Source organism: Pan paniscus, chromosome 4 (genome assembly GCF_029289425.2).
Source record: "Pan paniscus chromosome 4, NHGRI_mPanPan1-v2.0_pri, whole genome shotgun sequence".
Classification (NCBI taxonomy): Eukaryota; Metazoa; Chordata; class Mammalia; order Primates; family Hominidae; genus Pan; species Pan paniscus.
The window spans coordinates 17823734-17894626 of NC_073253.2; the positions used below are offsets into that span (position 1 = coordinate 17823734).

General features: G+C 44.2%; 5 protein-coding genes and 2 pseudogenes across 5 annotated transcripts; 2 read left to right on the forward strand and 5 right to left on the reverse strand.

Annotated features, from left to right (window-relative positions):
• Positions 1-4940: 4940 nt before the first annotated feature.
• LOC134730470 (histone H3.Y-like) lies at positions 4941-5525 on the reverse strand. Its single transcript, XM_063604733.1, has one exon. The coding sequence runs from the start codon at positions 5523-5525 to the stop codon at positions 4941-4943; it is 585 nt and encodes a 194-aa protein (XP_063460803.1).
• Positions 5526-12076: 6551 nt separating this feature from the next.
• On the reverse strand, positions 12077-13246 carry LOC117980226 (histone H3.Y). Its single transcript, XM_034959758.3, has one exon. The coding sequence runs from the start codon at positions 12611-12613 to the stop codon at positions 12203-12205; it is 411 nt and encodes a 136-aa protein (XP_034815649.1). The 5' UTR covers positions 12614-13246; the 3' UTR covers positions 12077-12202.
• Positions 13247-23276: 10030 nt separating this feature from the next.
• LOC129397870 (histone H3.Y-like) lies at positions 23277-26057 on the reverse strand (annotated as a pseudogene).
• Positions 26058-37640: 11583 nt separating this feature from the next.
• LOC129397860 (TATA-box binding protein associated factor 11 like protein 2) lies at positions 37641-38407 on the forward strand. The gene has a single exon (XM_055113085.2). The coding sequence runs from the start codon at positions 37641-37643 to the stop codon at positions 38235-38237; it is 597 nt and encodes a 198-aa protein (XP_054969060.1). The 3' UTR covers positions 38238-38407.
• Positions 38408-43769: 5362 nt separating this feature from the next.
• LOC129397861 (TATA-box-binding protein-associated factor 11-like protein 12) lies at positions 43770-44447 on the forward strand. Its single transcript, XM_055113086.1, has one exon. It carries the CDS (start codon positions 43851-43853, stop codon positions 44445-44447), a length of 597 nt encoding a protein of 198 aa, XP_054969061.1. The 5' UTR covers positions 43770-43850.
• Positions 44448-48956: 4509 nt separating this feature from the next.
• Positions 48957-49387, reverse strand: LOC134730471 (histone H3.Y-like; annotated as a pseudogene).
• A 14206-nt stretch (positions 49388-63593) lies between these two features.
• LOC129397739 (histone H3.Y) lies at positions 63594-65936 on the reverse strand. Its single transcript, XM_057302258.2, has one exon. The coding sequence runs from the start codon at positions 65623-65625 to the stop codon at positions 65215-65217; it is 411 nt and encodes a 136-aa protein (XP_057158241.1). The 5' UTR covers positions 65626-65936; the 3' UTR covers positions 63594-65214.
• Positions 65937-70893: the final 4957 nt, after the last annotated feature.

A 70893-nucleotide genomic window follows, 5' to 3' on the forward strand; every position in this document is an offset into this window, starting at 1 on the left:
TGCAGGAAATGATACTGATACTGAACACAACTTCTAACATCATATCTATCATTAACAGAGAGAAGAGGAAAAACAAAACAGAACGCAAAGGAAACCATTTACAATGCAAGATTTCCCAGGAGGGCTCTTCAGCACCCTCTCCACGGAGGCTGTGGGCCAGCTGCACGTCTCTTGGCATAATTGGGACGCTTCTGGCATGGATGACATACAGGTTGGTGTCTTCAAAGAGGCGCACCAGGTAGGTCTCATTGGTCCCCTGAAAGCACCAACGGCCACGCTCTGGAAGCCCAGGTCCCGGCCGATGGTCCGGGGGATCTCGCGCACCAGGCGCTGGAGGGTTAGCTTGTGCTGGAGCGAGCAGCTGAGTGGACTTGTGGTACTTTCTGATTTCACTCAGCGCCATGGGGCCAGGTCTGCAGCTGTGAGACTTCTTGATCCATCCTCTAGAGGGCGCCCTTTTGCCGATAGCTTTTGTGGCCTGGGGCTCCCTGGGGGCCTGCCAGGTGGTGGCTTTGCAGGCGGTCTGTTTGATGGGCCCCATGGGGGCGGGCAGTAGCCTCTCCCCTCTCCTTGGGCTGAGCCTGGCCCACTGCAGGCGGCACTGGAGTCAGAGAGAAAGGGCATTGGGGCTGTGGACAGGATTCAGAGAGTCTGTGAGTTGAAATCCATGTACAAGATGCTCCCACACACTGAGCCCCTTCCAACCCACCCGACTTACCAGCAGGAGAAGATGCAAACCGAAATGGTCACTCCTCTACCAGGGATGCTCTGGGAGCATTTTTCTCTCCCAAAGTGACATTCATGGAAATCTGCGCGTAGCCTTCGGGGGAAGCTGAGGTTTTTGATCTAATGGTCATATGTGCCTGTCACTGAAGCCCTCCCCGGGTCTTTTTTTACCTTGATGGAGGGGGTGAGCCTTCTTTCCACTGCCTGCTTTGGAAATGCCATGAAGCCCCGCGAAGCCAGCCCTGAGTTCACTGAGTTGCTGAACCGAGGACTCAGCAGCTACCTTCATACTACTGGCTTCATGAGTAAAAGCAAAGCAGAGTAAAGAAAAGAAACAAACAAATAAACAACACACCAATCAAAGGCCCCTATTTCAATACACGGTGCACAGGCTTCTCTGACAACTTATAGTATAAATTTAATGCCCATGCCTGCAATGCATATACCACACACAGAACGGGAATTTCCAGGATAATCAATACTCACAAAATAAGTTCACATTTCTCTTTAAAAATAGAGATCATTTTGTAACAAACCTTTAGTTTCATGCCAAAATTGGGCAGAGGGAACATAGGTCCCCAATATCCTCTCACCACACATATGCATAGCCCCCTTCACTATGAACTTTCTGCCCCAGAGTGGTATGTTGTCTACAACCTTTCAACCTACATGGACACATCACTGTGACTGCAACTCCATCGCTCTTCTTAGGATTCACTTGAGTGTTGTATATTCCATGGATTCAAGCAAAGGCATAATTACATGTATGCACCATTATTGTATTCTATGGACTAGTTTCACTTCCATGCAATCATACTCTGTCCAGTCTCTGCACTTCTCCTTCACTCTCAGTCCCTTGCAACCACTCAACTATTGACTTGTGTATTCATATTTAAAGTGTGGACACATCTTTTTGTATATATTTCTTATGTACATAATGCTGTTTTAAAGTATGTACACATTGTCTAATATCTAAATCTAGGTAATTGACATTCATTACCTCACATATATATTACTGTGGTCAGAACACTGCACATCCATGTTAATGGGATTTTTTAAAAATACGATATATTGTTAACTGTAGTCATCATGTTATACAATAATCCTTGAACTTATTCCCCCTATGTAACTGAAATGTTGGGTATTTTGACCAATGTCTTCTCAAATTCCCCACCGCCTGTCACCACAGCACCAAATAACCACTTTTCTTCTCTTTTACATCCATCAGACTACCTTTGTGACATTCTACATAGCATTGAGATTATGTGGTATTTGTGTTCCTACCTATGCCTGACTTATTTCACTTAGCATGATGTTCTCCAGGTGTACCCATGTGTCACAAATGACAAGATTTCCTTCTTCTTTAAGGCTGTATAGTATTCCCTTGTGTATATATGTCAGATTTTCCTCCTCCTGTTATCTGCTTTTGGATATTTAGGTGGATACCCTATCTTAGGTCTTGTAAGTAGTGCTGCAATCAATGTGGGAGTGCAGATATCTCTTCAATAGATGGATTTCATTTCCTTTTGATATACACCTCCCAGTGTGGGCTTGCTGCATCATATGGTAGCTGTATTTGTTTAGTTTGTGGAGGAAGGTCCATACTGTTTTCTGTAATGGCTCTCCTAATTTACATGGCGAGGAAGAATGCAAGGGCTCCCTTTCCTCCACATCCTCATCGACAAGTTTTGTCCTTTGATGTTTTGATCATAGCCATTCTAATGAACATAAGGTGTTATCTTCTTTCAGTTTTTATCTGCATTTCTCTGGAGATTAGTGATGTTGAGTATATATATATATACTAGTAACAGCAGGTATATATGGATATATGCCTGGTGGCCACTTTCATGGCTTCTCTTCAGAAATGTCTATTATTGAGTTCCTTTGCCCAGTTTTTAAATTGTATTGTTTCTTGGTTTCGAGTCCTTAGAGTTCCTAGTATATTTTGGACAGTAAATAGTTAATTCCTTATTGAATGTAGGGTTTGCAAATATTTTCTCTCTTTATGATTCTGTGTCTTCATGGTGTTGATTTTTTTGTTGGCTCTACAGATTTTTTGTTTTTTCATTTGGATGCAATCCATTTATGTATTTTCCCTCTTGCTGTCTCTGCTTTTGGGACATATTCCAAAAATCATTGGGTTAACCATTGTCAATGAGGACATCCCCTGTTTTCTTCTAGTAGGTTATACATTTGTTACCATTTATCTTATATTCAGGGTATTGGATCAATTACATGTCAGTATAATTACAAATAATGTTCAATTACACAAAATATTTAATGGTCAAATCCTACACTGAGAGGGAATTTTATTTCTAATTTTTGTGTTCTTATAGAATAATTTGGAAAATCAAGTAACAATTGAATATTATCTAGTATGAAAATGTATTGTCATCATACGTATTTCTGTTTTAGAGAAGCACAAAACAGAAATAAACATGTTATTTCAGCCATAAACCTAGTTTACATTGGGGCCATTCCTTGGAGGTGAAGGTGTGGAAAGGAGTGCCCAGATGAGACAGGGTATCTGGGGTCTGTCCTTCTCTTAGTTTTCCATGTGGCTCCCAGAGTGTGTTACCATTCTGACATCATCAAACATCACTCCCCGACATGAAACAGTCTTGACAGGAAAGTGAAAAGAGTCATTTTAGAGAAGAATAGTTTTTTAATTTCATTTTTATTTTTACAAGCTGGGAAAGAGGTGCTTGATTCCCCAGGAAAAGTTACAGAAAAGTACTAAATGTTTCCAAGGGCAACTACTCCAGTACTCTTAGAAAGCCCAGCACCTTCAGGATAGAGTATTGTAAGGGAGGAATTTGTTGTGTCTCCTTAAAATCACATATGAGCAAAAATCCTGTTATATCCACTTAAGGATTCGGTATGAAACCACCATAGTCTCTTAAAAGGGTTTCTTTCTTCTCTCTGAAGACAGCTCCCCATCCAAGGGATGCTCAAGGCCCATGTACCTTTGTTCTTCCAGCTAGGAAGCCCTAGAACAATGCCTGCTCATACATGGACCTCAGAGACCCAAACATGATGATAATGATTGTTAGTTTCTTGAGCCAGGATCTCACTGTCAGCCAGGTAGGAGGGCAGTGGTTCCATCTCGGCTCACTATAATCTCCACTTCTGGAGCTCAAGAGATCCTGCTACCTCAGCCTCTGGAGTAGCTGAAACAGCAGGCACCAACCACCACATTTAGCTTTTTTTTTTTTTCCATTTTAATTGTGGAGGGGAAGTTTTGTCATGTTGCCCAGGCTGGTCTGGAACTCCTGAGTTCAAGTGATCCACCAACCCCGGTCTCCCAAAATGCTCTCTGATCATAGAAATAAGCCATTGTGCCCCATCTGAGATACAAATATGATTGGATGACATTATTAATCAGGCTGCTGCCTTCATCTGGGTGAGACTAATGTAAGATGTAAGAAAGATGTTAAGTCATGGATAAGTCCGGGATGGGCTGAGATACTGAAGCTCCAGCCTACAGAGGGCTCTGTCATAGAAAGACTGGAACCAGTACTTTTTCCTCTAAGATCAGGCCTTTCTTTCTAGACTGGGGCCCAGAGGAAGATGACTTTGTTTTGTAGTAGGTGTTTGAGAAATGGTCACTTGTCTATCCCCTGAGAAAGGTCTCCCTCCAATGCTTGGGCTGCAGTGGGGCATGCCTCCCCACATCTCAAACACAAGCAGGGCCTCTCCTACCATTTCCCTAACCAAGACCTGTATCATTCCAGCCATGGCCAGGGCTATGACCTCGTTGTAGGATGCTGAGCTTCTGGGGATGGACTGCATCGGACTTCTAACAGGTGCCTCTCTCCCTTTCCCACCCACAAACAGACCCACACTGGTTCTTGCCTCCCATAATGTGAAATGACTTGTGTATAGAGACTCTATTCACATTTTAGAAAGTAGGGTGTAATGTATGTTCATAGCAAACAAACACACAGGAAAAGACAAAGTGTGGATCGCATCTGCTGTTTGATCAAATGCAGGAGACATTATCTATTTGCCACCAATAAGAAATTTATTTGGTTTTCAATAATACTAATGAACAAATTTTTTCACAATTGTTCTTGATTTGAACTGTTGAAAGGCGTTCAGTGAGAAATTCCCAGTTGACATGAATGTATTAGACCCTCAATGTAGATGGAAAGTTTACAAACAAAAGAAAACAGAAACACTCATACCCTTTATATCTGCCTGTGTTGTTACTCCTAATCATGTTCAGGGCTGCTTTTGGACCCCATGAGGGACATAAAACCAAAAATGAAGAGAACTGCTAATATCAGAACTATGAAGAACACAGAGACGTTGAAAAACACAACCAAATGGAAACGAAGCCGTCTAGAGTGCAGCGTTTCCCAGGAGCGTGGGCTCCTCAGCACCCTCTCTGCAGAGTTGGCAGGCCAGCTGCATGTCTCTGGGCATAATTGTGACACACCTGGCATGGATAACACATAGGTTGATGTCTTTAAAGAGGGGGACCAGGTAGGCCTCGCTGTTTCCCTGAAATCGCCAGTGGCCGCACATTGGAAGTGCAGGTCTGGGTTGATGGCCTGGGCAATCTCGTGCACCAGGCGCTGGAAGGTCAGCTTGTGCAGAAGCAGCTGCGTGGACTTCTGGTACCTCCTGGTTTTGTGCAGCGCCAGGGTGCCAAGCCTGTGGCGGTGAGGCTTCTTGATCCCTCGTGTAGCCCGGACCCTCTTGCCGGCAGCTTTGGTGGCCAGTGGCTTCCTGGGGGCCTGCCAGGCGGAGACACACCCTACATCTGACCGTCCCTTGAGTGTGGGTGGAATCATGAATTGATGAGCCCACAAATCCCTGATTAGATTAGGGATACCCTGAACCAATGGACATTAAGTGCTGGGCCTGATCCAATGATCTGAGCTCTTTATAAGGAACTGAACCTCCCTAAGATCACAGAGATCTCCAGGCAGAGAGAAATTTTTCCCCACTGGAGAGTCCCCAGCGGTGGCTGTGCAGATCCAGAGATCCCCACAGCCCACACCTGAGTGACACCTCTAGGAGTGAGAATTTATTATGCATTGATCTAAAACTAATATACTCTCCATACGCAAGTTTCTTCACATTGTGGAAGTCAGAAAAACCAGTGTGTATTTTTGTATGGGGGAGGGGGAGGCAGGGAGCTGTGCCTAGTTGTGGCTGAACTATGGCTCAGAAGAAACACAGTAGCTAAAATCTTTGAAAGGTTCTCATTGCAGATCCATAATCAAACCACCTTAGCTGGAACTTCTGCCTCTACAGCGCTGCCATGGACTAGATCTGCATCTAGCCCATGGTGACAGGCAGACAAACAGGTGTGTCTGCTGAGATGTTCACCATGCCCCGAGGTCTGAAGGGCAGCAACAAGGATGGAATCCCAGAGGACCTAGACAGGAACTTGGAAGAACCCAGGGATCAGGAAGGTGAGCTCAGGAGTCAGGACATCTTGGTTCTCAGAGCAGGTGACAAAGAAGCCTCAGCCTCAGCTCCTCCTGCAGCCAAAAAATGGAAAACAGATACCAAAGGAAAGAAGGAGAGGAAGCCCACCGTGGATGAAGAGGAGGCTCAGAGGATGACAACCCTGCTTTCTGCCATGTCTGAGGAGCAGCTGGCCCGCTACAAAGTGTGTCGCCGGTCAGCTTTCCCAAAAGCACGCATTGCGGGTCTGATGCGGGCTATCACTGGCAGATCGGTGTCTGAGAACGCGGCCATTGCCATGGCTGGAATAGCCAAGGTCTTGGTTGGAGAGGTGGTGCAAGAGGCCCTGGACATGTGTGAGATGGGGGAGAAATGCCCCCGCTGCATCCCAAGCATTTAAGTGAGGCTGTTCACAGGTTAAAGCCCAAGGGCCTCTTCCCCAATAGCAACTACAAAAAAAAAAAAAAATATGTTCTTTTAGGCCCAAGGCCAGAGGGAAAGGTCTGTTTGTGCAGGAATAAGTATTGCATTCGTCTTCCAATGACAGGACTGTGTTTGCTGGAGCTTCTGCATCTCAGTCCACCCTGGATTTACCCACGACTTTAATGTCTTTCTCAAACTCTGACATTGGCCTTCCCTAGATGAAGACAGTGGCTTGTTTCATAATCACTTCGACTCAATATTTGGGCTTCCTAGGGCATATAGAGGCATTTTTCTGGGTCTGCCTAGTTGGAAGAAGATGGGTACATGGGCCTTGAGTTTTTTGTGGGCAGGGAGATGCTTTCAGAGAGGGAAATCTCTTCCAGGGGACTTGTATGGTTTTATACTGAAGCCTGGAGTTGCTGTGTCTTAGCTTTTATGATTATGTCTGGTATCAATAAATGAAGCCTGCAGAGACTTTTCTCTTGTGTTCTTCTGCCCTGAAGGCTGTGTCTGAGCAGGAGCACTGCAATTGTTGTCCTTGTATGTATTTTAAATACTTTTATGGATTTTTTTGGGTCATCATTGAACTGTTTCCAACCTGAGGAAATAAAAACAAAATCACAAAGCATTATTTTCTCTTATTTGACTGTTCTCATAGGTATTCCTCCCTACTTTGCTTTATGTCAGCAAGTTGATTGTCTACATTATTGGAAATTAACATAGTATAGGAGAATCTTATAAGACTAGAGAGAGAGAAACAGATTCCAAAAACCACCTGTCTGTGAACACCCATTTGTAATGATCATCCACAGTTTAAAAGACACATATAGAGAGAGCCTATTGATCCTGCAGGTTTGCTTCACGTGGTAATATTACCAGTGCTTCTATAGGCACCCAAATTTAGTTTAAAACACTGTTACAGAGTATTCTTGATTTTATGCGTTCTAGAAGCAATCTGCTCATAGAATCGAACCTGAGTACAGCAACATAAAAAATAAATTATTGAGATATGGAACAAAGTAGGTTCATCAGGAGTTATAAAGTTATCCCATAGTCTCCTTGTACATACTCTACTTTACCTTTATTATGGCAAAGAAGACTTTTCCATCATAAAATAAAGACCTGAGATTTATTATCAAATCATTGTGAACATTCCCAGCACAACTCGCAGATATTGACGGTGCTAGTTCAGCCTGTTTACCTTTGCCCTGTGCCCCCTAAATCACAGAATATGAGCAAAAAGGATCTAAAACCCCTTCCAGTTCAGTTCTAATATTGAACAGAGAGTAACATCAATTATTTTTTCCTGAAGCCAAATAGACCCCCTCAAAACTGTTACTTTGTTTATTTTTAAACTTAGCTTTTGCTCTTAAAATGGTACTTATGGTACATAGAACCTATCTTTGATTGGGTGAGTATTACAGAAACTTTTAAACTTTAACAAGGATGGGGAAATTCTGTTTCACACCACCATATTTTGACATTACATAGCTTTCATTTTATTTTACCAACTTCCTTGTAAAGGCATATAACAAGTTAGACTACTGGGTCTAAGGGAGGGATATGGAGGGTACAGATTCTTGGAAGAACTCATGGAGTTGGGAGGCTCTCTCAGAAATTAAAGTGCTTGAGCAACCAAAATAAGGAAGATCCAAGGGTCTCAATATCACCCAGGCTTTATACTGCTGTCAGCTCATTCCTTTTTCCATGGCACTGGGGAGTCTTGGAAGCTGTGTTCTGGCAGATGTGGCAGGCCTAGTGCTCTCTGAACACTAGAAGTAAAGAGAACCTTGCCCAAGCAACCTGAGGTGGGACAAAAATCTACAGATAGCAGTGAGAGTAGTGATTGGACACACAGGGTTAGAATGTTTTTCTGGCCCCACGTAGAACTCAATGCTTTTCGTGGTCTGAGTAAAGCTGAACTGCTGAAGACAGAAACAAGATCCCATCAAGGTCTCAGAGGTCAGGTCAGTTCAGGAGCAGAAACACAGTGTTGTTTTTTCAAAGAGGAAAAATGGATTTGCTGAGAAGGTTCAGTGCCCCTACACATTCTAAATCTTCTCAATATGTAATATCATATAGCCACAGTTCTCAAGAAGAAAATTTGTAGAAAGTGATATCTTTCCAGGAAAAATCTTTGACAGCTTTCATGGCTGGTTGTATTACATGTTAATAACAAAGTAAGTTTTCCTGGAGCTTCACTGCCATTATTAAAGTCTATCTCATAATGTGCATTTGGAGACTGCCTAGAAAAATGTGGCCTCTGGTTGGAACTGGTGAGGTAGTGAGGAGATGACTAACAAATGAAGGGACTGCACTTCACAGCTTCTTTCTCTTTCTTTCCTTTCTTTCTTTCTTTCCTTTTCTTTCTTTCTTTCTTTCTTTCCTTTTCTTTCTTTCTTTCTTTCTTTCTTTCTTTCTTTCTTTCTTTCTTTCTTTCTTTCTTTCTTTCTTTCCTTTCTTCTGTCTTTCCTTCTTTCTTTCCTTCCTTTTTCCCTTCCCTTCCCCTCCCCTTCCCTCCCCTCCCCCTTCCTCTCCCCTCCCCCTCCCTTCTTCTCCCCTCCCCCTCCCTTCCCCTCCCCTCCCCTTCCCTTCCTTCCCTCCTTTCTTTTTCTTTTCTTTTTTTTTTTTTGATGGAGACTTGCTCGGTTGCCCAGGCTGGCATACAGTGGCATGATCTTGGTTCACTGCAACCTCTGCCTTCCAGGTTCAAACAATTCTCCTGCCTCAGCCTCCAGAGTAGCTGGGATTACAGGCATGTGCCACCACACTGGCTAATTTTTGTATTTTTAGTAGAGATGGAGTTTCACCATGTTGGCTAAGCTGGTCTTGAACCCCTGACTTCAAGAGATCCACCCGCCTCGCCTCTCAAAGTGCTGGGATTACAGGTGTGACCCACCGCATATGGCCTACAACTTCACAGTTATTTTCAATAATTTAGGATCACTCTGGAATAACCTTAACATCCGCCCTGCCTGCCTTTGCCCCCCAAAAGTACTTAGTCTGTGCCCAAATAAAGTTTAAACAATCTAGCTGCACTGTTTCCAAGTGTGTAGTATCTAGGGTCTGATCTTCAAAAGTACAACTAAACAAACTTGTACCCCAATTAGACAAGTTTAAATAATAATTTGATGGTGTTATGTTTTCTATGAAGAAGGATACAAAGTAGAGTGGTAACTTTCATATATGGCGGAGAAGGGGGCCATGCTCTCACAAAATGAATGGAGTCAGATCTTTGTAATAGTTTAATAACTATCATGAATATTGGAGACACGTCATATAATTTCGAGTTAGTGCCGAGTATAGGAATATCTAGCAGTCTATTTTATAAGAAAATATTTTCTTTTATATGAACCTATTAATGAGGTAGATGAAGTTTTTTTGTTTTTAATTCATTTTTCTTAGGCACATATTCAAGGGAGCATACTAGTGTTTGGTAAAACGAGATGATTCCGCATCAGGTTTTTGTTTTTAAAGATGAAAGAGCTGAAAAACCTTGTTTTGTCACAGCAATGCCATCCAGTTATTCAAATTTTTTGAGATCGTAATTCAAAAATTACATTGTGATTTAGCTTCAGATTTTTTTTTTTGTAATGACCTTTGAATTGACAACTCATTAAAATCTTCTGTAGTTTGGATAAAAACAAAACATTTGAAATCATCTAAATTGAAAAAATCGTGTGTGTCAAAATCTACCTCCTACTCCCTCACCTACCATGCCATGTTCAACTCTTGTACTTGAAAAGCATTGAAAAATTTAAGTTCTGTTAATTTCAATCCACTTTCACCAAAGTAATATTTTTTGTGAGAAAGCCATAATCTCATCAATAATGCCTTTAAAAAAATTCAACAGAAAATATGAACTAGTAACTGATCATGATAAGAAAATAAAACCCAGAAAAAGCAAAGTTTCTGCTCTGCTAAGGCAGAGCAACTTCTGTCTTCAATGTGAAATCACCATAGTCTCTTGGAAGTGGTTTCTCTTTCAAAGCAGTTTGCTGTCCAGAGGGTGCAAAAGGCCCATACAAGTTTATTCTTCCAAATAGGAGGATGTAGAAAAAACTCAGATGTCAGAAACGATCCAAATATTTAGTCAAAGTGATTATGAAATAGGTTGCCTCCTTCATCCAGGTGTGGCCAATTTAAGAGTTTGAGGAAGATATTAAAATTGTGGGTAAATTCAGGGTAGATTGAGACATTGAAGCTCTGGCACACAAAGTCTTCTGTCATAGGGAACATGGAACAAGTACGTTTCCCCCCAGGATTTCTTTTCTGGCCTTGAGTCTAAAATCACATGATTTTTTGGTACTTGTTAAAAATGTGGCCCTCTGTAATCCCAGTACTTTGGGAGGCCGAGGTAGGCAGATCACGAGGTCAGGAGATCGAGACAATCTTGGCCAACATGGTGAAACCCCGTCTCTACTAAAAGTACAAAAATTAGCTGTGCATGGTGGCGCGTGGCTGTAGTCCCAGCTACTCGGGAGGCTGAGGCAGGAGAATCGCTTGAACCAGGGAGTCAGAGATTGCAGTGAGCCGAGATCGCGCCACTGCACTCCAGCCTGGCGACAGAGCGAGAGTCCATCTCAAAAAAAGAAAAAAATTGGTTGAGCATGGTGGCTCACGCCTGTAATCCCAGCACTTTGGGAAGCCAAGGTGGGCAGATCACGAGGTCAGGAGATCGAGATCATCTTGGCTAACATGGTGAAACCCTGTCTCTACTAAAAATACAAAAATTAGCTGTGCATGGTGGCGGGCGCCTGTAGTCCCAGCTACTCAGGAGCCTGAGGCAGGAGAATGGCGTGAACCCGGGAGGCGGAGCTTGCAGTGAGCTGAGATCGCGCCACTGCACTCCAGCCTGGGAGACAGTGAGACTCCATCTCAAAAAAATAAAATAAAATAAAATAATAAAAAAAGTAATAATAATAATAATAAAAAGTGGCCCTTAAACTTGAACTTGCAGACAGCCTGCCTCAAATGGTTGGGCTGCAGCGGGGGCGTGTCTCCCCACGTCTCATACACTTCCAAGGCCTCTCCTACTACCTCCCCTACCAAGACCTGGGTCACTCCAGTCATGGCCGTGGATACGACCATATTCTAGGACGCTGAACTGCCAGAGATGGACGGTATCAGACTTCTCAAGGCTGCCTCTTTCCCTTTCCTACCGACGAACACACCCACACTGCCTCCCATAATGTGAAGTGACTTGTGGATACAGTCTATTCGTATTTTAGAAAGTGGAGTTGAATGTGTGTTCATAGCAAACTAGTAGAAACAGCCCACGACACAGGGAACATTGCAAACACAGAGCTGCATACAGGAAAAGTCGAAGTGTGGATCTCATCTACTGATCAAGTTAAACAAACATCACTGAGTTGCCATCAGGAAGAGATTTATTTGGTTTGAAGTAGTCTAAACACAGGCATAGTCCAGTGAAAATGAACAGGTTTCTTGAAAATTGATGTAGAGCTGAAGTGCTGAAACTCGCTCACTGAAACATTCCCACCTGACACTAGTGCCTTATGACCCTCAAGGTAGATAAGACATTAACAAACAAAAGCACACAGAAACACCACCAAGACCTGATTTCTGCCTGTTTCCACTCCCAATCCTATGCTTAGCTACCTTTGGGCTCTTAAGGACCCTCTCTGCGGAGGCGGCGGGCCAGTTGCATGTCTCGGGGCATAATTGTGACGCGCCTGGCATGGATGGCACACAGGTTGGTGTCTTCAAAGAGCTGCACCAGGTAGGCCTCGCTGGCCTCCTGCAGGGCGCCAATGGCCGCACTCTGGAAGCGCAGGTCCGGGCTGATGGCCTGGGCGATCTCGCGCACCAGGCGCTGGAAGGGCAGCTTGCGCAGGAGCAGCTGCGTGGACTTCTGGTACTTTCTGATTTCCCGCAGTGCCAGGGTGCCAGGCTTGTAGCGGTGAGGCTTCTTGATCCCTCCTGTAGGCGGCGCCCTTTTTCCGGCGGCTTTGGTGGCCAGGGGCTTCCTGGGGGCCTGCCAGGCGGTGGCTTTGCGGGCGGTCTGCTTGGTGCGCGCCATGTCGCGGGGCCTTAGCCTCTCCCCTGTCCTTGGGCTGAGCCTGGCCGGCTGCAGGCGGTGCTGGCGTCAGAGAGCGAGGGCAGTGGTGCTGTGGACAGGATTCAGAGAGCCTGTGAGTTGAGATCCATGCGCATGACTCTCCCACACACTTAGCCCCTGCCAACCCAGCCCCACACTTACCAGCTCTCAGGTCTGTGGGTCGGAGGCCGTGCTGCTTAGTCTTCCCGGAGGGTCCTGGGTTTCCTTGGTCTACAAAGCAGCAGCCAGGAATCTCCCTCGCAGGCAGTCTCTTTCTGACTGGAGATCTCTGTGGTCTCAGTAAAACCCTGCGTCTTATAAGGAGCTCGGATGATTGGATTAGACCCACCCAGCTCCCTTCCATTGTACTTCCTGCTTCACTAGATCCTCAACCTAATCAGGGCTGTGAAAACCCAATCAAGTCCCCGGGTTCTGCACACACCCAGTGGAGAACGAACCTTCTGGAGTGCGCCTTGTGGGAGGGATGGTAGGTGGGTGGGTCACCTAAAGTTCTAGGTGTGAAAGAGAGTCTGAAAGCTTATATTTCTCCATCATCATGGAAATATTGACAGTGAAAAATTTTTTTTAATAAAGTCGAAAGTTAGCCAACTTGCACATCTGCTTCAAAACACCAATGCATGAGATCATGAGATTTTATCAGTTCCTTTGAGAATGAAGTGTTCCGGGAGCGGGGCGGGCGGGGGGCTATGGAAATTTGAAAAATTTGAAATGGTCACTTCTCTGTCAGGGATTCTCCTCTGACATTTTCTCCCCAAAAGTGACACTCGTGAAAATCTCGTACCCTCCAGCAGGTTTGGCTCCGGATAAGCCAAAGCTTTCCTGAGAAAAGAATCACGTGACTGTCGCTGGTTCTCCCCCTCAGCCCCCTCAAGCTCCTTTTCCCCTATGAAGGTGGAAGGGACACCTGAGCTGAGCTATCCTGCCGTTGCCCATGATGGGAATGCCACGAGGTCCTGAGAAGCCAGCTTTGACCTCACTGACCTGCTGACCCGAGGTCACAGCAGAGCTAAGAAAACATTGAATATATTTTGTTATTTCAATATTTGTAGGGGTACCTGTGGTTTCAGGTTCCATGGATAAATTGTGTAGTTGTGAATTCTATTCAAATGTACTGCTAAAAGACTTTTGTGATACCTATAGTAGAAATTAGTGCCCAATTCAATGTAGGTATGGCACACAGAACAATAGTTTCCATGTTATCAGTACTTACAAAATAAGTTCGTATTAGTGTTTTAAGATTCGAGCTTATTATTATTTTGTTGTTAAATTTTTTAAAATGTGTTTCAATAGCTCTAGGAGTACAAGTTGTCTTTCGTTCCGTAGATGAATTGTATAGTGCTGAAGTCTGGGATTTTAGTGCACTTATCACTCAGTTTACATTTTACTCAACAGGCAGTTTCTTCCTCCATCACCCTCCTCTCACCTTCCCCACTTCTGAGTCTCTAATGTTTAGTATACTACACTGCATGCTTTTGTGGACCCATAGCTTAGCTTTCACTTCTAGGTGAGATGGTGCACTATTTGCTTGTAGATTGCTGAGTTACTTTACGGAGAATAATGGCCTCCAGTTCCATCCAAGTTGCTGAAATGACATAGTTTCATTCCTGTTTATGGCTGAGTAGCAGTCCATGGTGTATATGTTCCTGTTTTCTTTTTGTTTGTTTTCTTTTGTTTTATTATTATTTCAATAGTTTTTGGGGAGCAGGTGGTGCTTGGTTACACGGATAAGTGATTTAATGGTGATTTCTGAAATTTTGGTGTGCCCATCACCTGAGCAGTGTACACTGTACCCAATGTGTAGTCTTTTATTCCTCACCCCTTTCCACCCTTCCATCTAAGTTCCACAAGGTCCACTGTAACATTCTTATGTTTTTGTGTTGTCATAGCTTAGCTCCTGTTTATAAGTGAGAACATATGATGTTTGATTTTCCATTCTTGAGTTACTTCACTTAAAGTAATGGTCTCCAATTCCATCCAGGTTGCTGGGAATACCATTATTTCTTTCCTATATTTGGCTGAGTTGTATTCAGTGGTATATCTATACACACACACACACACATACACATCTATATAACATTTATATATATATATATATATATAACATTTTCTGTATCAACCCGATGATGGGCATTGGTTGTTTTTTTTTTTTTTTTTGAGATGGAGTCTCACTCTGTCACCCAGGCTGGAGTGCAGTGGCACGATCTTGGCTCACTGCAAGCTCCACCTCCCGGGTTCACGCCATTCTCCTGCCTCAGCCTCCCTAATAGCTGGGACCACAGGTGCCTGCCACTACGCCTGGCTAATTTTTTGTATTTTTAGTAGAGGCAGGGTTTCACCATGTTAGCCAGGATGGTCTCGATCTCAGCCCATTTCTGAGCCCTTGGTGGAGAGGTGTTGTGGTCATTTGGAGGAAAAGGGGCACTCTGGGTTTTTGAGTTTTCAGGGTTTTTTTGTGCTAATTCTTTCTTTTCTTTTTTTTTTAAGAATTAAAAGAGGCAACATGAATTTCTTTTTTTTCTCAGAATTGAAACTGATGAATATCAACATCACTTAGTAAAGTTCAGGAGAAAAAAATCAAGTTAGATATGCAAAAATGTGATATGAATGTGATAGGAGATGTTATTCTCTGAAGCTTAATTTCATCTGAAAGAAATGTAAGAGAAAATAAAAAGCATTGTCAAATTCTTTCTTATCTTTGTGGGTTTATCTAGCTTTAAGCTTTGAGGTTGCTGACCTTTAGATGGGGGTTTTGGTTTTGTTGTGGTTGTTGTTTGCTGTTTTTTTTTTTTTTTTTAAACACTCTGGCCACTCTTCTGTAGGGCTGCTGCAGTTTGCTGGGTGTCTGCTCCAGATTGTAGTCACCTGGGTTTTTCCCATACTTGGAATTATCACCCTTGAAAACTGCAAAACAGCACAGATGGCATCTTGCTTCTTCCTCTGGAAACTTTGTCCCAGGAGGGTACTAAACTTGTTACTGGCTTGAATGTATATGTAGGAGGTGGCTGGTTACAGTGCTTGGGAAAATCTCATGCAGTTGAGGGGAATAGTATCAGGGACATACTTAAGCAATCTAACTGCTTTTTGGTGGAGCAGCTGTGCTGTATTGGGGATCCCTTCAGCTCCTGATCCATTAAGGCTCTCCAAGGCCCACAGGCTGGACCAGCTGAGATGCCTGAACAGTCATGGTGGCAGCATGCCCTACCCCATGGGCACTTAGACTCAGGGAGAAATTAGAACTCTGCCAGCTGTAGAACAGAGGCAGGTATGGCTGGAGGCCCTGGCTGGGAGGACCCACCCCACAAGGAGCAGTGGATTGGGGTCCTGCTTAAAGAAGCAGTCTGGCCACATTCTGGGAAAGCAGCTGTGCTGTGCTGGGGGTACCCTACCTCATCCCGACCATTTGGACTCTCCAAAGCCCACAGACCGAAACAGCCGAGTTGACCAAACAGCATAGATAGCAGCTTGGCCCTTTCCTGGGGTCTCTGTCCTGTCTCAGGCAGGCTCCACCTTGTTTCTTGTGGCTGGCTAGAATTCCAAGCCAGTGGATCCTATCTTGTGAGTTGCCATGTAAGTGGGGCCTGCAGATTGAAGCTGCTCAGCCCCCAGGATTTAGCCCCCTTCCTAGGGTTATGCACAGACCTTCTGCCTTGCCTGAGCTGCAGATGCCCTTGCCAGGGATCCCGAGGCCAGAATATGTAAAGCTCCTGGGTCTCTGTACATGTTCGAGCAGCTGCTCTGTGGAGACTCCACACAGCTGTGTGCATCAGATCCAAGGCGCTGGAGACACGGGCCTATAAGGGGACCTCCTGATCCACAGATTGCAAAGATCCACGGGAGAAGTGTGGTTTCCCGGGGGCACGCAATCACTCACTGCTTCCCTCCACCGGGGGTGCGGGTTCCCTTGGCTCTGTGTTGCTCCAGGGTGGACCGTTTCTCCACCCTGTTTTTCTTTTTCTTTTTCTTTCCTATTTTTGGCTGAGTTGTATTCAGTGGTGTATATACATATATATAAACATTTTCTTTATCGACCTGATTGATGGGCATTGGCTGGTTTCTTTCTTTTTTTTTTTTTTTGGGACGGAGTCTCCCTCTGTCGCCCAGGCTGGAGTGCAGTGGCGCAATCTCGGCTCACTGCAAGCTCCGCCTCCCAGGTTCACGCCATTCTCCTGCCTCAGCCTTCCGAGTAGCTGGGACTACAGGCGCCCGTCACCACGCCCGGCTAATTTTTTCTATTTTTTAGTAGAGATGGGGCTTCATCGTGTTAGCAAGGATGGTCTCGATCTCCTGACCTCGTGATCCGCCCGCCTCGGCCTCCCAAAGTGCTGGGATTAGAGGCGTGGGCCACCGCGCCCGGCCCATCCTGCTTTTCTTCATTCTCCATGGCTCAGGTTGTTTTCCTACGTAGTCTCAATGTGAGTACGTGGATATTTCAGTTAAAGGTGCTGCATTCACTCGCCTCTCTTCCTCTCTGTGAGTGCCACAGACCAAAGCTGCTTCCGATTGGCCATCTTGGGGCCCACTCGTCAGTTGATGGGCACTTAGGTTGATTTTATATCTTTGCAATTGTGAATTGTGCTGTGATAAAAATATGTGTGCAGGTTTCTTTGATATAATGACTCCTTTTTTTTAGGTGTGTACCCAGTAGTGGGATTGCTGGATGGAATGGTAGATCTACTTTGAGTTCCTTGTGAAATCTCTACACTGTTTTCTGCAGAGGTTGTACTAATTTACATTCCACCAGCAATGCCTAAACGTTTCCTTTTCACCACATTTACGCCAACACCTGCTGTTCTTTGACTATTGAATAATGGCCATTCTCGCTGGGGTAAGGTGGGTGAGAAACTCAGCTGTTTTTCATTGTGGCTTTAATTTGCATTTCCCTGATAATTAGAGATGTGAAGCATTTTCCCCTGTTTATTAGTTATTTGTGTGTCTTCTTTTGAGAAATGTCTATGCATGTTGTTTGCTCACTTTTTAATGGGATTATTTGTGTTTTCTTTGATTTGTTTCAATTTCTTGTAGATTCTGGATCTATCAGTCCTTTGCCAGAGGCATAATTTGCAAATAGTTTCTCCCATTCTGTAGGTTGTTTGTTTACTCTGATGATTTATTTTGCTTTGGAGAAGGTTTTTCTTTTCATTAGCTCCCACTGATTTATTTTTGCTTTTTTTGAATTTGCTTTTGGGGTCTTTGTTATAAGTTCTTTGCCTAGGCCAATGTCTAGAAGAGTTTTCCTGGTTTTCTTCTAGAGTTTTTATTGTTTCAGGACCTAGATTTAAGTCTTGAAGTCACCTTAAGTAAATTTTTGTGTATGATGAAAGATAGGGATCCAGTTTCCTTCTTCTGTGTGTGGCTATTCAATGTTCCCATCACCATTTATTCAATAGGGTGTTATTTCCCCAGTCGATGTTTCTGTATGCTTTGTCAAAATCAGTTGGCTTTATTTTTGTTTTCTCTATTTTGTTTCATTGGTCTGTGGATCTACTTTTATGCCAATACCACATTGTTTGGCATAGCCTTTTGGGATACTTTGAAGTCCGGTAATGTGATGCCTCCATATTTATTCCTTTTCCTTAGGATGGCTTGGCTATCCTAGCTGTTTTTGGTTCCATATGAATTTTAGAATTTTTTTTTTCTAACTCTGCATAAAATGACATTGTTTTTTGGGAAGAAATTGCATCGAATCTGTAGTTTGCTTTGGGCTGCATGGTTTTTTTTTTTTTTTTTTTTTTTTTTTTTTTTAACAATACTGTTTTTTCTAATCCACGGGCATGGAAAGTATTTCTGCTCGTTTGTACCATCTATTACTTCTTTCAGCAGTGCCTTGTAGTTCTCCTTGTTGGGATCTTTCACTTTCTTTTTAAAGTATATTCCCATATACATATGTAGCTACTGTAAGAGGGATTGAGGTTTTGATTTAATTCTCATCTTGGTTGTTGTTGGTGTATAGCATGCTATTAATTTGTGTGCATGACTTTTGTAACCTGAGATTTTACTGAATTTACCTATAAGGTCTGGCTGTCTTTTGTAGGAGTGTTTAAGGTTTGCTGTGTATACCATCAGATCACCAGGCAACAGAGATAGTCTGACTAGCTCTTTTCCAATGTTAATACCTTTTATTTCTTCCTCTTGCCTGATGGCTCTAGCTAAGAATTTTGTGCTCAATTTATAGAAAAGTTTTAGTTTTATGCAAAATCGGGCAAAAATTAGAGAGTTCCCCTATATCCTTTCCCCCACATAGGCATAGCCTCCCTCCGGTATCAACTCTCTATCCCAGATTGTATGTGAGTTACAATCATTGAACCCACATTGACCTATTATTATCACTCAAAGTCTGTAGCTTACATTAGGGTTCACTATGTTTTTGTTGTACATTCTATGGGTTTGGACAGATGCATCATGACAGGCATCCGCAACCATAGTGTCCTATGAAATAGTTTCACTTCTCTAAAAATCTTTTGTCTCTAGCTTCTCTATTCCTTCTTTCAACACCAACCCCTTCCAACCATGGATCTCTGTATTTATTTATTGGTAAATCTTGTCTACTGACATTTCATATTGTATATACTTGTTAGGTACAACATGATGTATTATATACATTTTACAATGTCAAAATCTAGCTAATTTTTACATAGTTATTGTAGTTTTGTTAAGAACACTTCACATTCACTCCTAGCATTTTTCAAGAGCACGGTATATTGTTAGGTGGAGTCACCACGCTGTAAAATAGATCTCTTGAACTTATTCCTCCCACGTGACTGAAATTTTGTATATTTTGACTGTCTCCTCAAATACCCCACCCCTGCCACCCCAACCCATGGTAACTATCATGCTACTGTCTACTTCTATAAGATCAACTTTTTTAGATTCTACGTAAGATTGAGGTCAAGTAGTATTTGTCTTTCTATGCCTTGCGTATTTCACATAGCATAACATAGCATAAGGATCTCCAGGTTCTTCTATGTGTCCTTATTTTTTTAGGCTATTCCTTAAGTAGCCTTAAAATATAAGAACACATAGATGAACCTGGAGATGTATTTTGTTGTGTATACATATCACATCTTCTTTATCCAATCATCTTTTTTTGGACACTTATGTTGATTTTATATCTTAGCTATTGTAAATACTGCTGCAATAGACATGAGCATACAGATAGCTCTTCAGTATACTAATTTTATTTCCTCTGGATATATATTTAGCAGTGTGGCATTGGTGGAACATATCGTAGCTCTATTTTTAGTTTTTGGAGGAACTGCCATACTAGTTTCTGTAGTGGTTGTACTAATTTGCATTCTCACCAACAGGGCAAGCGGTTTCCCTTTTCTTCGCATCTTCATCTACAGTTGTTATCTCTTGACATTTTCATAACAGTTATTCTAATGGGTGTGATGTAATATTTTATTTTGGTTGTAGTTTGCATTTCTGTGATGGTTAGTGATGTGGAGCATTTTTCCATACACCCACTGGCCATACCTTTCTGTCTTTTTTTAAATAAATGTCTCTTTAGGTCTTTTGGTTATTTTTATTTTGGATTTTTGTTTTCTTCCTATTGAGTTGTTTGAGTTTCTTAGGTATTTTGGAAATTTATTCCTATCAGATATATGGTGTGCAAATATTTTGTTCCATTCTGCTGGTTTTCTCTTCACTCTGATGATTGTTTCCTTTGTTGTGCAGAAACTTGTTAGATGTAATTCCTTTTGTCTACTTTGCTTTCGTTGTCTGTGTTTTTGGGTTATATCTAAAAGATCACTGGCCTAACCAGCGTTGGGGATGTTTTTCCCTACGTTTCTTGTAGTAGGGTCATAGTTGAGGGTCCTGCTCTGAAGTTTGAAAGAGATTTTAGTGTATTTTTGTATATGCTAAGAGAAAACGGTGTAATTTGATTATTTTGCATGTGGATATCTAGTTTTCCTGTCACCATTGATTGAAAAGACAGTCATTTCTCCATTGTTGTTGTCACCTTTGTGTAAACTCCGTAGGCCGTACATGTCTGGATTGACTTCTGTGGCCTCTATTCTGTTCCAGTGGTCTAAGTGTCTGTTTTTAAGCCAGTGTTATTCTGCTTGGGTTACTATCATTTTATAGAATACTTTGAAGTGAGGAAAGCACAGATCTTTTTATTTTCTCCGCAGTTTGCCCTGTGACCTCACTACTCAGAGAAATGTCAAAAGAGATGTTGATTTTTCACTTTTTTTTTGAGACAGAGTTTCACTCTTGTTGCCCAGGCTGGAGTGCAATGGTGCGATCTTGGCTCACCGCAACCTCCACCTCCTAGGTTCAAGCGATTCTCCTACCTCAGCCTCTCGAGTAGCTGGGATTATAGGCATGCGCCACCATGCCCGGCTAATTTTTGTATTTTTTTTTTTTTTTTTTTTTTTTTTTTTTTTTTTTTTTTTTTTTTTTTAGTAGAGATGGGGTTTCTCCATGTTGGCCAGGCTGGTCTTGAACTTCCGACCTCAGGTGATTTGCCTGCCTCAGCCTCCCAAAGTGCTGGGATTACCGGCATGAACCAGCATGCCTGGCCAATTTTGCACTTTTTAAATTTTATGCTTGTTGTTAGGGCAGAGTGATGACGACTAAGCTCCATCCACGCCACCGTGAACACTGGAAGTTCATTTGATTTTTTATTATACATTTGTTCCCATTTCTCTTATATTCAGAGTATTTGATGAATTATATGTCAGTGTAATTAGAAAGAGTGTTTTATTTTAATGAAAATATTTAATGCTTAAATCTTATAATCATAGGAATTTTCTCTTTAATTTTTGCATTTTAACACCATAATATAACATTAAAATATGTGAGAATTCTTATGTACTATAAAATTACATGTCAGATGTATTTTTCTTTCTCAGAAGGACAACAGAGAGATCAGTATATTACCTTAGCTATAAAAATAGTTTACAGTAAAACCGATTCTTCAGAGCTGAAGGCATGGAAATGAGTGCAGAGACTAGACAGTGTTTCTAGGGTCTGTTTTCTCTCTGAAGTTTTCCATGCAGCTTCTAGAATACTTTACCATTTTAATATTATCAAAGAGCCCTCCCTGACATAAAACAATCTTGGTAGCAATGTGAGTAAAGTCATTTTAGACAACAATTTGGTGTGTAATTTTAATTTCATTCTTGCAAAAGTCAGAAAATAGTTCAGTGGATGACAAATGAAAATTCAATTTTCATTCATTCAAATTTCATTCATTCAAATCAATTCCAGTCTCCTGGTCAGGACACAGCCTTCTGGATAGACTACCATAAGGAAATAGTTTCTGGAGGCTTCACCTGTTGAAATCAAGCAACAAGCATAAAAGCTAAGACATTGCAACTCCAGGCTTCAGTATGAAAACACATAAGTCTCTTGAAAGCGTTTTTCTCTCTGAAAGTAGCTTCCTGTCCCCAGGATGCTTTGGACTCACACAACTTTTTTCTTCCAGGTAGAAAGAAACAGAAAAATGTGTCTATATGCCCTTAGAAGCACAAATATTTAGTCAAAGCAATTATGAAAGAAGCTGCTGCCTTCATCTAGATGAGATCAGTGACACAGTTGGAGAAAGACTTTAAAATCATGGGTCAATTCAGTCTAGACTAAAACACAGAAGGTGCAGGGCACAGGCAGTCCTGTCATAGAAACAGTGGATTCAGTTCTTTGTCCTTTAAGAACAGGCCTTTCTATCTAGACTGGGGCCCAGAAGAAGACAGTTATTTTGTACTAGGTGTTGAGGAAGTGGCCCTTGGGTTTTCATCTGCGAACAGCCTCCTTCTAATGCTTGGGCTGCAGCGGGGCGTCTGATTCCCCATCTCACACACACCCAGGGCTGCTTCTACCACCTCCCTGAATAAGACCCCGGTCATTCCAGCCATATGCATGGCCATGACCATGTTCTAGAATGCTGACCTACCAGTGACAGACTGCATTAGAAACTTCTAATAAGTGTCTCTCTCTTTCCTACCCATAAACAGACCCACGTTGGCTGTTCTGCCTCCTGTAATGTGAAGTGACTTGTGGATAGAGAGTCTATTCACTTTTTAGAAAGTAGAGTTGGGTGTATTTTCATAGCAAACTAGCAGGAACAGCCCAGGAGACAGGGAACATTGAAACCATGTAGCTGTATATAGAAAACTTCAAAGTGTGGGTCTCATCTACTGTTTGATCAAGTGCGACAAATATCGAGTTTCCATCAAGAAGAAATGTATTTGCTTGTAAATAGTCTAAATGAGGCATTCTCCAAACAAAAGAGCAAATGTATTGACAATTGATGTAGGGTTGAAGTGCTGAAACTTGCTCACTGAGACATTTCCACTCAACACTAATGCATTAGACCCTCAATGCAGAATAAAAGTTTACAAATAAAAGCAAATAGAAACACAGTCACTACCTGTGATTTCTGCTTATGTTTCCACTCCCAATCATATTCTTAGCTACTTTTGGACCCCATGGGGGAAAAGAAACCAGAACGGAATAAAACTTCTAACATCAGAACTACCAGTAACTGAAAGAAGAGAAAAAAAAAACACACAACAAAACAGAAACGAAGCCGTCTAGAGTGCAAGGTATCCCAGGAGCGTGGGCTCTTAAGTACCCGCTGCACGGAGGCAGCGGGCCAGCTGCATGTCTCTGGGCATAATTGTCATGTCACGTGCCTGGCATGGATGGCACACAGGTTGGTGTATTCAAAGAGGCGCACGAGGTAGGCCTTGCTGGGCTCCTGCAGGGCGCTAGTGGTTGCGCTCTGGAAGCGCAGGTCCGGGCTGATGGCCTGGGTGATCTCGCGCACCAGGCGGTGGAAGTGCAGCTTGCGCAGGAGCAGCTGAGTGGACTTCTGCTACTTTCTGATTTTGCAGAGTGCCAGGGTGCCAAGCCTGTAGCCGTGGGGCTTCTTGATCCCTCCTGTAGGCGGCGCCCTCTTGCCGGCAGCTTTGGTGGCCAGGGGCTTCCTGGGGGCCTCCGAGGTGGTGGCTTTGCGGGTGTTCTGCTTGATGTCCACTGTGGTGCAGGGCCGCGGCCTCTCCCCTGTCCTTGGGCTGAGCCTGGCCAGCTGCAGGCAGCTCTGGCGTCAGGGAGCGAGGGCGGTGGGTTTGTGGACAGGATTCAGAGAGCCTGTGAGTTGAGATCCGTGCAGAAGATGCACCCTCACGCTTAGCCCCTTTCAATCCAGCCCTAGACTTACCTGCTCACAGGTCTGTGGGTCAGAAGTCAGGCTGCTCGTTCACCCTGTGGGGTCCTGGGCTTCCGAGGTCTACGCACCCGCAGTGGGAATCTTCTTGCAGCTAGTCTTGCTCTGTGGTCTCAACCAAGTTTAGAGTCTTATAATTCGCTGCGATGATTGCATTAGAGCCACCTGGCTAGATTCCATTCTTGATTTTATTCATTCTACCGATGATCCGCTCAGAAAATCAAACCTGAGTACGGAGACATTGGAGAAGTCGTTAAACTATTGGACCAAGTCGGTTCGTCACGAGTGACAAAGTTATTCCACACTCTACTTGTACATACTCTGCTTTACCTTCGTGATGGAAAAGAGTAATTTTTCGCTATAGAGTAAAAACCCGAGATTTATTATGGAATCAGCGTGAACCTTCCCAGCACAGCTCACAGATCATACGCCAAAAATTACCCTGTGATTCCGTCTCAAAAATTCTCTGTAGTGACCTGTGAATTGACAGCTCGTGAGGACATTTTTTAGTTTGGCTGAAACCAAAAAACCTGAAACCATCGAAACTGAAAAAAACGGAGTCTGCCAAATTCTGCCTCTTACCCTTTCAGCTACCATGCCACGTTCAACTATTGTACTTGATAAGTATTGGAAACTGAAGGTACTGATAATTTCAATAGAGTTTCACCAAAGTAGTATTTCTTGTGAGAAAGCCATAATCTCATCAGTAATGCCTTTGTAGAAGATCCAACAGGAAAGATGAACTAGCAACTCATCCTGACAAGAAAGTAAAACTCAGGAAAAATCCTAAGGCAGAGCAGCTTCGGGCTTCAGCGTGAAACTCTCATAGTCTGGGCGCGGTGGCTCACGCCTATAGTCCCTTCTCTTTGGGAAGCCAAAGTGGGGCAGATCACCTGAAGTCAGCAGTTCAAGACCAGCCTGGCCAAAATGGTGAAACCTCGTCTCTACTTGAAAAGATACAACAATTTGCCCGGCGTGGCAGCGCGCACATTTAGTCCCAGCCGCTCTGGAGGCTGAGGCAGGAGAATCCGTTGAGCCTAGGATGCCGAGGCTGCAGTGGACTGAGAGCGGGCCGCTGTAATCCAGCCTGGGGGACAGAGCGAGACTCTGTCTCAGAAATAAACAAATAAACCAAACTAAACTAAGATAAAATGACGTAAAATAAAATTGAAATAATATTTTCACGTTTCCCTCACCCAGCCCATTTTATTTTCAGAGTATTTGATAAACCGCTTGTTTCCCTGTGCGTTAGAGAGTTTTTTTTTCTCAGACATCGAAGTTTTCTAATGCTCAACTTCGTAAAATGTCTCATTTTTTACTGTAAATAGTTTCTTTATTGTTGTGAAATGTGAACTTTGCGATTCTGTGAAGGAGACTGAATTCTGAAATGCCCCCTGCATTTCCCGCCCCTCAGAGACTCGCCCTGTGTCTGCCCCTCCCTTGGGTGTGGGCGGAAGCATGGATTGATGTGCCGGCCCAACTTCCTGATTAGATTAGGGCTATCCTGAACCAATGGCTGCTAAGGGCTGGGTCTAATTCAGTCATCTGAGCCCTTTGTAAGGGAGGACTGAACCCCCCTGTGAGTACGCTCCCCTGTGGGAGATTCCCCAGCACTGGCTGTGCACACCCAGGGGGCCTCACAGCCGAGACCTGGGCAACACGGGTAGGAGCTGAGAGCATCCTCACGGCAGCCGGCAGAACCAACAAGTGGGCCTGGGGCTCACAACCCTAAGGCATTGTTGAATTCTGCCACCAACTCGAATCGGATCGAAGCCAGACCCTTCTCGGGTGGAGGCGACGACCACACAGCCAGACCCATCCTGGAGGTCCCTCGTGTGACTCTGAGCAGGAGGCGGTCACTTGGCCTAGCAGAACTTCTGACCTGTGAGCTGGTGTTTGTTTTAAATATCCCAAATTGGTGAGAATTCGTTCTGCATTGACCTAAAACTAACATACTCTCCTTCCACAAGTTTCTTCACATTGTGGAAGTGGGAAAATTCAGTGTGTGTGTGTTTGTGTGTGGGAAGGGGAGGCCGGGAGCCGTGTCCGGTTACGGCGAAACTGGCTCAGCAGAAGCACGGCAGCTAAAATCTCTGAAAGGTTCTCATCGCAGATCCAGAATCAAACCACCCCAGCCGGAACTTCTGCCTGTACAGCTGCTGTCACGGAGCAGGCTTGAATCTCACCCATGGAGACCGGCAGGCAAACAGGTGTGTCTGCTGAGATGCTCGCCATGCCCCGAGGTCTGAAGGGCAGCAAGAAGGATGGAATCCCTGAGGACCTAGATGGGAACTCGGAAGAACCCAGGGATCAGGAAGGTGAGCTCAGGAGTGAGGATGTCATGGACCTCCCAGAAGGTGACAATGAGGCCTCAGCCTCAGCTCCTCCTGCAGCCAAAAGACGGAAAACACATACAAAAGGCAAGAAGGAGAGGAAGCCCACCGTGGATGCAGAGGAGGCTCAGAGGATGACAACCCTGCTGTCTGCCATGTCTGAGGAGCAGCTGTCCCGCTACGAAGTGTGTCGCCGGTCAGCTTTCCCGAGAGCACGCATCGCGGGTCTGATGCGGGCTATCACTGGCGGTTCGGTGTCTGAGAACGCGGCCATTGCCATGGCTGGAATAGCCAAGGTCTTTGTCGGAGAGGTGGTGGAAGAGGCCCTGGACGTGTGTGAGATGTGGGGAGAGACGCCCCCGCTGCAGCCCAAGCATTTAAGGGAGGCCGTTCGCAGGTTAAAGCCCAAGGGCCTCTTCCCCAACAGCAACTGCAAAAGAATCATGTTCTAGGCCCGAGGCCAGAGGGCAGGGTCTGTTTGTGCAGGAAGAAGTACCGCGTTCATCTTCCAATGACAGGAGTGTGTGTGCTGGAGCTCCTGCATCTCAGTCCCACCTGGATTTACCCACGATCTCAGTGTCTTAAAATGTGCAGTTGCCCTTACCTGGATGAAGACAGCAGATCGCTTCATAGGAGCCTTGGCTAAATCTTTGGGCATTTTAATGGGATGTGGAGGCGTTTTTCTATGTCTTTCCAGTTGGAGGAATCAAGGTGCCTGGGCCCAGAGCATCCCGTGGACAGGCAGCCGCATTCAGAGAGGGAAGCCCTTCCCAGGAGATCTGTATGGTTTCCCGCTGAAGCCTGGTGTAGCTGTCTCTTAGCTTGTATGCTTCTGTCTGGGTTCCAGTGATTGGAGCTTGCAGAAATGTTTCCCCGATTGTTGTTCTCCTGTACCTTTTCAATGCTCATATGTATTTTTGTGAGCCATCACGAAAACAGTTAAACTGATCAACTGATTTCCAAACTGCAGACATCAAAATGAAATCACAAAGCACTTTTTTTCCCCCTAAGTTGACTCTTCTATTCCTGCCTGCTGTGCTTTATGTCAGCAAGTGACCCTTTCCTGCATTATAATGCAATATAGTATAGATACATCATGTAAGACTAGAGAGAAACCAATTCCAAAACCACCTTTCCTCAAGCCGCCATTTGTAACGATCATATGGGCGGTTTAAAGGACACAGAGAGAGCCCATTGATACTTCACTGTCGCTACACGTGGTGACTTTTCCAGTGCTTCCGGAGACACTGAAATTTAGTTCCAAACATTGCCTTAGAGGATTCTTGATTTTATTCATTCTACCGATGATCCGCTCAGAAAATCAAACCTGAGTACGGAGACATTGGAGAAGTCGTTAAACTATTGGACCAAGTCGGTTCGTCACGAGTGACAAAGTTATTCCACACTCTACTTGTACATACTCTGCTTTACCTTCGTGATGGAAAAGAGTAATTTTTCGCTATAGAGTAAAAACCCGAGATTTATTATGGAATCAGCGTGAACCTTCCCAGCACAGCTCACAGATCATACGCCAAAAATTACCCTGTGATTCCGTCTCAAAAATTCTCTGTAGTGACCTGTGAATTGACAGCTCGTGAGGACATTCTTTAGTTTGGCTGAAACCAAAAAACCTGAAACCATCGAAACTGAAAAAAACGGAGTCTGCCAAATTCTGCCTCTTACCCTTTCAGCTACCATGCCACGTTCAACTATTGTACTTGATAAGTATTGGAAACTGAAGGTACTGATAATTTCAATAGAGTTTCACCAAAGTAGTATTTCTTGTGAGAAAGCCATAATCTCATCAGTAATGCCTTTCTAGAAGATCCAACAGGAAAGATGAACTAGCAACTCATCCTGACAAGAAAGTAAAACTCAGGAAAAATCCTAAGGCAGAGCAGCTTCGGGCTTCAGCGTGAAACTCTCATAGTCTGGGCGCGGTGGCTCACGCCTATAGTCCCTTCTCTTTGGGAAGCCAAAGTGGGGCAGATCACCTGAAGTCAGCAGTTCAAGACCAGCCTGGCCAAAATGGTGAAACCTCGTCTCTACTTGAAAAGATACAACAATTTGCCCGGCGTGGCAGCGCGCACATTTAGTCCCAGCCGCTCTGGAGGCTGAGGCAGGAGAATCCGTTGAGCCTAGGATGCCGAGGCTGCAGTGGACTGAGAGCGGGCCGCTGTAATCCAGCCTGGGGGACAGAGCGAGACTCTGTCTCAGAAATAAACAAATAAACCAAACTAAACTAAGATAAAATGACGTAAAATAAAATTGAAATAATATTTTCACGTTTCCCTCACCCAGCCCATTTTATTTTCAGAGTATTCGATAAACCGCTTGTTTCCCTGTGCGTTAGAGAGTTTTTTTTTCTCAGACATCGAAGTTTTCTAATGCTCAACTTCGTAAAATGTCTCATTTTTTACTGTAAATAGTTTCTTTATTGTTGTGAAATGTGAACTTTGCGATTCTGTGAAGGAGACTGAATTCTGAAATGCCCCCTGCATTTCCCGCCCCTCAGAGACTCGCCCTGTGTCTGCCCCTCCCTTGGGTGTGGGCGGAAGCATGGATTGATGTGCCGGCCCAACTTCCTGATTAGATTAGGGCTATCCTGAACCAATGGCTGCTAAGGGCTGGGTCTAATTCAGTCATCTGAGCCCTTTGTAAGGGAGGACTGAACCCCCCTGTGAGTACGCTCCCCTGTGGGAGATTCCCCAGCGCTGGCTGTGCACACCCAGGGGGCCTCACAGCCGAGACCTGGGCAACACGGGTAGGAGCTGAGAGCATCCTCACGGCAGCCGGCAGAACCAACAAGTGGGCCTGGGGCTCACAACCCTAAGGCATTGTTGAATTCTGCCACCAACTCGAATCGGATCGAAGCCAGACCCTTCTCGGGTGGAGGCGACGACCACACAGCCAGACCCATCCTGGAGGTCCCTCGTGTGACTCTGAGCAGGAGGCGGTCACTTGGCCTAGCAGAACTTCTGACCTGTGAGCTGGTGTTTGTTTTAAATATCCCAAATTGGTGAGAATTCGTTCTGCATTGACCTAAAACTAACATACTCTCCTTCCACAAGTTTCTTCACATTGTGGAAGTGGGAAAATTCAGTGTGTGTGTGTTTGTGTGTGGGAAGGGGAGGCCGGGAGCCGTGTCCGGTTACGGCGAAACTGGCTCAGCAGAAGCACGGCAGCTAAAATCTCTGAAAGGTTCTCATCGCAGATCCAGAATCAAACCACCCCAGCCGGAACTTCTGCCTGTACAGCTGCTGTCACGGAGCAGGCTTGAATCTCACCCATGGAGACCGGCAGGCAAACAGGTGTGTCTGCTGAGATGCTCGCCATGCCCCGAGGTCTGAAGGGCAGCAAGAAGGATGGAATCCCTGAGGACCTAGATGGGAACTCGGAAGAACCCAGGGATCAGGAAGGTGAGCTCAGGAGTGAGGATGTCATGGACCTCCCAGAAGGTGACAATGAGGCCTCAGCCTCAGCTCCTCCTGCAGCCAAAAGACGGAAAACACATACAAAAGGCAAGAAGGAGAGGAAGCCCACCGTGGATGCAGAGGAGGCTCAGAGGATGACAACCCTGCTGTCTGCCATGTCTGAGGAGCAGCTGTCCCGCTACGAAGTGTGTCGCCGGTCAGCTTTCCCGAGAGCACGCATCGCGGGTCTGATGCGGGCTATCACTGGCGGTTCGGTGTCTGAGAACGCGGCCATTGCCATGGCTGGAATAGCCAAGGTCTTTGTCGGAGAGGTGGTGGAAGAGGCCCTGGACGTGTGTGAGATGTGGGGAGAGACGCCCCCGCTGCAGCCCAAGCATTTAAGGGAGGCCGTTCGCAGGTTAAAGCCCAAGGGCCTCTTCCCCAACAGCAACTGCAAAAGAATCATGTTCTAGGCCCGAGGCCAGAGGGCAGGGTCTGTTTGTGCAGGAAGAAGTACCGCGTTCATCTTCCAATGACAGGAGTGTGTGTGCTGGAGCTCCTGCATCTCAGTCCCACCTGGATTTACCCACGATCTCAGTGTCTTAAAATGTGCAGTTGCCCTTACCTGGATGAAGACAGCAGATCGCTTCATAGGAGCCTTGGCTAAATCTTTGGGCATTTTAATGGGATGTGGAGGCGTTTTTCTATGTCTTTCCAGTTGGAGGAATCAAGGTGCCTGGGCCCAGAGCATCCCGTGGACAGGCAGCCGCATTCAGAGAGGGAAGCCCTTCCCAGGAGATCTGTATGGTTTCCCGCTGAAGCCTGGTGTAGCTGTCTCTTAGCTTGTATGCTTCTGTCTGGGTTCCAGTGATTGGAGCTTGCAGAAATGTTTCCCCGATTGTTGTTCTCCTGTACCTTTTCAATGCTCATATGTATTTTTGTGAGCCATCACGAAAACAGTTAAACTGATCAACTGATTTCCAAACTGCAGACATCAAAATGAAATCACAAAGCACTTTTTTTCCCCCTAAGTTGACTCTTCTATTCCTGCCTGCTGTGCTTTATGTCAGCAAGTGACCCTTTCCTGCATTATACTGCAATATAGTATAGATACATCATGTAAGACTAGAGAGAAACCAATTCCAAAACCACCTTTCCTCAAGCCGCCATTTGTAACGATCATATGGGCGGTTTAAAGGACACAGAGAGAGCCCATTGATACTTCACTGTCGCTACACGTGGTGACTTTTCCAGTGCTTCCGGAGACACTGAAATTTAGTTCCAAACATTGCCTTAGAGGATTCTTGATTTTATTCATTCTACCGATGATCCGCTCAGAAAATCAAACCTGAGTACGGAGACATTGGAGAAGTCGTTAAACTATTGGACCAAGTCGGTTCGTCACGAGTGACAAAGTTATTCCACACTCTACTTGTACATACTCTGCTTTACCTTCGTGATGGAAAAGAGTAATTTTTCGCTATAGAGTAAAAACCCGAGATTTATTATGGAATCAGCGTGAACCTTCCCAGCACAGCTCACAGATCATACGCCAAAAATTACCCTGTGATTCCGTCTCAAAAATTCTCTGTAGTGACCTGTGAATTGACAGCTCGTGAGGACATTCTTTAGTTTGGCTGAAACCAAAAAACCTGAAACCATCGAAACTGAAAAAAACGGAGTCTGCCAAATTCTGCCTCTTACCCTTTCAGCTACCATGCCACGTTCAACTATTGTACTTGATAAGTATTGGAAACTGAAGGTACTGATAATTTCAATAGAGTTTCAACAAAGTAGTATTTCTTGTGAGAAAGCCATAATCTCATCAGTAATGCCTTTGTAGAAGATCCAACAGGAAAGATGAACTAGCAACTCATCCTGACAAGAAAGTAAAACTCAGGAAAAATCCTAAGGCAGAGCAGCTTCGGGCTTCAGCGTGAAACTCTCATAGTCTGGGCGCGGTGGCTCACGCCTATAGTCCCTTCTCTTTGGGAAGCCAAAGTGGGGCAGATCACCTGAAGTCAGCAGTTCAAGACCAGCCTGGCCAAAATGGTGAAACCTCGTCTCTACTTGAAAAGATACAAAAATTTGCCCGGCGTGGCAGCGCGCACATTTAGTCCCAGCCGCTCTGGAGGCTGAGGCAGGAGAATCCGTTGAGCCTAGGATGCCGAGGCTGCAGTGGGCTGAGAGCGGGCCGCTGTAATCCAGCCTGGGGGACAGAGCGAGACTCTGTCTCAGAAATAAACAAATAAACCAAACTAAACTAAGATAAAATGACGTAAAATAAAATTGAAATAATATTTTCACGTTTCCCTCACCCAGCCCATTTTATTTTCAGAGTATTTGATAAACCGCTTGTTTCCCTGTGCGTTAGAGAGTTTTTTTTTCTCAGACATCGAAGTTTTCTAATGCTCAACTTCGTAAAATGTCTCATTTTTTACTGTAAATAGTTTCTTTATTGTTGTGAAATGTGAACTTTGCGATTCTGTGAAGGAGACTGAATTCTGAAATGCCCCCTGCATTTCCCGCCCCTCAGAGACTCGCCCTGTGTCTGCCCCTCCCTTGGGTGTGGGCGGAAGCATGAATTGATGTGCCGGCCCAACTTCCTGATTAGATTAGGGCTATCCTGAACCAATGGCTGCTAAGGGCTGGGTCTAATTCAGTCATCTGAGCCCTTTGTAAGGGAGGACTGAACCCCCCTGTGATTACGCTCCCCTGTGGGAGATTCCCCAGCGCTGGCTGTGCACACCCAGGGGGCCTCACAGCCGAGACCTGGGCAACACGGGTAGGAGCTGAGAGCATCCTCACGGCAGCCGGCAGAACCAACAAGTGGGCCTGGGGCTCACAACCCTAAGGCATTGTTGAATTCTGCCACCAACTCGAATCGGATCGAAGCCAGACCCTTCTCGGGTGGAGGCGACGACCACACAGCCAGACCCATCCTGGAGGTCCCTCGTGTGACTCTGAGCAGGAGGCGGTCACTTGGCCTAGCAGAACTTCTGACCTGTGAGCTGGTGTTTGTTTTAAATATCCCAAATTGGTGAGAATTCGTTCTGCATTGACCTAAAACTAACATACTCTCCTTCCACAAGTTTCTTCACATTGTGGAAGTGGGAAAATTCAGTGTGTGTGTGTTTGTGTGTGGGAAGGGGAGGCCGGGAGCCGTGTCCGGTTACGGCGAAACTGGCTCAGCAGAAGCACGGCAGCTAAAATCTCTGAAAGGTTCTCATCGCAGATCCAGAATCAAACCACCCCAGCCGGAACTTCTGCCTGTACAGCTGCTGTCACGGAGCAGGCTTGAATCTCACCCATGGAGACCGGCAGGCAAACAGGTGTGTCTGCTGAGATGCTCGCCATGCCCCGAGGTCTGAAGGGCAGCAAGAAGGATGGAATCCCTGAGGACCTAGATGGGAACTCGGAAGAACCCAGGGATCAGGAAGGTGAGCTCAGGAGTGAGGATGTCATGGACCTCCCAGAAGGTGACAATGAGGCCTCAGCCTCAGCTCCTCCTGCAGCCAAAAGACGGAAAACACATACAAAAGGCAAGAAGGAGAGGAAGCCCACCGTGGATGCAGAGGAGGCTCAGAGGATGACAACCCTGCTGTCTGCCATGTCTGAGGAGCAGCTGTCCCGCTACGAAGTGTGTCGCCGGTCAGCTTTCCCGAGAGCACGCATCGCGGGTCTGATGCGGGCTATCACTGGCGGTTCGGTGTCTGAGAACGCGGCCATTGCCATGGCTGGAATAGCCAAGGTCTTTGTCGGAGAGGTGGTGGAAGAGGCCCTGGACGTGTGTGAGATGTGGGGAGAGACGCCCCCGCTGCAGCCCAAGCATTTAAGGGAGGCCGTTCGCAGGTTAAAGCCCAAGGGCCTCTTCCCCAACAGCAACTGCAAAAGAATCATGTTCTAGGCCCGAGGCCAGAGGGCAGGGTCTGTTTGTGCAGGAAGAAGTACCGCGTTCATCTTCCAATGACAGGAGTGTGTGTGCTGGAGCTCCTGCATCTCAGTCCCACCTGGATTTACCCACGATCTCAGTGTCTTAAAATGTGCAGTTGCCCTTACCTGGATGAAGACAGCAGATCGCTTCATAGGAGCCTTGGCTAAATCTTTGGGCATTTTAATGGGATGTGGAGGCGTTTTTCTATGTCTTTCCAGTTGGAGGAATCAAGGTGCCTGGGCCCAGAGCATCCCGTGGACAGGCAGCCGCATTCAGAGAGGGAAGCCCTTCCCAGGAGATCTGTATGGTTTCCCGCTGAAGCCTGGTGTAGCTGTCTCTTAGCTTGTATGCTTCTGTCTGGGTTCCAGTGATTGGAGCTTGCAGAAATGTTTCCCCGATTGTTGTTCTCCTGTACCTTTTCAATGCTCATATGTATTTTTGTGAGCCATCACGAAAACAGTTAAACTGATCAACTGATTTCCAAACTGCAGACATCAAAATGAAATCACAAAGCACTTTTTTTCCCCCTAAGTTGACTCTTCTATTCCTGCCTGCTGTGCTTTATGTCAGCAAGTGACCCTTTCCTGCATTATAATGCAATATAGTATAGATACATCATGTAAGACTAGAGAGAAACCAATTCCAAAACCACCTTTCCTCAAGCCGCCATTTGTAACGATCATATGGGCGGTTTAAAGGACACAGAGAGAGCCCATTGATACTTCACTGTCGCTACACGTGGTGACTTTTCCAGTGCTTCCGGAGACACTGAAATTTAGTTCCAAACATTGCCTTAGAGGATTCTTGATTTTATTCATTCTACCGATGATCCGCTCAGAAAATCAAACCTGAGTACGGAGACATTGGAGAAGTCGTTAAACTATTGGACCAAGTCGGTTCGTCACGAGTGACAAAGTTATTCCACACTCTACTTGTACATACTCTGCTTTACCTTCGTGATGGAAAAGAGTAATTTTTCGCTATAGAGTAAAAACCCGAGATTTATTATGGAATCAGCGTGAACCTTCCCAGCACAGCTCACAGATCATACGCCAAAAATTACCCTGTGATTCCGTCTCAAAAATTCTCTGTAGTGACCTGTGAATTGACAGCTCGTGAGGACATTCTTTAGTTTGGCTGAAACCAAAAAACCTGAAACCATCGAAACTGAAAAAAACGGAGTCTGCCAAATTCTGCCTCTTACCCTTTCAGCTACCATGCCACGTTCAACTATTGTACTTGATAAGTATTGGAAACTGAAGGTACTGATAATTTCAATAGAGTTTCACCAAAGTAGTATTTCTTGTGAGAAAGCCATAATCTCATCAGTAATGCCTTTCTAGAAGATCCAACAGGAAAGATGAACTAGCAACTCATCCTGACAAGAAAGTAAAACTCAGGAAAAATCCTAAGGCAGAGCAGCTTCGGGCTTCAGCGTGAAACTCTCATAGTCTGGGCGCGGTGGCTCACGCCTATAGTCCCTTCTCTTTGGGAAGCCAAAGTGGGGCAGATCACCTGAAGTCAGCAGTTCAAGACCAGCCTGGCCAAAATGGTGAAACCTCGTCTCTACTTGAAAAGATACAACAATTTGCCCGGCGTGGCAGCGCGCACATTTAGTCCCAGCCGCTCTGGAGGCTGAGGCAGGAGAATCCGTTGAGCCTAGGATGCCGAGGCTGCAGTGGACTGAGAGCGGGCCGCTGTAATCCAGCCTGGGGGACAGAGCGAGACTCTGTCTCAGAAACAAACAAATAAACCAAACTAAACTAAGATAAAATGACGTAAAATAAAATTGAAATAATATTTTCACGTTTCCCTCACCCAGCCCATTTTATTTTCAGAGTATTCGATAAACCGCTTGTTTCCCTGTGCGTTAGAGAGTTTTTTTTTCTCAGACATCGAAGTTTTCTAATGCTCAACTTCGTAAAATGTCTCATTTTTTACTGTAAATAGTTTCTTTATTGTTGTGAAATGTGAACTTTGCGATTCTGTGAAGGAGACTGAATTCTGAAATGCCCCCTGCATTTCCCGCCCCTCAGAGACTCGCCCTGTGTCTGCCCCTCCCTTGGGTGTGGGCGGAAGCATGGATTGATGTGCCGGCCCAACTTCCTGATTAGATTAGGGCTATCCTGAACCAATGGCTGCTAAGGGCTGGGTCTAATTCAGTCATCTGAGCCCTTTGTAAGGGAGGACTGAACCCCCCTGTGATTACGCTCCCCTGTGGGAGATTCCCCAGCGCTGGCTGTGCACACCCAGGGGGCCTCACAGCCGAGACCTGGGCAACACGGGTAGGAGCTGAGAGCATCCTCACGGCAGCCGGCAGAACCAACAAGTGGGCCTGGGGCTCACAACCCTAAGGCATTGTTGAATTCTGCCACCAACTCGAATCGGATCGAAGCCAGACCCTTCTCGGGTGGAGGCGACGACCACACAGCCAGACCCATCCTGGAGGTCCCTCGTGTGACTCTGAGCAGGAGGCGGTCACTTGGCCTAGCAGAACTTCTGACCTGTGAGCTGGTGTTTGTTTTAAATATCCCAAATTGGTGAGAATTCGTTCTGCATTGACCTAAAACTAACATACTCTCCTTCCACAAGTTTCTTCACATTGTGGAAGTGGGAAAATTCAGTGTGTGTGTGTTTGTGTGTGGGAAGGGGAGGCCGGGAGCCGTGTCCGGTTACGGCGAAACTGGCTCAGCAGAAGCACGGCAGCTAAAATCTCTGAAAGGTTCTCATCGCAGATCCAGAATCAAACCACCCCAGCCGGAACTTCTGCCTGTACAGCTGCTGTCACGGAGCAGGCTTGAATCTCACCCATGGAGACCGGCAGGCAAACAGGTGTGTCTGCTGAGATGCTCGCCATGCCCCGAGGTCTGAAGGGCAGCAAGAAGGATGGAATCCCTGAGGACCTAGATGGGAACTCGGAAGAACCCAGGGATCAGGAAGGTGAGCTCAGGAGTGAGGATGTCATGGACCTCCCAGAAGGTGACAATGAGGCCTCAGCCTCAGCTCCTCCTGCAGCCAAAAGACGGAAAACACATACAAAAGGCAAGAAGGAGAGGAAGCCCACCGTGGATGCAGAGGAGGCTCAGAGGATGACAACCCTGCTGTCTGCCATGTCTGAGGAGCAGCTGTCCCGCTACGAAGTGTGTCGCCGGTCAGCTTTCCCGAGAGCACGCATCGCGGGTCTGATGCGGGCTATCACTGGCGGTTCGGTGTCTGAGAACGCGGCCATTGCCATGGCTGGAATAGCCAAGGTCTTTGTCGGAGAGGTGGTGGAAGAGGCCCTGGACGTGTGTGAGATGTGGGGAGAGACGCCCCCGCTGCAGCCCAAGCATTTAAGGGAGGCCGTTCGCAGGTTAAAGCCCAAGGGCCTCTTCCCCAACAGCAACTGCAAAAGAATCATGTTCTAGGCCCGAGGCCAGAGGGCAGGGTCTGTTTGTGCAGGAAGAAGTACCGCGTTCATCTTCCAATGACAGGAGTGTGTGTGCTGGAGCTCCTGCATCTCAGTCCCACCTGGATTTACCCACGATCTCAGTGTCTTAAAATGTGCAGTTGCCCTTACCTGGATGAAGACAGCAGATCGCTTCATAGGAGCCTTGGCTAAATCTTTGGGCAACACTTGTAGGAGCTGAGAGCATCCTCACGGCAGCAGGCAGAACTAACAAGTAGGCCTGGGGCTCACAACCCTAAGGCATTGAATTCTGGGGCTAACTCGAATGAGATCGAACACAGACTCTTCTCACGTGAAGGTAAGGACCACACAGCCAGACCCATCCTGGAGGTCCCTCATGTGACTCTGAGCTGGAGGCAGTCACTTGGCCTAGCAGAACTTCTGACCTGTGAGCTGTTGTTTGTTTTAAATATCCAAAATTGTTGAGAATTTATTCTGCATTGATCTAAAACTAATATACTCTCCTTCCACAAGTTTCTTCACATTGTAGAAGTGAGAACATTCAGTGAGTGTGTTTGTGTGTGGGAAGGGGAGGCAGAGGGCTGTGTCCTGTTATAGTTAAACTGGCTCAGCAGAAACACAGCAGCTAAACTCTTTGAAAGGTTCTCATTGCAGATCCATAATCGAACCACCCCAGCCAGAACTTCTGCCTCTACAGCTGCTGTCACGGAGCAGACTTGAATCTCACCCATGGAGACAGGCAGGCAAACAGGTACGTCTGCTGAGATGTTCGCCATGCCCCGAGGCCTGAAGGGCAGCAAGAAGGATGGAATCCCTGAGGACCTAGACAGGAACTTGGAAGAACCCAGGGATCAGGAAAGTGAGCTCAGGAGTCAGGATGTCATGGACCTCACAGAAGGTGACAATGAAGCATCAGCCTCAGCTCCTCCTGCAGCCAAAAGACGGAAAACAGATACCAAGGGGAAGAAGGAGAGGAAGCCCACCGTGGATGCAGAGGAGGCTCAGAGGATGACAACCCTGCTGTCTGCCATGTCTGAGGAGCAGCTGGCCCGCTACGAAGTGTGTCGCCGGTCAGCTTTCCCAAAAGCACGCATTGCAGCTCTGATGCAGTCTATCAGTGGCAGATCGGTGTCTGAGAACACCGCCATTGCTATGGCTGGAATAGCCAAGGTCTTTGTTGGAGAGGTGGTGGAAGAGGCCCTGGACGTGTGCGAGATGTGGGGAGAGACGCCCCCGCTGCAGCCCAAGCATTTAAGGGAGGCTGTTCGCAGGTTAAAGCCCAAGGGCCTCTTCCCCAACAGCAACTACAAAAAAATCATGTTCTAGGCTCAAGGCCAGAGGGAAGGGTCTGTTTGTGCAGGAATAAGTATCGCATTCATCTTCCAATGAGAGGACTGCGTTTGCTGGAGCTTCCTTATCTCAGTCCACCCTGGATTTACCCAGGATCTTAGTGTCTGAAACTGTGAAGCTGACCGTACCTAGGTGAAGACAGCAGGTTGTTTCATAGGAGCCTTGGCTAAATGTTTGGACATTTTCATGGTATGTTGAGGTATTTTTCTCTGTCTTTCTAGTTGGAAGAATAAAGGTGCCTGGGCCTTGAGCATCCTGTGGACAGGTAGCTGCATCCAGAGAGGGAAGCCCTTCCCAGGAGATTTGTATGGTTTCATGCTGAAGCCTGGTGTAGCTGTGTCTTAGCTTGTATGCTTATATCTGGGTTTCAGTAATTGAAGCTTCCAGAAATGTTTCCCAATTGTTGTTCTTCTGTACATTTTCAATGCTCATATGTATTTTTGTGAGTCATCACAAAAGCAGTTAAACTGTTTTCCAAACTTCAGAAATAAAAATAAATTTACAAAGCACTTTTTTCTCTAAGTTGACTCTTCTATTCCTGCCTACGGTGCTTTACGTCAGCAAGTGACCCTTTCCTGTATTATAATGCAATATAGTATAGATGCGTCATGTAAGACTAGAGAGAAACCAATTCCAACACCACCTTTGCTCAAGCCGCCTTTTGTAATGGTCATATGGGCCGTTTCAAAGACACAGAGAGAGTCTATTGATACTTCACGGTGGCTACATATGGTGATTTTATCAGTGCTTCCGGAGACACTGAAATTTAGTTCCAAACATTGCTTTAGAGTATTCTTGATTTCATTCATTCTACCGATGATCCACTCAGAAAATCAAACCTGAATACAGAGACATTGGAGAAGTTGTTAAAGTATCAGACCAAGTAGATTCATCACGAGTGACAAAGTTATTCCATACTCTAATTGTACATACTCTGCTTTACCTTTATGATGTAAAGAGTAATTTTTCATTATAGAATAAAGACCGGAGATTTATTATGGAATCACTATGAGCCTTCCCAGCACAGCTCACAGATGTCCAAGGTGCTGTTTCAGTCTGTTGACCTTTGCCATGTGCCCCCTGAATCACAGAGTATAAGCAAAAAGGATCGAAAAGACCCCATAGTTCAACTCTAATATTGAATGCAGAGTAACATGTACTCTTTCTTCCTGAAGCCAAAGATACCCCCATAAAATATAGTTTTATTTCCTCATACACTCAGCTTTTGCTCTGAAAATAGGACTGAGTGTACATAGAATCTGCCTTTGGGTATCACACAAATTTCTAAACTTTACTAAGTATGGGGAAATTCTGTTTCATACCTCCATATTCTGACATGGTTTAGCTTTCCTTTTATTTCACCAACTTTCTTGTAAAGGTATATAACAAGTTAGACCAGTGTGTCTTAGAGACACAAGGAGGGTACAGGTTCTTGGAAGAACTGATGGAGATGGGAGGGCTCTCTCAGGAATTAAAGTGCTGGAGCAACCAAAAGAAGTAAGATCCAAGAGACTTAATATCTCCCAGTCTTTAGATTGCTCTCAGCTCATTCCTTTTCCATGGCACTGAGGAGTCATGGAAGCTGTATTGTGTCAGATGTTGCAGTTCTAGCACTTTCTGAACAGTAGAGGCAAAGAGAACCTGGCCCAAGCAGGTTGGTCTGCTGAGGTGGAGGCAAGCATCTGTAGAGAGCAGTGCTGATGGTGATTCCACACACAAGCTTAGAATATTTTAATGTTCTAATTAGAATATCAGAACATTTTTCTGGCCCCTCATAGAACTCAATAGTCTGAGTGGGGTCTGAGTAAAGCTGAACTGCTGAAGACAGAAACAAGTTCCCATCAAGGTCTCAGAGGTCAGCTCAGGAGCAGGAACACAGCTTTGTTTTCTCAGAGAGGAAAATTGGATTAGCTGAGAAGGTTCAGTGTCCTTACAAATCGTTTTTTTTTACTTTCAGTTTTGGGATCCATGTGCAGAATGTGCAGGTTTGTTACAAAGGTATACATGTGCCCTAGTGGTTTGCTGCACCTATCAACCCATCATGGAGGCTTTAAGCCCTGCATGCATTGCATATTTGTCCTGATGCTCTCCCTTCCCTTGCCTCCCATCACTTGACAGGCCACGCTGTGTGATGTTCCCCTCTCTGTGTCGGTGTGTTCTCATTGATCAACTCCCACGTATGAGTGAGAACATAGGGTGTTTGGTTTTCTGTTCCTGTGTTAGTTTGCTGAGAATGATGGTTTTCAGTGTTATCCACGTCACCACAAAAACAGGAGCTCATTCTTTTTTATGGCTGCATAGTATTCCATGCTGTATATATGCCACATGTTCTTTATCCAGTCTATCATTGATGGGCATTTGGGTTGGTTCCAAGTCTTTGCTATTGTAAACTGTGCTGCAGTAAACTTACATGTATATGTGTCTTTATAGTAGAATGATGTATAATCCTTTGGGTATATACCCAGTAATGAAATTGCTGGGTCCAACGGTATTTCTGGTTCTAGATCCTTGAGGAATCGCCACACTGTCTTCCACAATGGTTGAACTAATTTACACTCTCACAGACATTGTAAAAGTGTTTCTATATCTCCACAGCCTTGCCAGCATCTTTTGTTTTCTGACCTTTTAATAATCACATACTAAATCTTCTCAATATATAATATCATATAGCCACAGCTCTCAAGAAAGAAATCTGTAGAAAGTGGTATCTTTTCAGGAGAAATCTTTGACAGCATTCATGGCTGATTGTATTACATGTTAATGACAATGCAATTTTTCCTGGAGCTTCATCACTATTCTTAAAGTACATTACTATTCATACTGTACATTTGGAGACTGCCTAGAAAAATGTGGTCTCTGATTGGTGCTGCTTAAGTGGTGACAAGATACCTACGAAAGAAACAGAGTCTCACTCCGTTGCCCAGGCTGGAATGTAGTGGCGCAATCTCGGCTCACTGCAAGCTCCGCCTCCCAGGTTCATGCTATTCTCCTGCCTCGGCCTCCTGAGTATCTGGGACTAGAAGCGCCTGCCACCACGCCCAGCTAATGTTTGTATTTTTAGCAGAGACCGGGTTTCACCGTGTTAATCGTGATGGTCTCGATCTCCTGACCTTGAGACTGGGTGCCTCGGCCTCCCAAAGTGCTGGTATTACAGGCGTGGGCCACCGCGCCCGGCCCGTACTTGACTATTTTCCAAAATTGACTATTTTGGGATAAGCTTAACATCCTCACTGCCTGCCTTTGCTCCCCACAAGTAATTAGCATATGTCTAAATAAAGTTTAAGCAAGCTAGCTCCACTATTCCCAAGCACATATTATCTGGGTCTAGTCTTTAGAAGTATAAAGTGCAAATCTTACAACTATACAAATAGTTGTACCCAAACTGGAAAGGCTTAAAACATCATTTGATGGATTTGTGTTTCCTATGGAAGAAGGTACAAAGCAGAGTGCTAATATACGTACATAGGGGAGAGGAGGGCAGGGCTTTTATGAAATGAATGCAGTCCAATCTTGGGAAGAGTTTCTTAAGTAGCATGAATGTTAGAGAGACGATTCATGAAATTTCAACTTATTGCCATGTCTAAAAATATCAAGACATAGCCAGCAGTTTTTAAAAAATACATTTTTCTCAATGAAACTATTATTGAGACAGAGGAGGTTTTTCCTTTATTTATTTTTTTCCAATGACTTACTTTTCCTAGTCACATATTCAAGGGAGCATACTGCTGTTTGGTAAAATGCGAGAATTCCACATCCTATTTCGTTTGTTTTTAAAGATGAAAGCCTGAACAACCATGTTTTGTGTTAGCAATATCACCAGATTATTCAAATTTCTTTAGAATCATACTCCAAAAATTAAACTGTGATTTAGTTTCAAAAATTGTCTGTTGTGACCTGTGAATTGACAGCTCATTAGGACATTCTTTAGTTTGGCTGAAACCAAAAAACCTGAAACCATCAAAATTGAAAAAAAAGGAGTTTGCCAAATTCTGCTTCTTACACGTTCACCTACCATGGCATGTTCAAATATTGTACTTGATAAGTATTGGAAGCTTAAGGTACTGTTAATTTCAATAGAGTTTCACCAAAGTAGTATTTCTTGTGAGAAAGCCATAATCTCATCAGTAATGCCTTTCTAAAAGATCCAACAGAAAAGATGAACTAGCAACTCATCCTGACAAGAAAGTAAAACTCAGGAAAAATCCTAAGGCAGAGCAGCTTCAGGCTTCAGTGTGAAACTATCATAGTCTGGGCGCAGTGGCTCATGCCTATTGTCCCTTCACTTTGGGAAGCCAAGGTGGGGCAGATCACCTGAAGTCAGCAGTTGAAGACCAACCTGGCCAAAATGGTGAAACCTCGTCTCTACTTTAAAAAAGACAAAAATTTGCCTGGCGTGGTGGCACGTACATTTAGTCCCAGCTACTCTGGAGGCTGAGGCAGGAGAATCCCTTGAGCCCAGGATGCGGAGGCTGCAGTGAGCTGAGATCAGGCCACTGTAACCCAGCCTGTGGGACAGAGCAAGACTCTGTCTCAAAAATAAATCAATAAAATAAAATAAAATAAGATAAAATAAAATTGAAATAATACTTTCATATTCCCCTCACCCAGCCCATTTTATTTTCAGAGTATTTGATAAAACACTTGTTTCCCTGTGAGTTAGAGACTTTTTTCTCAGACATTGAAGTTTTCTAATGTGCAACTTCATAAAATATCTCAGTTTTACTGTAAATAGTTTCTTTATTGTTGTGAAATGTGAACTTTGCGATTCTGTGAAGGAGACTGAATTCTGAAATGCCCCCTGCATTTCCCACCCCTCAGAGACTCGCCCTGTGTCTGCCCCTCCCTTGGGTGTGGGCGGAACCACGAATTGATGAGCCTGCCCAACTTCCTGATTAGATTAGGGATATCCTGAACCAATAGCTGCTAAGGGCTGGGTCTAATTCAATCATCTGAGCTCTTTATAAGGGAGGACTGAACCTCCCTGAGATTACATTCCCCTGTGGGGGATTCCCCAGCACTGGCTGTGCACACCCAGGGAGCCTCACAGCCCAGACCTGGGCAACACTTGTAGGAGCTGAGAGCATCCTCACGGCAGCAGGCAGAACAAACAAGTGGGCCTGGGGCTCACAACCCTAAGGCATTGAATTCTGCCACCAACTCGAATGAGATCGAAGACAGACCCTTCTCACGTAAAGGTAACGACCACACAGCCAGACCCATCCTGGAGGTCCCTCGTGTGACTCTGAGCAGGAGGCAGTCACTTGGCCTAGCAGTACTTCTGACTTGTGAGCTGGTGTTTGTTTTAAATATCCCAAATTGGTGAGAATTGATTCTGCATTGATCTAAAACTAATATACTCTCCTTCCACAAGTTTCTTCACATTGTGGAAGTGAGAACATTCAGTGTGTGTGTTTGTGTGTGGGAAGGGGAGGCAGGGGGCTGTGTCCAGTTATGGTTAAACTGGCTCAGCAGAAACACAGCAGCTAAAAACTCTTTGAAAGGTTCTCATTGCAGATCCATAATCGAACCACCCCAGCCAGAACTTCTGCCTCTACAGTTGCTGTCACGGAGCAGACTTGAATCTCACCCATGGAGACAGGCAGGCAAACAGGTGTGTCTGCTGAGATGTTCGCCATGCCCCAAGGTCTGAAGGGCAGCAACAACGATGGAATCCCTGAGGAACTAGATGGGAACTTGGAAGAACCCAGGGATCAGGAAAGTGAGCTCAGGAGTCAGGATGTCATGGACCTCACAGAAGGTGACAATGAAGCATCAGCCTCAGCTCCTCCTGCAGCCAAAAGACAGAAAACAGATACCAAGGGGAAGAAGGAGAGGAAGCCCACCGTGGATGCAGAGGAGGCTCAGAGGATGACAGCCCTGCTTTCTGCCATGTCTGAGGGGCAGCTGGCCCGCTACGAAGTGTGTCGCCGGTCAGCTTTCCCGAGAGCACGCATTGCGGGTCTGATGCAGTCTATCAGTGGCAGATCGGTGTCTGAGAACACCGCCATTGCTATGGCTGGAATAGCCAAGGTCTTTGTTGGAGAGGTGGTGGAAGAGGCCCTGGACGTGTGCGAGATGTGGGGAGAGACGCCCCCGCTGCAGCCCAAGCATTTAAGGGAGGCCGTTCGCAGGTTAAAGCCCAAGGGCCTCTTCCCCAACAGCAACTACAAAAAAATCATGTTCTAGGCCCAAGGCCAGAGGGAAGGGTCTGTTTGTGCAGGAATAAGTATCGCATTCATCTTCCAATGACAGGACTGCATTTGCTGGAGCTTCCTTATCTCAGTCCACCCTGCATTCACCCACAATCTTAGTGTCTGATACTGTGAAGTTGACCTTACCTAGGTGAAGACAGCAGATTGTTTCACAGTGGCCTTGGCTAAATGTTTGGGACTCCAGGGGCATATTGAGGCATTTTTCTCAGTCTTTCTAGTTGGAAGAATAAAGGTGCCTGGGCCTTGAGCATCCTGTGGACAGGTAGCTGCATTCGGAGAGGGAAGCCCTTTCCAGGAGATTTGTACGGATTCATTCTGAAGCCTGATGTTGCTGTGTCTTACCTTGTATGCTGATGTCTGGGTTTCGGTAAGCGAAGCCTCCAGAAATGTTTCACATTTGTTGTCCCTCTCTGATTTTCAATGCTCATATGTATTTGTTTTAGTCATCACAAAAGCAGTTAAACTGTTTTCCAAACTGCAGAAATAAAAATATAATCACAAAGAATTTTTTTTCTCCATGTTGACTCTTCCATTCCTGCCTACTTTGCTTTACGTCAGCAAGTGACCCTTTAGTTTATCATAATGCAATATAGTATAGGTGCATCGTGTAAGACTAGAGAGAAACCAATTCCAAAACCACCTTTCCTCAAGCCTCCATTTGTAATGATCATATGGGCAGTTCCAAAGACACAGACAGAGCCTATTTATACTGCACGTTCGCTACACATGGTGATTTTACCAGTGCTTCTGGAGACACTGAAATTTAGTTCCAAACATTGCTTTAGAGGAGTCTTGATTTTATTCATTCTACCAATGAGCCACTCAGGAAATCAAACCTGAGTACGGAGACATTGGGGAAGTTGTTAAAGTATTGGACCAAGTAGGTTCATCACGAGTGACAAAGTTATTCAATACTCTACTTGTACATACTCTGCTTTACCTTTATGATGGAAAAGAGTAATTTTTCATTATAGAATAAAGACCTCAGAGTTATTATAGAATCACTGTGAACCTTCCCAGCACAGCTCACCAATATCCACGATGCTGTTTCTGCCTGTTTACCTTTGCCATGTGCCCTCTGATTCACACAGTGTAAGCAAAAAGGATCAAAAAGACCCCATAGTTCAGCTCTAATATTGAATGGAGAATAATATTTACTCTTTCTTCCTGAAGCCAAAGATTCCCCCATAAAATACAGTTTTATTTCCTCATACACTCAGCTTTTGCTCTGAAAATAGGACTTATTGTACATAGAATCTGCCTTTGGGTATCACACAAATTTCTAAACGTTACCAAGTATGGGGAAATTCTGTTTCATACCTCCATATTCTGACATGGTTTAGCTTTCCTTTTATTTCACCAACTTTCTTGTAAAGGCATATAACAAGTTAGACCAGTGTGTCTTAGAGACACAAGGAGGGTACAGGTTCTTGGAAGAACTGATGGAGATGGGAGGGCTCTCTCAGGAATTAAAGTGCTGGAGCAACCAAAAGAAGTAAGATCCAAGAGACTTAATATCTCCCAGTCTTTAGATTGCTCTCAGCTCATTCCTTTTCCATGGCACTGAGGAGTCATGGAAGCTGTTTTGTGTCAGGTGTTGCAGGTCTAGCACTTTCTGAACAGTAGAGGAAAAGAGAACCTGGCCCAAGCAGCCTGAGGTGGAGAGAAGCATCTGTAGAGAGCAGTGCTATGGTGATTCCACACACAAGCCTATAACATTTCTCTGGCCTCTCATGGAACTCAATATTTTGAATGGGGTCTGAGTAAAGCTGAACTGCTGAAGACAGAAACAAGTTCCCATCAAGGTCTCAGAGGTCAGCTCAGGAGCAGGAACACAGTGTTGTTTTCTCAGAAAGGAAAATTGGATTAGCTGAGAAGGTTCAGCGTTCTTACAGATTCTTTTTTTTCTTTTTTACTGTATGTTATGGGATACATGTGCAGAATGTGCAGGTTTGTAACAAAGCTTTACATGTTCCCTAGTGGTTTGCTGCGCCAATCAACCCATCATCTAGGCTTTAAGCTCCACGTGCATTGGGATGTTTCCTAATGCTGTCCTTTCCCTTGCCTCCCACCCCTTGACAGACCACGGTGTGTGATGTTCCCCTTTCTGTGTCCATGTGTTCTCATTGATCAACTCCCACTTATGAGTGAGAACATGTGGTGTTTGGTTTTCTGTTCCTGTGTTAGTTTGCTGAGAATGATGGTTTCCAGTGTCATCCATGTCACCGCAAAGAACACGAACTCATTCTCTTTTATGGCTGCATAGTATTCCGTGGTGTATATATGCCACATGGTCTTTATCCAGTCTATCATTGATGGGCATTTGGGTTGGTTCCAAGCCTTTGCTATTGTAAACTGTGCTGCAATGTATTGTGTGTATGTGTCTTTATAGTAGAATGATTTATAATCCTTTGGGTATATACACAGTAATGAGATGGCTGTGTCCAATGGTATTTCTGGTTCTAGATCCTTGAGGAATCGCCACACTGTCTTCCACAATGGTTGAACTAATTGACACTCTCACAGACATTGTAAAAGTGTTTCTATATCTCCACAGCCTTGCCAACATCTGTTGTTTTCTGACTTTTTAATAATCACATACTAAATGTTCTCAATATATAGTATCATATAGTCACGGCTCTCAGGAAAGAAACCTGTAGGAAGTGGTATCTTTCCAGCAGAAATCTTTGACAGCTTTCATGGCTGATTGTATTACATGTTAATGACAATGAATTTTTTCCTGGAGCTTCATCACTATTCTTAAAGTCTACCTCATAATGTACAGTTGGAGACTGCCTAGAAAAATGTGGTCTCTGATTGGTGCTGGTTAATTGGTGACAAGATACCTCACAAATAAAGTGACTGTAGTTGACTATTTTCCAAAATTCACTATTTTGGGATAAGCTTAACATCCTCACTGCCTGCCTTTGCCCCCACAAAATGCCTAAATAAAGTTTAAGTAAGCTAGCTCCACTATTCCAAGCACATATTATCTAGGGTCTAATCTTTAGAAGTATAAAGTACAAAGCATACAAGTACAACTACACTAAAATTTGTACCCAAACTAGAAAGGCTTAAATGATCAACTGATGGATTTTTGTTTCCTATGGAAGAGGGTACAAAGCAGAGCACTAATATACATATATAGGGGAGAAGAGGCCAGGGCTTTTATGGATGGCACAGAGCTAGGTGTCTTCAAAGAGGTGCAGCAGGTAAGCCTCACTGGGCTCCTGCAGGTCGCCAATGGTAGCGCTTGGAAGCGCAGGACCAGGATGATGGCCTGGGAGATCTTGCACACCAGGCGCTGGAAGGGCAGCTTGAGGAGTAAGAGCTGCGTGGACTTCTGGTACTTTCTGATTTCGCGCATTGTCAGGCCTGCAGCGGTGAGGCTTCTTGATCCCTCCTGTAGGCCGTGCTCTTTTGCTGGCGGCTTTAGTGGCCAGGGTCTTCGTGGCGCCTGCCAGGCGGTGGCTTTGCTGGCTGTTGGCTTGGTGCGTGCAGTGGCCTGGGGCTGTGGTCTCTCTCCTGTCCTTGGGCTGAGCCAGGTTAACTGGAGGCATCGCTGGTTTCAGACTGCAATGGTGGTGGGGCTGTGGACAAAAATCAGAGAGTCTGCGAGTTGAGATCCATGCAGAAGACTCTTCAGACACTTAACCCCTTCCAAGCCAGCCCCAGACTTACCAGCTCGCAAGTGTGTGGGCTAAGCCTGGGCAGCTGTAGGCTGTGCCCAGCCCTCCAAGGCTTGGGCTGCAATAGGGATTTGTCTCCCCACATCTCACACACGTCCAGGGCCTCTCCTACCACCTCCCCGGCCAAGACCTGGGTCATTTCAGCCAAGGCCACGACTGTGATCAGGTTCTAGGACACTGACCTGGAGCTGATGGACTGAACTGAACTTGTAACGGGTGCCTCTCTCCCTTTCCCACCCACAAACACACACTGGTTTTCCTGCCTCCTGTAATGTGAAGTGACTTCTGGATAGAGAGTCTATTCAACTTTCAGAAAGTAGAGTTGAATGTATGTTACAGCAAAGGAGCAGGAACAGCCCAGGAGACAGGGAACATTGAGAAAGTGGAGCCGCATATAGGAAAAGTCAAAGTGTGAATCTCATCTGCTGTTTGATCAAATGCAGGAGACATTATCTATTTGCCACCAATAAGAAATTTATTTGGTTTTCAATAATATTAATGAACAAATTTTTCACAATTGTTCTTGATTTGAACTGTTGAAAGGTGTTCAGTGAGAAATTCCCAGTTGACATGAATGCATTAGACCCTCAATGTAGATGGAAAGTTTACAAACAAAAGCAAACAGTAACAGTCATACCCGTTATATCTGCCTCTGTTGTTACTCCCAATCATATGCAGGGCTACTTTTGGACCCCGTGAGGGAAATAAAACCAAAAGTGAAGAAAAATGCTAATATCAGATCCAGGATGAACGCAGAGAAGAGTAAAAACACAATCAAACGGAAACGAAGCCGTCTAAAGTGCAGTGTTTGCCAGGAGTGTGGGCTCTCCGCGGAGGCGATGGGCCAGCTGCATGTCTCTGGGCATAACTGTGACACGCCTGGCATGGATTGCACATGGGTTGGCGTCTTCAAAGAGGCGCACCAGGTAGGCCTCGCTGGTACCCTGAGAGCACCAATGGCAGCGATCTGGAAGCGCAGGTCCGGGTTGATAGCCTGGGCGATCTCGCGCACCAGGAGCTGGAAGGGCAGCTTGCACAGGAGCGGCTGCGTGGACTTCTGCTGGTACTTTCTGATTTTGCGCAGCGCCAGTGTGCCAGGCCTGTAGCGCTGAGGCTTCTTGATGGCTCCTGTGAACGGCGCCCTCTTGTCAGCGGCCTTGGTGGCCAGGGTCTTCCTTGGGGGGCAGAGGGTGGCTTTGCGGATGGTGGGCTTGGTGTGCGCCATGGTGTGGGTCACGGCCTTTCCTGTGTCCTTGGGCTGAGGCTGGTGAACAGGAGGCAGCGCTGGTACCTGACAGCAATGATGGTGGGGCTGTGGACAGGATTCAGCTGCAGGCTCTCCCCTCTCCTTGGGCTGAGACTGGTCAGCTGCAGGCTACCCTAGCATCAGAGAGCGAGGGCAGTGGGGCTATGGACAGGATTCAGAGAGCCTGTGAGTTGAGATCCATGAAGAAGATGCACCCACACGCTTAGCCCTTTCCAACCCAGCCCTGGACTTACCAGCTCCCAGGTCTGCGGGTCAGAGGCCCCACTGTTCCTTCTCCCCTGTGGGTTTCAGGCTTCCAAGGTCTACACAGCAGCAGCCAGGAATCTCCCTTCCAAGCTGTCTGGCTCTGGCTGAAGATCTCTGTGGTCTCAGCCAAGTGCAGCCTCTTATAAGGGGTCAGATTATTGCATTAGAACCACCCAGCTACCTTCCATTATTCTCACTGCTTCACTAGACCCTCAACCTCATCAGGGCTGTGAAAACCTAATCAAATCCTTGGGTTCTGCTCACACCCAATGGAGGGAGGAACCTCTGGACTGTGCCTCATGAGAGGGATGGTAGGTGTGAGTTAGCTGGAATCTGGGTGCGAAAATGATTCTGAAAGTTTACATCTCATGATCATCATGGAAATAGTTACAATGAAAACGACATTTGAATAAAGTCACACGTTCGATGACTTTCATGACTGCTGCAGAACTCCACTGGGTGCCACCATGAGGTGTCTCTCAGATTCTCTGAGGATGAGGTGAAACAGGGAGGGAAAGATGGAAAACCGAAATGGTCACTCCTCTATCAGGGACCCCCCCAGGGACATTTTTCTCCCCAAAAGTGACATTCATGAAAATCTGCCTTGGGGAGAAAGCTGAAGTCTTTTTGATAAAAGTCTTTTTGATAAAATGGTCACATGTGCCTGTCACATCATATCATAGAAAAACTTTAGGTTTATGGCAAAATTGGGCAGAAGAAACAGAGGTCCCCTATATCCTCTACCCACTTACACTATCAACTTTCTGCCCTAGTCATTATTCTGACTCCAAGACCATTGCTCTCCTTAGGATTCACTTGTGTGTTGTACATTCTATTGGTTCAAGTAAAGGCATAATTACATGTATCCACCAGTATTGTATCCCAAGGAAGAGTCTTGTGGAGCAGTTTCACTTCCGTCCAAATCCACGGTGTCTTGTCTCTTCACTGCTCCTTCACCTTCCATCCTTTGCAACCACTCAACTATTGATTTATTTATTCATATTTAAATAAACACATCTCATTGTACCTATTTCTTATGTACAAAGTGATGTTTTAAATTATGTACACATTGCCTGATGTCTAAATCTAGGTAACTGAGAGCCATATGACCTCACATATGTACTATACTGGTGATAACACCGCACAACCATGCTTTTAACATTTTTCAAGAATACGATCTATTGTTAACTAAGTTACCATGTTGTACAATGCTTCTTGAGATTTTTTCCCCTGTGTAACTGAAATGTTGTGTGTTTTGACAAACATCTTCTCAAATCATGCACCCGCAGCCACCCCATCCCCTGACAACCACCATTCTTCTTTTTGACATCTAGTAGATTAACTTTGTGAGACTGCACATACCATTGAGATCATATAGTATTTATATCCCTCTGCCTGGCTTATTTCACTTAGCATGATGCTCTCCAGGTGCACTCATGTGTCATAAATGACAAGATTCCCTTCTTCTTTAAGGCTGCATAGTATTCCCTTATATATATATATATAAAATATATGATACATATATTATATGATATATAATATATATCGTATATAAATAATATATATCTCATATATACATAATTTTTTCCTCATCCCGTCTTCCACTTTGGACATTTAGGTAAATTCCACATCTTATCTATTGTAAATAGTGCTGCAATCAATGTGGGAGTGCAGATATCTTTTCAATAAAATGATTTCATTTCCTTTGGATATATACCTAGCAGTGTGAGACTGCTGGATCATATGATAGCTCTATTTTTTCACTTTCTGGAGAAATGTCTGTAATGTTTTCTTTAATGGCTGTCCTAATTTATGTTCCCAGGAATAGTGCAAGGGTTTCCTTTTCCTTCACATCCTCATCAACAAGTGTTGTTCTTTGGCTTTTTGATCATAACCATTCTAATGAGTGTGAAGTGATACATTATTTCAGTTTCAATTTGTGTTTTGCTGATGATTAGTGATGTTGATATATATATATCAACAGATATATGATGTTTATATATATCAACATACATATGATGTTTATATATATCAACATACATATGATGTTTATATATATATCAACATATATATGATGTTTATATATATCAACATACATATGATGTTTATATATATCAACATATATATGATGTTTATATATATACATATATATATATGTTGGGCACTTGTATATCTTATTGTCAGAAATGTCTATTATTTAGATTCTTTGCCCAGTCTTTAAATTGTGTTGTTTCTTGCTATTGAGTCGTTTGTATTCCTAGTATATTTTGGACAGTAATTAATCCCTTATATAACGTAGGGTTTGCAAATATTTTCTCCATTATGATTTTGTCTCTTTATGATGTTGATTTTTTCCTTTGCTGTGCAGATTTTTCTTTTTCGGTTGGATGCGAGCCACGTGTCTGTTTTCCCTTTTATTGTCTGTGCTTTTGGGTCATAGTCCAAAAATCATTGGCTTTACCAATGGCAGGGAGGATGTTCCCTATTTTCTTCTATAGGTTCACAGTTTGAAGTTTTTAATATATTATGGTCTATTCTTGTGTATAGTGAAAGATAAGAGTCTAATTTTGTTTTTCTTCATGTAGATACCTAGTTTTCCTATCAGCATTGATGGAAGAGACTGTCCTTTTGTCGTGTGTTGTTTGCACCTTTGTAAACAATCAGTTGGCTGTACGTGTATGGATTGATTTCTGGGTTCTCTGCTCTGTTCCAGTGGCTTAGGAGTCTGTTTTTATGCAAGTGTTATGCCGTTTTGGTTCCTACAACTTGATAGCATACTTTCAAGATAGGAATGTTTTATTTTCTCTACAGTTTGCCCTGTGACATCACCACTCAGTGAGATGTCCAAATAGATATTGACTCTTTACATTTTTAGTTTTTTACATTTGTTACCATTTGTCTTATATTCAGGGTATTTGATCAATTACATGTCAGTATAATTGCAAATAAGGTTCAATTACACAAAATGCTTAATGCTCCAATTCCACAGTGAGAGGACCTTTTATTTTTAACTTCTGTTATTTTGGTACAATAATTTGGAAATAAAGTAAAAATACAATATTATTTAGTATAAAAATACATTATTATTGCATATATTTTTGTTTTAGTGAAGCACAGAATAGTGATCAATATGTTATTTTAGCCATAAACATAGGTTACACTGGAACAAATTCTTTGGAGGTGAAGGCATGGAAATGAATGCAGAGATTGGACAGGGTTTCTGAGGTCCGTGTTTCTCTGACTAGTTTTCCATGCTGCTCCTAGAGTGTGTTACCCTCCTAACATCCTCAAAGATCACTCCCTGACATGAAATAGTCTTGGGAGAAAAGTGAAAAAATAATTTTGTAGGAAAAAGTGGCTTTTAGTTTCATTTTTATGTTTGCAAGCTGGAAAACAGTTTATTGATTCCCTAGGTAAAGTTATGGAAAAATATTAAATGTTTACAAGGGCAACTATTCCAGTGCTCTTAGAAAGCCCAGGGCATTCAGGATAGAGCATTGTAAGGGAAGACTTTTTCTTTATCTCCTAAAAATCACATAGGAGAAAAAACGTTGTAAGTCATAGCAACTTCAGGATTCAGTGTGAATGCACAACAGTCTCTTTAAAAAATTTTTTTTCCCATAGGTTATTGGAGTACAGGTGGTATTTGGTTACATGAGTAAGTTCTTTAGTGGTGATCTGTGAGTTTTCGGTGCACCCATTACCTGAACAGTATATGCTGCACCCTATTTATAGTCTTTTATCCCTTGCCTTCCTCCCACCCTTCCCCTCAAGTCCCCAAAATCCATTGTATCATTCTTATGCCTTTGTGTCCTCATAGTTTAGCTCCCACATATCAGTGAGAACATACAATATTTGATTTTCCATTCCTGAGTTGCTTCACTTAGAATACTAGTCTCCAATCTCATCCAGGTTGCTGCGAATGCTGTTAATTCATTCTTTTTTATGGCTGAGTGGTATTCCATCATATGTATATACCACAGTTTCTTTATCCACTTGTTGAATGATGGACATTTCGATTGGTTCCACGATTTTGCAATTGCGAATTGTGCTGCTATAAACATGTGTGTGCAAATACCTTTTTCATATAATGGCTTCTTTTCCTCTGAGTAGATACCCAGTAGCAGGATTGCTGGATCAAATGGTAGTTCTACTTTTAGTTCTTTAAGGAATCTCCACACTGTTTTCCATAGTGGCTGTACTAGTTTACATTCCCACCAGTGGTGTAGAAGTGTTTCCTGATGACTACATCCACGCCAACATCTACTGTTTTTTGATTTTCTGATTATGACCATTCTTGCAGGAGTAAGGTGGTATCACATTGTGGTTTTGATTTGCATTTGTCTCATTATTAATGATGTTGATCATTTTTTCATATGTTTGTTGTCCATTTGAATATCTTCTTTTGAGAATTGTTTATTCATATCCTTAGCCCACTTTTTGATGGTATTGTTTGTTTTTTTGTTACTGATTTTTCTGAGTTTATTGTAGATTCTGGATGTTAGTTGTTTGTCAAATTGTATAGATTGTGAAGATTTTCTCCCACTCTGTGGGTTGTCTGTTTACTCTGCTGACTGTTCCTTTTGCTGGCAAAAAAATTAGTTTAATTAAGTCCCAACTAGGTTATCTTTGTTTTCATTGTATTTGCTTTTGGGTTCTTGGTCATGAAATTCTTGCCTAAGCTAATGCCTAGAAGGGGTTTTCCAATGTTATCTTCTAGAATTTTTATAGATTCAGGTCTTAGATTTAAGTCCTTATCCATCTTGAGTTGATTTTTGTAAAAGGTGAGGATCCTCATGTATAAGATAAGGATCCAGCTGGGCGCGGTCACTTATGCCTGTAATCCCAGCACTTTGGGAGGCCGAGGCAGGCGGATCACGAGGTCAGGAGATTGAGGCCATCTTGGCTAGCATGGTGAAACCCCTCTCTACTAAAAATACAAAAAATTAGCCAGGTGTGGTGGCAGGCGCCTGTAGTCCCAGCTACTTGGGAGGCTGAGGCAGGAGAATGGCGTGAACCTGAGAGGTGGAGCTTGCGGTGAGCCGAGATATGCCACTGCGCTCCAGCCTGGGTGACAGAGCGAGACTCCATCTCAAAAATAACAACAACATAGAATTAGTTTTTCTAATTCTATAAATAATGATGGTGGTATTTTGATGGGGATTGCATTGAATTTGTAGGTTGCTTTTGGCAGTATGGTCATTTTCACAATATTCTATCCATCCATGAGCATAGATTGTGTTTCCATTTGTTTGTGTCACTTATGATTTCTTTCAGCAGTGTTCTGTAGTTTTCCTTGTAGAGGTCTTTCACTTCCTTGTTTAGGTATATTCCTGAGTATTTAATTTTTTGCAGCTATTGTAAAAGGGGTTGTTATTGATTTGATTCTCTGCTTGGTTGCTGTTGGTGTATAGAAGAGCTGCTGATTTGTGTACATTAATCTTGTATCTGGAAACTTTGCTGAATTATTTTATTAGTTCTAGGAGCTTTCTGAAGGAGTCTTTAGGGTTTTCGAGGTAAATGATCATATCACCTGCAAAGAGTGACAGTGTGACTTCCTGTTTACCAATTTGGATGCCCTTTATTTCTTTCTCTTGACTGATTGCTCTGGCTAGGACTTCCAGTACTATGTTGAAGACGAGTGGTAAGAGTGGGCATCCTTTTCTTGTTCCAGTTCTCAGAGGGAATGCTTTCAACTTTTCCTCATTCAGTATTATGTTGGCTGTTGGCTTGTCATAGATGTCTTTTATTACATTGAAGTGTGTCCCTTGTATGCTGATTTTGCTGACAGCTTTAATCATAAAGGGATGGTGAATTTTGTCAAATGCTTTTTCTGCATCTATTGAGATGATCATGTGATTTTTCTTTAAATTCTGTTTATGTGGTGTATCACATTTATTGACTTGTGCATGTTAAACCATCTCTGCATCCCTGGTATGAAACTCATTTGATCATGGTGGATTATCTTTTTGATATGTTTATGGATTTGGTTAGCTAATATTTTGTTAAGGATTTTAGCGTCTATGTTCACCAGGGATATCAGTCTGTAGTTTTCTTTTTTGGTTATGTCCTTTCCTGGTATAGTATTAAGGTGATACAAGCTTCATAGAAGGAATTAGGGAGGGTTCCCTCTTTATCCTGTGGAATACTGTCAAAAGGATTGGTACCAATTCTTTTTTGAATGTCTGGTAGAATTCTGCTGTGAATCCATCTGGTCCTGGACTTTTTTTTTGGTAATTTTTAAATTACCATTTAAATCTTGCTGCTTGTTATTAGTCTGTTCAGGGCATCTAATTCTTCCTGATTCAAGCTAGGAGGGTTGTATTTTTTCCAGGAATGTATACATTTCTTCTAGGATTTCTAGTTTATGTGCATAAAGGTGTTCATAGTAGCCTTGAATGATCTTTTGTATTTCAGTGGTGTCAGTTGTAATACCTCCTGTTTTGTTTCTTAATGAGGTTATTTGTATTTTCTCTCTTCTTTTCTTGATTAATCTTGTTAATAAGTTTATCAATTTTATTTATCTTTTCAAAGAACCAGCTTTTTATTTCAATTATCTTTCGTATTTTTTTTTGTTTCAATTTCATTTAGTTCTGCTCTGATCTTGGTTATTTCCTTTCTTCTTCTGGGTTTGAGTTTAGCTGCTTCTTCTTTCTCTAGTTCCTTGAGGTGTGACATTAGAATGTAAGTTTGTGCTCTTTCAGTCTTTGATGTAGGTGTTTAGGGCTATGAACTTTCCTCTTAGCACCACCTTTGCTGTATCCCAGAGGTTTTGATAGGTTGTTTTATTTTTGTCATTCAGTTCAAAGAATGTTTTAATTTTCATCTTGATTTCGTTTTTGACCCACGGCTGGATTGGGTTAATTCAAGGACCTTGTCTTCAAGCTCTGAATTTCTTTCTTTTACTTGTTCAATTCTATCGCTGAGACTTTCCAGAGCATTTAGCATTTCTATAAGTTTGTTCAATGCTTCCTGAAGTTTTTATTGTTTTTCTGTATGCTATCTATTCCCTTGAATATTTCTCCCCTCACTGCTGGTATCACTTTTTGGATTTCCTTGCATTGGGCTTTGTCTTTCTCTGGTCCCTTGCTGATTAGCTTAATAACTAAACTTCTGAATCTTTTTCAGGTAAATCAGGGATTTCTTCTTGGTTTGGATCCATTGCTGGTGAGCTAGTGTGATTTTTTGCGGGTGTTAAAGAGCCTTGTTTTGTCATATTGCCAGAGTTAGTTTTCTGGTCCCTTCTCATCTGGGTAGGCTCTGCCAGAGGTAACGTATAGGGTTGAAGGCTGTTGTTCAGATGATTTTGTCCCACAGGGTGTTCCCTTGATGTAGTACTCTCCTCCTTTTCCTATGGATGTGGCTTCCTGTGAGCCAAGCTGAATTGATTGCTATCTCTCTTCTGGATCCAGCCACCCAGGAAGTCTACCAGGTTCCAGGCTGGTACTGGAAGTTTTCTGCACAAAGTCCTGTGATGTGAACCATCTATAGGTCTCTCAGCTGTGGATACCAGCACAGTATCTGTGGTGTCTTCAGGTCCTGCAGAAGCAGTCCACTTCCTTTAGAGGGTCTGTGGGTCCTCTTGGGATTCCTGGTTTATTTTTGCAGTTGTTCTGGAGCTAAAAATTCCACCATAGTCTCTTAAAAGGGTTTATTTTTTCTCTCTGAAACAGCTCCCTATCCACAGGATGTTCAAGGGCCATACACCTTTCTTCCCTCAACTAGGAAGACCCAGAACAATGCCTGCCCATTCATGGACCTCAGAGATCCAAATATGATGATGATAATTGTTATTTTTTTTAGACAGAGTCTTGTTCTCTTAGCCTGGTGGGAGGGCAGTGTTGCCATCTCGGCTCACTGCAACGTCCGTCTTCCAAGACTTAAGAAAGATGTTAAATCATGGGTAAATCCAGGATGGGCTGAGGTACTGAAGCTCCAGCCCACAGAGGATCCTGTCATAGAAAGACTGGGATGAGTAATTTCTTCTTTAAGATCAGGCCTTTCTATCTAAGCTGAGGTCCAGAGGGAGATGATTTTTTTTTGTACTCAGTGTTTGGGAAGTGGCCCCTGGGCTGTTGCCTGCTAAAGGCCTCCCTCCAATGCTTGGATTGCAGTGGCGGTATGTCTCCCCACATTGCACACATGTCCACAGCCTTCCCTACCACCTTGATGATCAAAATCTGGGTCATCCCAGCCATTACCTCATTCTAGGGCATCCACCTGCCGGTGATGGACTTCATCAGACTTCTAAAGTGTGCCTCTCTCCCTTTTCCATCCATGAACAGACCTACACTGGGTTTTCTTCCTCCTTTAATGTGATATGACTTTTGGATAGAGACTCTATTCACATTTCAGAAAGTAGAGTTGAATGTATGTTCATAGCCAATTAGCAGGAACAGCCTAGGAAACAGGGAACTTTGAAAACACATAGCTGCATATAGCAAAAGTCAAAGTGTGGATCTCACCTACTGTTTTGTTCAAGTGTAACAAACATTGAGTTGCCATCAAGAAGAAATTTATTTGGTTTGAAGTAGTCTAAATGTAGGCATAGTCCAGTGAAATGGACTATGTGAAAATGAACCGATTTCTTAACAATTGATGTAAACTTCTGAAACTCACTCACTGAGACACATCCACTTGACACTAGTGCCTTACAACCCTGGGGTTTCTTTGCTCCGACATTTAAGTTGTCTAATATGCAACTTCATAAAATATGTAATTTTTGCTGTAAATGTTTTCTTTATTGTTGTGAAATGTAAACTTTGAGATTCTGTGAGGCACACAGAATTCTTAAATGCCCCACACATTTCCTGCCCCTTGGAGACACACCCTACATCTGACCGTCCCTTGAGTGTGGGTGGAATCATGAATTGATGAGCCCACAAATCCCTGATTAGATTAGGGATACCCTGAACCAATGGACATTAAGTGCTGGGCCTGATCCAATGATCTGAGCTCTTTATAAGGAACTGAACCTCCCTAAGATCACAGAGATCTCCAGGCAGAGAGAAATTTTTCCCCACTGGAGAGTCCCCAGCGGTGGCTGTGCAGATCCAGAGATCCCCACAGCCCACACCTGAGTGACACCTCTAGGAGTGAGAATTTATTATGCATTGATCTAAAACTAATATACTCTCCATACGCAAGTTTCTTCACATTGTGGAAGTCAGAAAAACCAGTGTGTATTTTTGTATGGGGGAGGGGGAGGCAGGGAGCTGTGCCTAGTTGTGGCTGAACTATGGCTCAGAAGAAACACAGTAGCTAAAATCTTTGAAAGGTTCTCATTGCAGATCCATAATCAAACCACCTTAGCTGGAACTTCTGCCTCTACAGCGCTGCCATGGACTAGATCTGCATCTAGCCCATGGTGACAGGCAGACAAACAGGTGTGTCTGCTGAGATGTTCACCATGCCCCGAGGTCTGAAGGGCAGCAACAAGGATGGAATCCCAGAGGACCTAGACAGGAACTTGGAAGAACCCAGGGATCAGGAAGGTGAGCTCAGGAGTCAGGACATCTTGGTTCTCAGAGCAGGTGACAAAGAAGCCTCAGCCTCAGCTCCTCCAGCAGCCAAAAAATGGAAAACAGATACCAAAGGAAAGAAGGAGAGGAAGCCCACCGTGGATGCAGAGGAGGCTCAGAGGATGACAACCCTGCTTTCTGCCATGTCTGAGGAGCAGCTGGCCCGCTACAAAGTGTGTCGCCGGTCAGCTTTCCCAAAAGCACGCATTGCGGGTCTGATGCGGGCTATCACTGGCAGATCGGTGTCTGAGAACGCGGCCATTGCCATGGCTGGAATAGCCAAGGTCTTGGTTGGAGAGGTGGTGCAAGAGGCCCTGGACATGTGTGAGATGGGGGAGAAATGCCCCCGCTGCATCCCAAGCATTTAAGTGAGGCTGTTCACAGGTTAAAGCCCAAGGGCCTCTTCCCCAATAGCAACTACAAAAAAAAAAAAATATGTTCTTTTAGGCCCAAGGCCAGAGGGAAAGGTCTGTTTGTGCAGGAATAAGTATTGCATTCGTCTTCCAATGACAGGACTGTGTTTGCTGGAGCTTCTGCATCTCAGTCCACCCTGGATTTACCCACGACTTTAATGTCTTTCTCAAACTCTGACATTGGCCTTCCCTAGATGAAGACAGTGGCTTGTTTCATAATCACTTCGACTCAATATTTGGGCTTCCTAGGGCATATAGAGGCATTTTTCTGGGTCTGCCTAGTTGGAAGAAGATGGGTACATGGGCCTTGAGTTTTTTGTGGGCAGGGAGATGCTTTCAGAGAGGGAAATCTCTTCCAGGGGACTTGTATGGTTTTATACTGAAGCCTGGAGTTGCTGTGTCTTAGCTTTTATGATTATGTCTGGTATCAATAAATGAAGCCTGCAGAGACTTTTCTCTTGTGTTCTTCTGCCCTGAAGGCTGTGTCTGAGCAGGAGCACTGCAATTGTTGTCCTTGTATGTATTTTAAATACTTTTATGGATTTTTTTGGGTCATCATTGAACTGTTTCCAACCTGAGGAAATAAAAACAAAATCACAAAGCATTATTTTCTCTTATTTGACTGTTCTCATAGGTATTCCTCCCTACTTTGCTTTATGTCAGCAAGTTGATTGTCTACATTATTGGAAATTAACATAGTATAGGAGAATCTTATAAGACTAGAGAGAGAGAAACAGATTCCAAAAACCACCTGTCTGTGAACACCCATTTGTAATGATCATCCACAGTTTAAAAGACACATATAGAGAGAGCCTATTGATCCTGCAGGTTTGCTTCACGTGGTAATATTACCAGTGCTTCTATAGGCACCCAAATTTAGTTTAAAACACTGTTACAGAATATTCTTGATTTTATGCGTTCTAGAGGCAATCTGCTCATAGAATCGAACCTGAGTACAGCAACATAAAAAATAAATTATTGAGATATGGAACAAAGTAGGTTCATCAGGAGTTATAAAGTTATCCCATAGTCTCCTTGTACATACTCTACTTTACCTTTATTATGGCAAAGAAGACTTTTCCATCATAAAATAAAGACCTGAGATTTATTATCAAATCATTGTGAACATTCCCAGCACAACTCGCAGATATTGACGGTGCTAGTTCAGCCTGTTTACCTTTGCCCTGTGCCCCCTAAATCACAGAATATGAGCAAAAAGGATCTAAAACCCCTTCCAGTTCAGTTCTAATATTGAACAGAGAGTAACATCAATTATTTTTTCCTGAAGCCAAATAGACCCCCTCAAAACTGTTACTTTGTTTATTTTTAAACTTAGCTTTTGCTCTTAAAATGGTACTTATGGTACATAGAACCTATCTTTGATTGGGTGAGTATTACAGAAACTTTTAAACTTTAACAAGGATGGGGAAATTCTGTTTCACACCACCATATTTTGACATTACATAGCTTTCATTTTATTTTACCAACTTCCTTGTAAAGGCATATAACAAGTTAGACTACTGGGTCTAAGGGAGGGATATGGAGGGTACAGATTCTTGGAAGAACTCATGGAGTTGGGAGGCTCTCTCAGAAATTAAAGTGCTTGAGCAACCAAAATAAGGAAGATCCAAGGGTCTCAATATCACCCAGGCTTTATACTGCTGTCAGCTCATTCCTTTTTCCATGGCACTGGGGAGTCTTGGAAGCTGTGTTCTGGCAGATGTGGCAGGCCTAGTGCTCTCTGAACACTAGAAGTAAAGAGAACCTTGCCCAAGCAACCTGAGGTGGGACAAAAATCTACAGATAGCAGTGAGAGTAGTGATTGGACACACAGGGTTAGAATGTTTTTCTGGCCCCACATAGAACTCAATGCTTTTCGTGGTCTGAGTAAAGCTGAACTGCTGAAGACAGAAACAAGATCCCATCAAGGTCTCAGAGGTCAGGTCAGTTCAGGAGCAGAAACACAGTGTTGTTTTTTCAAAGAGGAAAAATGGATTTGCTGAGAAGGTTCAGTGCCCCTACACATTCTAAATCTTCTCAATATGTAATATCATATAGCCACAGTTCTCAAGAAGAAAATTTGTAGAAAGTGATATCTTTCCAGGAAAAATCTTTGACAGCTTTCATGGCTGGTTGTATTACATGTTAATAACAAAGTAAGTTTTCCTGGAGCTTCACTGCCATTATTAAAGTCTATCTCATAATGTGCATTTGGAGACTGCCTAGAAAAATGTGGCCTCTGGTTGGAACTGGTGAGGTAGTGAGGAGATGACTAACAAATGAAGGGACTGCACTTCACAGCTTCTTTCTCTTTCTTTCCTTTCTTTCTTTCTTTCCTTTTCTTTCTTTCTTTCTTTCTTTCTTTCCTTTTCTTTCTTTCTTTCTTTCTTTCTTTCTTTCTTTCTTTCTTTCTTTCTTTCTTTCTTTCCTTTCTTCTGTCTTTCCTTCTTTCTTTCCTTCCTTTTTCCCTTCCCTTCCCCTCCCCTTCCCTCCCCTCCCCCTTCCTCTCCCCTCCCCCTCCCTTCTTCTCCCCTCCCCCTCCCTTCCCCTCCCCTCCCCTTCCCTTCCTTCCCTCCTTTCTTTTTCTTTTCTTTTTTTTTTTTTGATGGAGACTTGCTCGGTTGCCCAGGCTGGCATACAGTGGCATGATCTTGGTTCACTGCAACCTCTGCCTTCCAGGTTCAAACAATTCTCCTGCCTCAGCCTCCAGAGTAGCTGGGATTACAGGCATGTGCCACCACACTGGCTAATTTTTGTATTTTTAGTAGAGATGGAGTTTCACCATGTTGGCTAAGCTGGTCTTGAACCCCTGACTTCAAGAGATCCACCCGCCTCGCCTCTCAAAGTGCTGGGATTACAGGTGTGACCCACCGCATATGGCCTACAACTTCACAGTTATTTTCAATAATTTAGGATCATTCTGGAATAACCTTAACATCCGCCCTGCCTGCCTTTGCCCCCCAAAAGTACTTAGTCTGTGCCCAAATAAAGTTTAAACAATCTAGCTGCACTGTTTCCAAGTGTGTAGTATCTAGGGTCTGATCTTCAAAAGTACAACTAAATAAACTTGTACCCCAATTAGACAAGTTTAAATAATAATTTGATGGTGTTATGTTTTCTATGAAGAAGGATACAAAGTAGAGTGGTAACTTTCATATATGGCGGAGAAGGGGGCCATGCTCTCACAAAATGAATGGAGTCAGATCTTTGTAATAGTTTAATAACTATCATGAATATTGGAGACACGTCATATAATTTCGAGTTAGTGCCGAGTATAGGAATATCTAGCAGTCTATTTTATAAGAAAATATTTTCTTTTATATGAACCTATTAATGAGGTAGATGAAGTTTTTTTGTTTTTAATTCATTTTTCTTAGGCACATATTCAAGGGAGCATACTAGTGTTTGGTAAAACGAGATGATTCCGCATCAGGTTTTTGTTTTTAAAGATGAAAGAGCTGAAAAACCTTGTTTTGTCACAGCAATGCCATCCAGTTATTCAAATTTTTTGAGATCGTAATTCAAAAATTACATTGTGATTTAGCTTCAGATTTTTTTTTTTTGTAATGACCTTTGAATTGACAACTCATTAAAATCTTCTGTAGTTTGGATAAAAACAAAACATTTGAAATCATCTAAATTGAAAAAATCGTGTGTGTCAAAATCTACCTCCTACTCCCTCACCTACCATGCCATGTTCAACTCTTGTACTTGAAAAGCATTGAAAAATTTAAGTTCTGTTAATTTCAATCCACTTTCACCAAAGTAATATTTTTTGTGAGAAAGCCATAATCTCATCAATAATGCCTTTAAAAAAATTCAACAGAAAATATGAACTAGTAACTGATCATGATAAGAAAATAAAACCCAGAAAAAGCAAAGTTTCTGCTCTGCTAAGGCAGAGCAACTTCTGTCTTCAATGTGAAATCACCATAGTCTCTTGGAAGTGGTTTCTCTTTCAAAGCAGTTTGCTGTCCAGAGGGTGCAAAAGGCCCATACAAGTTTATTCTTCCAAATAGGAGGATGTAGAAAAAACTCAGATGTCAGAAACGATCCAAATATTTAGTCAAAGTGATTATGAAATAGGTTGCCTCCTTCATCCAGGTGTGGCCAATTTAAGAGTTTGAGGAAGATATTAAAATTGTGGGTAAATTCAGGGTAGATTGAGACATTGAAGCTCTGGCACACAAAGTCTTCTGTCATAGGGAACATGGAACAAGTACGTTTCCCCCCAGGATTTCTTTTCTGGCCTTGAGTCTAAAATCACATGATTTTTTGGTACTTGTTAAAAATGTGGCCCTCTGTAATCCCAGTACTTTGGGAGGCCGAGGTAGGCAGATCACGAGGTCAGGAGATCGAGACCATCTTGGCCAACATGGTGAAACCCCGTCTCTACTAAAAGTACAAAAATTAGCTGTGCATGGTGGCGCGTGGCTGTAGTCCCAGCTACTCGGGAGGCTGAGGCAGGAGAATCGCTTGAACCAGGGAGTCAGAGATTGCAGTGAGCCGAGATCGCGCCACTGCACTCCAGCCTGGCGACAGAGCGAGAGTCCATCTCAAAAAAAGAAAAAAATTGGTTGAGCATGGTGGCTCACGCCTGTAATCCCAGCACTTTGGGAAGCCAAGGTGGGCAGATCACGAGGTCAGGAGATCGAGATCATCTTGGCTAACATGGTGAAACCCTGTCTCTACTAAAAATGCAAAAATTAGCTGTGCATGGTGGCGGGCGCCTGTAGTCCCAGCTACTCAGGAGCCTGAGGCAGGAGAATGGCGTGAACCCGGGAGGCGGAGCTTGCAGTGAGCTGAGATCGCGCCACTGCACTCCAGCCTGGGAGACAGTGAGACTCCATCTCAAAAAAATAAAATAAAATAAAATAATAAAAAAAGTAATAATAATAATAATAAAAAGTGGCCCTTAAACTTGAACTTGCAGACAGCCTGCCTCAAATGGTTGGGCTGCAGCGGGGGCGTGTCTCCCCACGTCTCATACACTTCCAAGGCCTCTCCTACTACCTCCCCTACCAAGACCTGGGTCACTCCAGTCATGGCCATGGATACGACCATATTCTAGGACGCTGAACTGCCAGAGATGGACGGTATCAGACTTCTCAAGGCTGCCTCTTTCCCTTTCCTACCGACGAACACACCCACACTGCCTCCCATAATGTGAAGTGACTTGTGGATACAGTCTATTCGTATTTTAGAAAGTGGAGTTGAATGTGTGTTCATAGCAAACTAGTAGAAACAGCCCACGACACAGGGAACATTGCAAACACAGAGCTGCATACAGGAAAAGTCGAAGTGTGGATCTCATCTACTGATCAAGTTAAACAAACATCACTGAGTTGCCATCAGGAAGAGATTTATTTGGTTTGAAGTAGTCTAAACACAGGCATAGTCCAGTGAAAATGAACAGGTTTCTTGAAAATTGATGTAGAGCTGAAGTGCTGAAACTCGCTCACTGAAACATTCCCACCTGACACTAGTGCCTTATGACCCTCAAGGTAGATTAGACATTAACAAACAAAAGCACACAGAAACACCACCAAGACCTGATTTCTGCCTGTTTCCACTCCCAATCCTATGCTTAGCTACCTTTGGGCTCTTAAGGACCCTCTCTGCGGAGGCGGCGGGCCAGCTGCATGTCTCGGGGCATAATTGTGACGCGCCTGGCATGGATGGCACACAGGTTGGTGTCTTCAAAGAGCTGCACCAGGTAGGCCTCGCTGGCCTCCTGCAGGGCGCCAATGGCCGCACTCTGGAAGCGCAGGTCCGGGCTGATGGCCTGGGCGATCTCGCGCACCAGGCGCTGGAAGGGCAGCTTGCGCAGGAGCAGCTGCGTGGACTTCTGGTACTTTCTGATTTCCCGCAGCGCCAGGGTGCCAGGCTTGTAGCGGTGAGGCTTCTTGATCCCTCCTGTAGGCGGCGCCCTTTTTCCGGCGGCTTTGGTGGCCAGGGGCTTCCTGGGGGCCTGCCAGGCGGTGGCTTTGCGGGCGGTCTGCTTGGTGCGCGCCATGTCGCGGGGCCTTAGCCTCTCCCCTGTCCTTGGGCTGAGCCTGGCCGGCTGCAGGCGGTGCTGGCGTCAGAGAGCGAGGGCAGTGGTGCTGTGGACAGGATTCAGAGAGCCTGTGAGTTGAGATCCATGCGCATGACTCTCCCACACACTTAGCCCCTGCCAACCCTGCCCCACACTTACCAGCTCTCAGGTCTGTGGGTCGGAGGCCACGCTGCTTAGTCTTCCCGGAGGGTCCTGGGTTTCCTTGGTCTACAAAGCAGCAGCCAGGAATCTCCCTCGCAGGCAGTCTCTTTCTGACTGGAGATCTCTGTGGTCTCAGTAAAACCCTGCCTCTTATAAGGAGCTCAGATGATTGGATTAGACCCACCCAGCTCCCTTCCATTGTACTTCCTGCTTCACTAGATCCTCAACCTAATCAGGGCTGTGAAAACCCAATCAAGTCCCCGGGTTCTGCACACACCCAGTGGAGAACGAACCTTCTGGAGTGCGCCTTGTGGGAGGGATGGTAGGTGGGTGGGTCACCTAAAGTTCTAGGTGTGAAAGAGAGTCTGAAAGTTTACATTTCTCCATCATCATGGAAATATTGACAGTGAAAAATTTTTTTTAATAAAGTCGAAAGTTAGCCAACTTGCACATCTGCTTCAAAACACCAATGCATGAGATCATGAGATTTTATCAGTTCCTTTGAGAATGAAGTGTTCCGGGAGCGGGGTGGGCGGGGGGCTATGGAAATTTGAAAAATTTGAAATGGTCACTTCTCTGTCAGGGATTCTCCTCTGACATTTTCTCCCCAAAAGTGACACTCGTGAAAATCTCGTAGCCTCCAGCAGGTTTGGCTCCGGATAAGCCAAAGCTTTCCTGAGAAAAGAATCACGTGACTGTTGCTGTTGCTCCCCCTCAGCCCCCTCAAGCTCCTTTTCCCCTATGAAGGTGGAAGGGACACCTGAGCTGAGCTATCCTGCCGTTGCCCATGATGGGAATGCCACGAGGTCCTGAGAAGCCAGCTTTGACCTCACTGACCTGCTGACCCGAGGTCACAGCAGAGCTAAGAAAACATTGAATATATTTTGTTATTTCAATATTTGTAGGGGTACCTGTGGTTTCAGGTTCCATGGATAAATTGTGTAGTTGTGAATTCTATTCAAATGTACTGCTAAAAGACTTTTGTGATACCTATAGTAGAAATTAGTGCCCAATTCAATGTAGGTATGGCACACAGAACAATAGTTTCCATGTTATCAGTACTTACAAAATAAGTTCGTATTAGTGTTTTAAGATTCGAGCTTATTATTATTATTATTTTGTTGTTAAATTTTTTAAAATGTGTTTCAATAGCTCTAGGAGTACAAGTTGTCTTTCGTTCCGTAGATGAATTGTATAGTGCTGAAGTCTGGGATTTTAGTGCACTTATCACTCAGTTTACATTTTACTCAACAGGCAGTTTCTTCCTCCATCACCCTCCTCTCACCTTCCCCACTTCTGAGTCTCTAATGTTTAGTATACTACACTGCATGCTTTTGTGGACCCATAGCTTAGCTTTCACTTCTAGGTGAGATGGTGCACTATTTGCTTGTAGATTGCTGAGTTACTTTACGGAGAATAATGGCCTCCAGTTCCATCCAAGTTGCTGAAATGACATAGTTTCATTCCTGTTTATGGCTGAGTAGCAGTCCATGGTGTATATGTTCCTGTTTTCTTTTTGTTTGTTTTCTTTTGTTTTATTATTATTTCAATAGTTTTTGGGGAGCAGGTGGTGCTTGGTTACACGGATAAGTGATTTAATGGTGATTTCTGAAATTTTGGTGTGCCCATCACCTGAGCAGTGTACACTGTACCCAATGTGTAGTCTTTTATTCCTCACCCCTTTCCACCCTTCCATCTAAGTTCCACAAGGTCCACTGTAACATTCTTATGTTTTTGTGTTGTCATAGCTTAGCTCCTGTTTATAAGTGAGAACATATGATGTTTGATTTTCCATTCTTGAGTTACTTCACTTAAAGTAATGGTCTCCAATTCCATCCAGGTTGCTGGGAATACCATTATTTCTTTCCTATTTTTGGCTGAGTTGTATTCAGTGGTATATCTATACACACACACACACACACACACACACATCTATATAACATATATATATATATATATATATATAACATTTTCTTTATCAACCCGATGATGGGCATTGGTTGTTCTTTTTTTTTTTTTTTTTTTTTGAGATGGAGTCTCACTCTGTCACCCAGGCTGGAGTGCAGTGGCATGATCTTGGCTCACTGCAAGCTCCACCTCCCGGGTTCACGCCATTCTCCTGCCTCAGCCTCCCTAATAGCTGGGACCACAGGTGCCTGCCACTACGCCTGGCTAATTTTTTGTATTTTTAGTAGAGGCAGGGTTTCACCATGTTAGCCAGGATGGTCTCGATCTCAGCCCATTTCTGAGCCCTTGGTGGAGAGGTGTTGTGGTCATTTGGAGGAAAAGGGGCAGTCTGGGTTTTTGAGTTTTCAGGGTTTTTTTGTGCTAATTCTTTCTTTTCTTTTTTTTTTAGAATTAAAAGAGGCAACATGAATTTCTTTTTTTTCTCAGAATTGAAACTGATGAATATCAACATCACTTAGTAAAGTTCAGGAGAAAAAAATCAAGTTAGATATGCAAAAATGTGATATGAATGTGATAGGAGATGTTATTCTCTGAAGCTTAATTTCATCTGAAAGAAATGTAAGAGAAAATAAAAAGCATTGTCAAATTCTTTCTTATCTTTGTGGGTTTATCTAGCTTTAAGCTTTGAGGTTGCTGACCTTTAGATGGGGGTTTTGGTTTTGTTGTGGTTGTTGTTTGCTGTTTGATTTTTTTTTTTTTTTTTAAACACTCTGGCCACTCTTCTGTAGGGCTGCTGCAGTTTGCTGGGTGTCTGCTCCAGATTGTAGTCACCTGGGTTTTTCCCATACTTGGAATTATCACCCCTGAAAACTGCAAAACAGCACAGATGGCATCTTGCTTCTTCCTCTGGAAACTTTGTCCCAGGAGGGTACTAAACTTGTTACTGGCTTGAATGTATATGTAGGAGGTGGCTGGTTACAGTGCTTGGGAAAATCTCATGCAGTTGAGGGGAATAGTATCAGGGACATACTTAAGCAATCTAACTGCTTTTTGGTGGAGCAGCTGTGCTGTATTGGGGATCCCTTCAGCTCCTGATCCATTAAGGCTCTCCAAGGCCCACAGGCTGGACCAGCTGAGATGCCTGAACAGTCATGGTGGCAGCATGCCCTACCCCATGGGCACTTAGACTCAGGGAGAAATTAGAACTCTGTCAGCTGTAGAACAGAGGCAGGTATGGCTGGAGGCCCTGGCTGGGAGGACCCACCCCACAAGGAGCAGTGGATTGGGGTCCTGCTTAAAGAAGCAGTCTGGCCACATTCTGGGAAAGCAGCTGTGCTGTGCTGGGGGTACCCTACCTCATCCCGACCATTTGGACTCTCCAAAGCCCACAGACCGAAACAGCCGAGTTGACCAAACAGCATAGATAGCAGCTTGGCCCTTTCCTGGGGTCTCTGTCCTGTCTCAGGCAGGCTCCACCTTGTTTCTTGTGGCTGGCTAGAATTCCAAGCCAGTGGATCCTATCTTGTGAGTTGCCATGTAAGTGGGGCCTGCAGATTGAAGCTGCTCAGCCCCCAGGATTTAGCCCCCTTCCTAGGGTTATGCACAGACCTTCTGCCTTGCCTGAGCTGCAGATGCCCTTGCCAGGGATCCCGAGGCCAGAATATGTAAAGCTCCTGGGTCTCTGTACATGTTCGAGCAGCTGCTCTGTGGAGACTCCACACAGCTGTGTGCATCAGATCCAAGGCGCTGGAGACACGGGCCTATAAGGGGACCTCCTGATCCACAGATTGCAAAGATCCACGGGAGAAGTGTGGTTTCCCGGGAGCACGCAATCACTCACTGCTTCCCTCCACCGGGGGTGCGGGTTCCCTTGGCTCTGTGTTGCTCCAGGGTGGACCGTTTCTCCACCCTGTTTTTCTTTTTCTTTTTCTTTCCTATTTTTGGCTGAGTTGTATTCAGTGGTGTATATACATATATATAAACATTTTCTTTATCGACCCGATTGATGGGCATTGGCTGGTTTCTTTCTTTCTTTTTTTTTTTTGGGACGGAGTCTCCCTCTGTCGCCCAGGCTGGAGTGCAGTGGCGCAATCTCGGCTCACTGCAAGCTCCGCCTCCCAGGTTCACGCCATTCTCCTGCCTCAGCCTTCCGAGTAGCTGGGACTACAGGCGCCCGTCACCACGCCCGGCTAATTTTTTCTATTTTTTAGTAGAGATGGGGCTTCATCGTGTTAGCAAGGATGGTCTCGATCTCCTGACCTCGTGATCCGCCCGCCTGGGCCTCCCAAAGTGCTGGGATTAGAGGCGTGGGCCACCGCGCCCGGCCCATCCTGCTTTTCTTCATTCTCCATGGCTCAGGTTGTTTTCCTACATAGTCTCAATGTGAGTACGTGGATATTTCAGTTAAAGGTGCTGCATTCACTCGCCTCTCTTCCTCTCTGTGAGTGCCACAGACCAAAGCTGCTTCCGATTGGCCATCTTGGGGCCCACTCGTCAGTTGATGGGCACTTAGGTTGATTTTATATCTTTGCAATTGTGAATTGTGCTGTGATAAAAATATGTGTGCAGGTTTCTTTGATATAATGACTTCTTTTTTTTAGGTGTGTACCCAGTAGTGGGATTGCTGGATGGAATGGTAGATCTACTTTGAGTTCCTTGTGAAATCTCTACACTGTTTTCTGCAGAGGTTGTACTAATTTACATTCCACCAGCAATGCCTAAACGTTTCCTTTTCACCACATTTACGCCAACACCTGCTGTTCTTTGACTATTGAATAATGGCCATTCTCGCTGGGGTAAGGTGGGTGAGAAACTCAGCTGTTTTTCATTGTGGCTTTAATTTGCATTTCCCTGATAATTAGAGATGTGAAGCATTTTCCCCTGTTTATTAGTTATTTGTGTGTCTTCTTTTGAGAAACGTCTATGCATGTTGTTTGCTCACTTTTTAATGGGATTATTTGTGTTTTCTTTGATTTGTTTCAATTTCTTGTAGATTCTGGATCTATCAGTCCTTTGCCAGAGGCATAATTTGCAAATAGTTTCTCCCATTCTGTAGGTTGTTTGTTTACTCTGATGATTTATTTTGCTTTGGAGAAGCTTTTTCTTTTCATTAGCTCCCACTGATTTATTTTTGCTTTTTTTGAATTTGCTTTTGGGGTCTTTGTTATAAGTTCTTTG

What these genes read in the sequence shown, in the direction of transcription:
- LOC134730470 (XM_063604733.1), bottom strand. Translation starts at nt 5,525, where the DNA reads ATGATTCCACCCACACTCAAGGGACGGTCAGATGTAGGGTGTGTCTCC.
- LOC117980226 (XM_034959758.3), bottom strand. Translation starts at nt 12,613, where the DNA reads ATGGCGCGCACCAAGCAGACCGCCCGCAAAGCCACCGCCTGGCAGGCC.
- LOC129397860 (XM_055113085.2), top strand. Translation starts at nt 37,641, where the DNA reads ATGGAGACAGGCAGGCAAACAGGTACGTCTGCTGAGATGTTCGCCATG.
- LOC129397861 (XM_055113086.1), top strand. Translation starts at nt 43,851, where the DNA reads ATGGAGACAGGCAGGCAAACAGGTGTGTCTGCTGAGATGTTCGCCATG.
- LOC129397739 (XM_057302258.2), bottom strand. Translation starts at nt 65,625, where the DNA reads ATGGCGCGCACCAAGCAGACCGCCCGCAAAGCCACCGCCTGGCAGGCC.